This window comes from Elaeis guineensis, chromosome 8, assembly GCF_000442705.2.
Source record: "Elaeis guineensis isolate ETL-2024a chromosome 8, EG11, whole genome shotgun sequence".
Lineage (NCBI taxonomy): Eukaryota > Viridiplantae > Streptophyta > Magnoliopsida > Arecales > Arecaceae > Elaeis > Elaeis guineensis.
Genome location: NC_026000.2, coordinates 15678883 through 15750971, shown reverse-complemented (window position 1 = coordinate 15750971; position 72089 = coordinate 15678883). Strand labels below are relative to the sequence as shown.

Below are 72089 nucleotides of genomic sequence, written 5' to 3'. Positions count from 1 at the left end.
TGTGCCAAAGGTGAAGACCACTTTAATGGATATTAGGGGGCAGATGAAAGTTCTCTCTCGAGAAGACAATATGCTGATAATAAGCCTTCACATTAATGGAGATGGCCCCCACATATTGTGAAGTGACAGCACACCAATTTTGAAAACCAAAGGGCAAGGCTCGATGCTCGAGAATATGATAAGAGGCAAAAATATCCTATCCGACATCCTCTTTTTTCAAAACCCTCAAACAAAATCATGATCTCTGTGGTCATAAACTCTCCAACCTCATCTATTATTCTATTCTTTTCTTACAGGTCAATAGATTCTTGAGCACGTGAGCCCAAAAAAAAATAGAAGAAGAAGAAGAAAGAAAGAAAAGAACCGAAAAGAAAAGAAAAGAGTGGAGGGCAAAGGAGGTCTGTTCCCTCCGCTCAAGACCCCACGCACGCCCGTGCAACCCCCAATGACAAAAATGCCATCCGATCGGCAAGATCCCGACATCCATGAACCTCTCGGCATTAGCCCGATAATTTTTCGGGCTCCTGTGCATCTTGCCACCTTTTGGCATCAGACCAGTAATTTTTCGGGCCCCTGTGCATCTTGCCACCTCTCAACATCTAGCCAGTAATTTTTTGGACCTTTGTGCATCTTGTCACCTCTCGACGTCAGACCGATAATTTTTCAGACTCTTATGCACCTTGCCACCTTCAACATCAAACACCAATAGTCTGATGTTTTTTTGAGTTGACATGCGCCTCCAGCATCAACCACCATCTCGTCAAACCGATAAGCTCCCAAGCCTCAATGCACCTCCTGGTGCTAAATCTGATCAAATTTGTAGCTTCTCGACATCAGCACAGTCTGATCAATGATTTTCAATGTCAATCCCGCCGAACCGAAATCTCCCATGCTTCCTTCCACCTCCCGACATCAAATCTCCTAAACTGAGCCATCCCTGGAGCCACTAGAATGGATTTTCCATTGGAATCGTACAATTGGTCTCAACAAACTACGGGCTGTGGGGGACTTTGGACAACACTGAAGAGACCTGTGGGTCTCCAAAGCCAAGAAGCCTCTCCATATGTTCAACCTCGGACAGCATCGAGGAGACCTGTAGGTGTCTCCAAGGCTCAGATCCAAATTGATATAAAAAAAAAAGAGAGAAGAAAAGAAAAAAGAGGAGAGAGTACCTAATCTCCAGTCAAACTTAAAATGATCCTAAGCATAGATCAAGCCCGAGCCGAACAACAAGCAAACAAATAGAACTCATAAGTTCTCAAATAAAAACTCCTGGTAAAGGACTCTTAAGCTTCCATCTACTATTTTTTCTCTTTTCCTTCTTACATGATCAAAGCAGAAAAGTAGGACCAAGCTGAATCAAAATCATGACTGAACCGAAATCAAAATCAGGCTAACATAAAGCAAAAAAAATTCAAATTGATGCAAAGCTTAAGCCTGAGCCGAAGCAAAGAATAGGAAGGAGTCAAAAAGAACCCAAATGCTCTCAAACAGAACTCATAACCTCCATGGTAATAGGCTCTTAAAGTCCCATCTACTATTCTATTCCTTTTTTGCAGGACAATAGGTTCTTGAACACATGAATCAAAATAAAAATAAATAAAGCCATGATGAATATCAAATCCAAAGATAAGATGAAGACTAAGTTAAGGTAAAGACAGCCTGATATCTGACCTCATCAAAAGACCGACCTCAACTGAAAGCTAAGTAAATCTGAGCTAATCACAAAGTCGACTTCATTAGAAGGGTGAAGACTGAGCTCATGAAAATACCGACCTCAACAAAAAGATCAACAAAGGCTCATCAGGAAGCCTAGCTCATCAAAAAATTGACCTTATTAGAAGGGTGAAGACTGAGCTCAAGAAAATACCGACCTCAATAGAAAGGTCAACAGAGGCTCATCAGAAAATCTAGCTTATCACAAGGCCGACCTCATTAGAAGGGTGAAGGCCGAGCTCATGAAAAAAATCCACCTCAACAGAAAGCTGTCCTCATCAGAAAGCTGAAAGCTGACCTCATCCGGATGTCGAGCTTAACAGAAAGCAGTCCTCATCAAAAAGTTAAAAGCTGATCTCATCAGGAGGTCGAGCTCAACAGAAAGCAATCCTCATCAGAAGCTAAAAGCTGATCTCATCAGGAGACCGAGCTCAATAGAAATCAATCCTCATTAGAAAGATGAAAGCTGACCTCATCAAGAGGTTGAGCTCAATAGAAAGCAGTCCTAATCAGGAGGTCGGGCTTATCAGAGAGCTGTCCTCATTAAAGGACTGAAAGCTGACCTCATCAGGAGGTCGAGCTCATCAAAAAGCTGACCTCATTAGAAGATCGAGCTCATCAAAAGATCAGAAAAGAGCCGACCTCATAGAAGGTCGAGATCATCAAAGCCTGATCTCCAAATCGACAGAGCTCCGAAGGGCATGGAGATAAAATCTCCTGATCAAAAATCGATCTCCAAATCGATAGAACTCCAAAGGGCATGGACATAAGATCTCCTTATCAAAGTCCAGAGTCCTGAAGAACGGAGATTGGCAGAGCCCCGAGGGATATAGAGATAAGATCTCCTCATCAAAGTACGATCTTCAGATCGACAGAGCCTCGAAGGGCATGAAAATAAGATCTCCTAATCAAAGTTCGATCTTTGGATTGGCAGAGCCCCGAAGGGCATGGAGATAAAATCTCCTGATTAAAGATCGATCTCTGAATAGACAAAGCCTTGAAGGGCATGGAGATAAGGTCTCCTTATCAAAGTCTGATCTTTAGATCGGTAGAGCTCCGAAGGGCATGGAGATAAGATCTCCTCATCAAAATCTGATCTCCGGATCAATAGAGCCCCAAAGAGCACGAAGATAAAATCTTCTAATCAAAGATCGATCTTCAAATCTGTAGAGCCTCGAAAGGCACGAAGATAAAATTTCCTCATCAAAGTTCAGAGCTCCGAAGGGCATCGAGATAAGATCTCCTCATCAAAGTTCGATCTCCGGATCGGTAGAGCCCCGAGGGGCATAGAGATAAGATCTCCTCATTAAAGTTCGATCTCCAGATTGGTAGAGCCCCGAAGGACATGAAAATAAAATCTCTAGATCGAAATTCTATCAAATACCGACCTAAGGGTCGAAGTTATTTTGAAATTTTCTAAAATATCGACCTCAAGGTTGAGATTATCTTTAGCTTTATGAAATACTGACCTAGGATTGAGGTTATTTTCAGCTCTATCAAATACTGATCTGAAGATCAAGATTATCTCTAGCTTTATAAAATATCAACCTCAATATCGAGATTATCTTGAATTTCTATCAAAGATCGATCTGAAGATCGAGGTTATCTTTAGCTCTATAAAATACCGATCTGAAGATCGAGGTTATCTTGAATTTCTATCAAAGATCGATTTGATGGTCGAGATTATCTTCAGTTCTATAAAAATATCGATCTGAGGATCAAGATTATCTTTTGCTCTATAAAATACTGACTTGAAAGTCGAGGTTATCTTTAGCTTTACAAAATATTCTGATCTCAGGATCGATATTTCCAGATCAAAGTTATCTTAAAATTCTATTACAGATCTTCGGATCGAAGTTATTTTAGAATTCTATTACAGATCTTCGGATCAAAGTTATGTTAAAATTCTATTACCGATCTCCGAATTGAAGTTATCTTGAAATTCTGTTATCGATCTCCAGATCGAGATTCTATCAAATACCGATCTATGGATTAAGGGTATCTTAAAATTCTACTAAAAATTTGATTTATTTGAGGCTACATCGAATAAAAATTTGCCACCTCGGACAAGCTAAAAATTTATTTTTTAGACTACTTTCGTCCAAAAGTAAATTCTTTAGACTCAAAAGTGGAAAACAAGTATTATGGAGGTTATTCCATCTCATCATAAAATCAATCTCAACTGAAGGCCAAGTTCATCATAAAGTCAATCTGAACCAAAAACTGAGCCCAACATAAAACCGACCTAAACCTGAGGTTGTGCTCATCACAAAACCAACCTGAATCAGAGGTTGAGAACATCATGAAGCCGACCTGAACTGGAGGGTGAATGCTGATCTTGCTCAATTCGGCTCATCTAAATACCGACCTAGGCTATCTGAATTGACTTCTGATGATGTATTATGATCAGCCTATATAAATACCGACCTGATTCATTTCAGTTCATATAAATACCGATCTAAAATAAAGTGTTCTATATATCTGAGACGTCCGGAATTTCTTATGATGCTTAATCTCACCTTGATCTTTTATTGAAGTTGACTATTACATTGACCGCCACAATCATCCGGTGAAAGTTAGCCACGATCTTATATACAGCCGTGCTACAACTCATCTCCAGTTGGCACATATAGTTAAGTATAACCTCATTTCTAGCTAATACATACTCTCTAGCTCACCTACAGCTGTGCTCTAGCTCACCTATAGCTGGTCTCCAACGGCTTAACAAACTTTCTAATGGCCTCAACAGCTCCTCTATAAATAGAGGGTCAAAGAATCCTTCAGATAAGTTCTGACTCTTTAGTCCCAAACTCAAACTAGAGAGAGACTCTGTCGCTGGAACTCTAGCTCCCACAAAATCACAAATCCTCTAGTTCTATACAAATCCTCCTTCTCTCTACTCTACTTTTTTAACCTCCTGTTCTCGAGGCTCAAACTGACTTAAACATCGGAGAATCAAAGATCGAAGGATTCCTATCAGTTTTTGATTTATTTTGCAAGTTCCTTCGAAGAAGACTCGGATCGAATCGCTGCAGTTACTCCAGCATAGCTTCATCGGATCTCTCCATCTGAGATTTTGAGTCTCGCAGCAATAATAATGATGCTAGCTGCAATGGATCAATCCATAATTGGATATCAATGAGAAGCATTCCAGCTAGCATAATAGCTCGTTGACAAAGCCTTTCTTTATCATATATATATATATATATATATATATATATATATATATATATATATATATATATATATATATATATATATATATATATATATATATATATATATATATATATATATATAACCTCTGATCAATCGCAAAAGGTCATATCTTTAGTAAAAATCATGAAAAAATAAAATAAAATAAATAATAGAAAATCATGACATTGTAGATTGCCCTGCATTATAACTTCTTGATGGTTTGCTAAGTGGAGTGCAGCATGAAATTGCGTAAAATCAGTTTTCTGGATGAAGAATCTCCCGTGGACACAACACCAACCAAATATATTAGGCCAATCATTACCATACGCAATCACTGTTTACCTTTTTCTTGGTCAGTGTGGATAAAGAGCACTTAAAGCCCCATTAATGATGACTGATGCTACTTAACTAAATTGGGCCCCACACACATGTGGTGGACACGGGACCATTTCATTTCAGGTTGGGCTCGCCTGAAATTTAGCAGTTCGAAGGATATGAAATTTGGGCGCGAACAGATTGGACCGAGTTCACGCGGGCCACTAACTTGCTCGTTCTAGAACTCGCGGATCCCTCGAGTTTGCGGGCTTCTTATTAAATATTAAGCTGCCATGAACTTTGGAGTTAAAAAAATCTTTTTTTAACGAAACCTACAATTTTTTTTTTTAAGTGGCATTATATTAGCTTAAGAGAGGAATAACCAGAGTTTACAAGCAGTTAGTAAGCCAGTTACATAATAATACAACTTCACATCAGTTACCAAATAAAAAAGAAACCCCAGTGCAGGAACTGTGTGTATTACGAACGGGTATAGGTAGTTATAATACCAAAAACTGTATCCAAAAGCCTGTACAGCCGAAGAAGGCCATTGAAAACAAGCATTTAGATGACTAGTCAGCTGATGCTGAACTCTGTAATGCTTTTGACCTCCATACGAGCCAGATGAAATAAAAGTGATGGTGGACAACAAGTCGAGCCCCGAATACATAAAGATTAAGCTCCCTGAGATTAAAATGGTGACTGCAAAGCACACTGCGTCGGCTGATATAATCAGAATAAATATTCCAGCAGAATCTGTTGATAGGTACATACAGTATGAGGAGAAACCAAAGGTCCTGTGGATTTGTACCAAATGTAAATGGGCTGAACCAAGTCTGCAGCTTAGAATAATCTATGGCATATATCCGGAGTAACAAATAAACTGCACTTGTACCTTTAAGTAAGGAGGTAACATGAAAAGCCAGAGGTACACAAGACGCCCAGAAGGTCCACTTTGATAACATTGCAAGACAAACATCCATTCCCCATAGAATCAGAAAGGAGGATATGATAACATACGATAGATCCCAAGTGCCAGGTACCATATAACTTGTGATGTCCTGGATGTAGCAACAATCTGTCAACTGAATCACCCTAAACATGTGCCAACATATTAATAAACTGGTCGGTATCAGCAATACGAAGTGGCATTGCATTGACAATCGATGATGGCTGCAAATAACAGTAGCTATCAAGTCATACCAACATGAATTGCTGAAACAGTAGATGACTAACATATTATGCATTAAATTCCAGTAGGAAGTATAGAGAAAATCAAGTATACATCTACAAGCCATGCCTTGGGAAACCAACGGAATAAGCATCAGCCTTCAAAATACGGACTAGGTCAGGGAATTGATGTAAGAGGTTAGTGTGAAAGATAAAGTCTCCTGCTAATTAAAGCATAATTGGCAGCCCAATCCACTGCTTGATTCCCTTCCCGACGAAGATGAGAAACTTTAAAATATTGAATGCAGTCAAGTCACTGTTTTAATATCTTGCATCCAGGGAGAAGGGCTTAATTTGTTATGTTGTATATTCTTAAGCCAAGAAATAACAACAGCTGAATCTCCTTGGATCCATATTTCGCTGGGTGAAATGATGGGTGACAAGGTATCCAATCCCTAACCAGACTTCTATGAGTTCAGCAAAAATAGCTGAAGAGCAAGGTATACACTTACCACCAATTGCCAGCATAGCTCCCTCGTGATCACGAATAATGAAGCCTCCAGCAGCTTTTTGTGATGTGGCAGCTCCATCAAAGTTTATTGTGAGCATCCCAAAGGGAGGGGGTACACAAGCAATTAAATGTGCAACATATTGTTGCTTACACAGCTTAGGAGTACCCCCGTTCCTTAAATGGGAGCCCACAGAATGCAAAGAAATTGCAGACGGCAAAAATTGGTCATTATTAAAACAGAGCATAGTCGCAGAAGATGCATTAAATTTAAATATTGACCTTTAAAAATTCTCTGGTTCCTTGAAAACCATATAAGAGATGCCATGCATGCGGCAATTGCTTTGGCTCTTTTCCTCATCCTTGGATTTGCTAAATACATTAAGAAATCCAGCAAAGAGGAGGGAGTGGGAATAGTAAAATGTTGTCCCATAAGGTTCCAGCATTCTTGAGCATCTGTGCATGTAATAATCACATGTTGACAATCTTCCACAAAACCCTCACATAAATCACATGTAGGAGATCTAGAAGGCAAAATATTTCTGTATAACAATAGCTCTTTACTAGGTAATCTCTGCCAACAGAGTTTTCAACAAAAACATTTTACTTGCTTTGGAACATACAACTCCCAAATCCACTTAATATGGAAGTTTAGAGATAAAGATGCAGAGGAATCAAAGACAGTAGAAATTTCTTGAGACGAAATAGATACTGATCGAGATTTAGACCAGCCCAACTGATCAGGCCATTCAATATGTGGTAGAGGCATTGTTGCAATGGTAATCATCATTTTAGTGCTAATAAAATGGTCGGTAAAGTCAAATTCTAAGTGTTATCGGGCAATATTAAATCAGCTAATGTATAATCCTCCAAATTAAAATCCACATTGATAAAATTAAGAGGGCCAATGAGACAATGGTACACTAGATAACCAAGGATCCTTCCACACATTTATTGAATCCTCATTACCAATTAGCCACATGAATTGACATTGAATATTTTAGCCAAAATTAGATATCTTGAACCAGATATGTGACTAATTGGCAGGAGGATGATAGAAAACTCAGGTACAATAGAATTTGTATTGGAATAAATTAATCGAGCTCACAAAGAAAAAGATTGTAATATCAATTTTGTAGCCAACTTTGTCAAATAGCCTCCCATGAAATGAGATGAGCTCTATGCCAATTAGTAGTGTGTCCTGATAAGAAAGTCCAAAACTCCCACTCCATGTAATTCAGAATCGAAATTGGAACAGTAAAAGAAGCCATTGCATACACAGGAATGGAGGCCAAAACAGATTGAATAAGGGTAAGCATCCCAACAAAAGATAAAACCTTCCATTTCGATAACTGAATTTTTCCCAACATTTTCTCAGTAATAAAATTGAAGTCAGATGAATGTAATTTGTAGTCGATAAGAGGAATACCTAAGTACTTCCAAACCCCTCTTTTGTGAGGCATACCCAAGATAGAAGCTATTGTGTGTTTTATATTAGAGTCAATTGAAGGACTTATGGTAATAAATGAATTATTAATATTCACTGATTGACTAGAATAATGACAATACCCATCCAATAAAAGTTTCAGTATCAGAGCATCCCTAACTTTAGCTTTGGAAATAAGAAGGCAATCATCCGTAAAGAAAAGATGAGAAATACACAGCCCAGTCCGACCAGGTATGTAAGGATGAAGAAGTTTTGAGTGAACAGTAGCTTGCAAAGTAAGGAAGAACATCTTTGAGTAGAGCAAAAATAAATATGGAGCTAAAGGGCAGCCTGTCTTAAACCACATAAAGCGAAGAACTAATTAGTAGGGGAACCATTAATAAAAAGAGCATAATGAGGGTTGAGCATATAGTTGGCGATCCATTTAATAAATTGATCGTGAAAATTAAATTTCTTAAGAACATTTAATAGAAAACCCCATTGAATCCGATTATATGCTTTTTCTATATCAATTTTAATCATAAAAATTTCACGAGAAGGAGCTGCCTTAATCAGGGAGTGCATAATTTCTTGAGTAATCAAAATATTTTTCATGATGGATCTACTCCCTACAAAAGCACCTTGATTAAAGGAAATCAAGTTAGACATCAAGGGTTTCATTTGATTCATCAAGATAGTTGCAACTAACTTATAGATAATATTACGGACTTATGGGCCTATAATCAGAAGGCCTAATAGGATGCTTCCATGAAGGTGGCATAATTGATGTTTGGGAAAAAAGAAAATATTGCTTGAACCACTTCATTGCCAATAATATACCAAAAGTCTTGAAAGGAGGAGGTAGAAAAACCATCTAGTCCAGGAGATTTATCAAGATTCACGGATTGCAAAGCTGCAATTATTTCATCTTCTATAATCGGTGAAATTAATTTTTGTTGTTGTGTAGGAGATATGACTTGGATTGGTTGGGGAAGCCAAATATCAGCCGGTTGGTGCATGATATTGCATATGGACTGAAAATGACACTAAATAATCGATCTAATTTTAGTTTCATCATAATTCCATACCCCAGATTCTGACATAAGAGCAGAAATCTGATTACATCTATCACGAAGGATGGTGTTCCGATGAAAGAACTTGGTATTGATGTCTCCCTCCTTGACCCATTGGACATGAGATCTTTGTCGTCAATAGCTTTCTTGTAAAGATAGTACCCTGTGATAGTCTTGGAGAAGATGAAGAAGATGCATAAGATTGTCACATGTAAAAAAGTTTGTTTTCGATTCTATTTGTTGCAAATACAAAATTTGATTATAGAGATCTTCGTCTCTTTTGAAAAGATTATGTATTTTAAATTTACTCCATGTAATACTCTTTTTTCTAATTTTATCTAAAAGAAAAGTCAAACGATCAGCTGGAGCAAACCAATACTTACATAAAGCGGAAAATCAGGATAGAGCTTTCAGAATTTGAAATATTTGGACGGCAGGGAAGAACGCTGACTATAATTTTGAGCCAAGAGCAAAAGTGGGCAATGATCAAAGGTAAATCTCACTAGATGATGCAATTCAGAATTTGAGAATAAATCAATCTAATTTTGAACCCTTGCCAGACCCTTTTGATTATTGCACCACGTGTATTTTGGGCCAACAAAGCCAAGGTCAATCAACGCATTAGATGCGATAAAGTGTCGAAACTCCTTAATATCACGATCAAGAGTAAAAGGCCTGCCACCAGCTTTATCCATGGAATGCAAGAAAGTCACCTAGGAGAATAGAAGGCATATCTAAAGCAAGAATATGGGAAGCCATTTGCCAAAAAAAATGACGAACCAATCTATTAGTGCTCGCATACACTGGACCCAAAATCCATGATGATGCATCAGCGAAAGAGATAATACCAAAGCAAATTTGTCAATCAACGTGAGTAAAAGTGACCTGGCCAATATCTTTACACCATATCATCGCTATAACAAAATAGGTTATTAGTTACGAAAATTTTTCGTCGCTAATAATCGATTTTCGTCGCTAATACATATTAACGATAAAATTTTGGTCGCTAATAATTCGTCGTAAATAATTTCATCGTTGATAATATTTTACGATGAAAAAAATTATCGTCACTAATAAATGATATTTACAAGGATTTTTTTCATCGTAAAAAAAAATAGAATGAAAAAATTTAATCTAGAAAAAGGTATTTGCGACGAAAAAAATCATCGATGATAAATAAAAAATTAATAGCGATGAAATTATTTTCATCACTATTAATTTAAAAAATTTTAGCGATGAAAAATTTACGTCGCAAAAAAAAAATTTTACAACGAAAATAAGTTATCACTATTAATTTAATAAAAAATAAATAAAATTAAATAATATTAGTGATAAAAATTTTCATCGTAAATAAGATAATTTTTGACAAAAATTTATGTCACTAATAATTATTTACGATAAAAAAATTTTCATTGCTATTAATTATATATTTATTGATAAATTAAATTATGTTAGTAAAATATTTTTGACGATGAATATTTTGTCGAAAATAATTCCATCGCTAATAATTTAGTCATATTTTTTTAAAAAAATTATGAATATATATTTTAAATTTATATGTATAATATTTTTTATAAATTAAAAAAATAAAAATAAAAAATTTACATAATAAATTGATAAATAAATTTTATTATTTTATTATATTAAATTAAAAATATAAGATATTTGAAATAAAAAAATACATCAATAAGCTGTATCGTCTACTCCATCTATGCCATCCGCTCCATCATCTGAATCTGAAAGTGCTGATAGTTATCGACGCATCCGCTCCACCATTATTGTCTCGTCCGATTTGCGGTATTCTAGACACATCTGCTTTGTACAGTTACCAGTCAAATTAATAGATAATAAATTTAATTTAAAAATAAATAATTTAATAATTAAACTCAAAAAAAAAGTTTGGATGTCTCCAATGCTCTAGAGTGAGGTTCTTCGATGAACATTGCCCTCGCCTCACTACCGGTGGAGACTGATCTGAAACAACAATAAATAAATTATTAATATGATAGCTATCCAAATTAAAAAAATTAAATTTTATTATATAAAAAGAATAATAATACCACTCAGACCTGCTTCACTCAAATCGATCTCACTGGGACCTGCTAGTGCAGGACCTTCTGATGATGGAACTGGTGCGATAGCAGAAATCGATGAAGGTGCCTCAGCTTCTGAGGTAGACAGCGAACACGAACGTCATCGTTTGTCTCCTGATACCATACCTATAATTTTTGATATATAAATAAATATAATATTAAATAATAATAATAAAAATTATAAATAGTTAAGTATGCAATAAATATAAAATAAATTTATGCAACAAATATAAAATAAACTATAAGTAGTTGAGTATGCAAAATAATATTAATGCAAAATAATAACACGAAACCTAATCCCGAGGACTCGATAGTTTTTTATTTTTTTAAAAAATATTTTTAACCTAAATTTTATTTTATAATTTTTTATTTTTTTAAATATTTTTTATCTAAAAATATTTTTTTCTTAAATAATTTTTTTCCCTAAACGAGCTTCGGAGTTGGCCTCCCATGACCCCTACTCCCACGATGTCGGCACCGTCACACACCTCGTACTGCCCGGACTCGACCCCCGCGACCTCCGCTCCCACGGTGCCGGTGCCGATGCTGTCACACACCTCGTGCCGTCCGGACTTGGCCTCCCACGGCCCTCGCTCCCATGGTGCTGGCATTGTCACAGACCCTGCGCCACTCGGATGAGATCTCGATCTGGATCCCAATCCGAATCGAGGTCTCGACTCGGATCCCGACCTCGATCCAATTTGGATCGTGATTCAAATTTTATTTTTATTAATTAAATAATAAAATATTTGATTAATTTTTTATTTTTTTATTTTTTATTTTTTTTATTTTTTATTTTTTTTCTTTTTTTCCCCTCCTTTCTCTTTTCCCTTCCTCCCCATCGTACAAACCTCTCCCCACCGCCGCACCCCCCGGCCCCATCTCCGCCGGTGACAGCCTCCCCAGCCCCGTCTCCATCGTCGCTGCTCGCCCCCTCCCAGGCCCCATCCCCCCCGGCCCCATCCCACCCCCCATCCCACGTGCCTATGCCCCAGACCCCCCCCCCCCCGTCGGCCAACAACCTCCCCGCCGGCCAATAACCTCCCCGGTCACCCCCTTTCCGACCCCATCCCCCTGTCCGGCCCCATTCCACCCTACCCCACCCCCATTTGGATCCCGCCTCCTCCCCGCCGGCTGACCCCTCCGTGGCCCCATGCCTTCACTGGCGGCCCATGGCACCCCACCCACCCCGCGGACGACTTCTCCTCCCGGTGGCCCGATCAACACAAAAAAAAATAGGTTGAAAACCTTACCTTCGACGGACGGCAGATGGCAGATGGCAGGCGATGCGATCGGTGGACTCGATCGGACGATGGTGGTGGAGAGGGGCTTGCCGGCGGGAAGAGACGAAGGGGAGAGCACGGAGAGAGGAGAGCTCAGGGAGAGAGAGAGATCAGGGAAAGAAGAGGGGGGGTGGGGGAAATAAGGGTTTCGCGTGGTTTCACGCGAAAAGACGTCGATTTGATGTTGATTGAAAGTAGGAGTATTAGCGACATAATTTTTTATTACTAATAATATTATTAGCGATGGAAACTAATTTTTATCGCTAATAATTCAAAAAAAAAATTCTTCGATAAAAAAAATTTTGCCATAAAAAAATTATTTGTGACGAAATATAATTTTTCGTCGCTAATAACTTTATTAGCGATAAAAAAATAATTTTTGTCGCTAATAAATTTTGTCAAAAAAAATTTCTCTCATTTTCTCGCTAAAAAAATTCTCTTTCTAGAAAAAAATTTCTTCGATAAAAAAATTTTGCCATAAAAAAAATTATTTACGATGAAAAAAATTATCATCACTAATAACATTATTAGCGATGGAAAAATAATTTTTTTCGCTAATAATTTTCATCAAAAAAAATTACTCTCATTTTCTAAAAAATTATTTGCGATGAAAATAAAATATTTCATCATTAATTATCTTATTAGCAACGAAGAATAGTATTTGTCACTAATAATTCCCGTCAAAAAATAAAAAAATTATTTACCATGAAAAATATTTATTGTCAATAATGTTATTAGCAACGAAAACTAATTTTTCGTCACCAATAATTCTACCAAAAAATAAAAAATTCTCCACTAAAAAAATTTTTCCTCTTAAAAAATTTTGTAAAAAAATTTATTTACGATGAAAATTAAATTTTAGTCGTTAATAATCTTATTAGATTATTAACTAACAATCAAACATAATTTATGATTAAAAAATTTAACTAATTAGATTTATTTTTTTGGTGGCAACACTGCCATGAGTTGATCGAAAGGTTTGAATGGACATCCAAACTTAAATTTAATCTATGAGTAGCTAAGACCCTTGAGATCCGACGCAAAAGGAGCATAGTAGAAAAGATAATACCTGCTCAAGAGTATGTCAATCTTAGGATAAATCTTGAACTGGATAGCAATAATAAGAGTTCAGCTAGTTAGAGAATATCTGCGATAAACAATCATCGCATACTAATTAAGACCATGAATGTACTCTTGAAAAATAATACTGAAGGACCCAGCAAAGACCTTCCGCATACAGTTTAAAAGTATATGGCACAATTTAGTCCATCGAACAATTGATAAAGTTTTATTCTTTATACAGTTGGAAGTTTAAGTATATGAAGTATTTACGATGTTTCTAGCATTTTGTCGTAAAAAATTTATAATTTTTATATTTTTAAAATTTTTCATTTTTGTTAAAAATATTAATGATAAAAATTTAATTTTCATCATAAATAATCAATAAGTTTTAAATTTTTTATTTTTTTTAAATATTAGTGATGAAAATTTTTCATCATAAATAATTGAGATCCAGTATCATATTTTAATGTATAAAGATCAAGTACCATAAGAATAATCTTTTTGTACATCATATTTTAACGTATAAAGATCCAGTATCATCTCTTTTCTATGTTCTTGAGCAGATACAAGGTCTTTGTACTTTGTGACTTTTATCGGTCCATAGAACCAAAAATCTATATAAAATTGAGTAATAAGATAGATTTAAAAAAACTTAGAGATGAAAAGTATTATTGTAAATAATGATCAATTTTTAATTTTTTTTATTATAAATAATAAACTCTTTACGATGAAAAATATATTTTCGTCGCAAACACTAAGTTACTTATAATGCAATATTTTTGTCGCAAATAATCTATAATTTTTATATTTTTCAAAAATTTTTATTTTTTTTTCAAATATTAGCGATGAAAATTTTTCATCGTAAATAGTAGAGTATTGGTGACGAAAAATGACTTTCCGTCGTCAATACTCCAGTATTTGTGACGTAATATTTTCATTGCAAATAATGTATAATTTTTAAAATTTTTTATTTTTTTATTTTTTTCACGTATTAGTGCTGAAAATTTTTCATCGTAAATAATTGGTATTGGCGACAAAAATTTAGTTTTTATCATTAATACTCATTATTTACAACGTAATATTTTTATCATAAATAATCTATAATTTTTATATTTTTAAATTTTTTTTATTTTTTTCAAATATTAGCGATGAAATTTTTTTATCGTAAATAATAGTATTGACGATGAAAAATTGACTTTTGTCATCAATACTCTAGTATTTATGATGAAATAATTTCATCATAAATAATCTATAATTTTTAAATTTTTAATTTTTTTTTTATTTTTTTTCATGTATTATCGATGAAAATTTTTTAAATATTAGTGATAAAAATATTACGTCGCAAATACTGAAGTATTGATGATGAAAAATGACTTTCCATTGTCAATACTCCAGTATTTGTGATGTAATATTTTCATCATAAATAATGTATAATTTTTAAATTTTTTATTTTCTTTCAAATATTAGCGATGAAAATTTTTCATCGCAAATACTCGAGTATTGACGATGAAAAATAACTTTTCATCATCAATATTTCAGTATTTACGATGTAATATTTTCATAGCAAATAATCTATAATTTTTAAATTTTTTATTTTTTTTATATATTAATGATGAAAAAATTTTGTCATAAATAATAGGTATTTGCGATGAAAATTTAGTTTTCGTCACCAATACTTCATTATTTATGACGTAATATTTGCATCACAAATAATTTAAATTTTTTAATTTTTTAATTTTTTAATTTTTTTAAATATTAGTGATGAAAGTTTTTTATCGTAAATAATCAGTATTTATGATGAAAAATGAGTTTTCATCACAAATACTTGTATTATTTACGATAAAATTATTTTCATCACTAATATTTAAAAATTTAAAATTAAAATAAATATTTTATTATTTACGATGATTAATATCGTTGCAAATAATAGGTATTTATGATGAAATTTTTTTTCATCGCAAATATGAAGCTATTTGCGAGAAAAATAAATTTTCATCATAAATATTTCATTATTAGCGACGAATTTAATTTTTCATCATAAATAATTTTATTGGGGATGAAAATATTTTCATCGCCAATAAATTCATCGTAAAAACTCTTTTTTCTTGTAATGCACTATTATTTTCCTAGATAGTCCCTCAGAGGAAATCATGTAAATATCCCAAGAAGGACCAGAGAACCTATGAATATGGCCAAGAGAATTCATGTCTAACCTTGTTTCCACAAAAGCACATATATATATATATATATATAGTTTGTATTTAAAAAGTAATTGTTTAGAGTAGGGTTTTGTAGCTTCTCGATAATTCTACATGAGTACCTTCATCAAGTTGGTAAGAAAGATGTTTGCCCTTTCTCAACTCTCTGAGACTCCGTCAATAAAGACAACTCTGGTTGACATTAAGCAACAGATTTAAGTGGTTGGGCCTTCAACACCTGCGATACTTTATTAACTAGCCCAACATGATCAACCTCTGCGGCCTCAGATATTCAATTGTCTGACTCATGAGATTCTGGGTTAGGGGTAGTAGCCAATGGTGACACTTCCAGCTGGCTGGGGTTGGTCACCATTAGCCACCAGACCTTCTTTCTTCCTAAACCTTTGGAGTATAGAATAAGTGCATTAGAAGCTTTAAAGTAATCATCACTGACCAGCTACTGCTCTCTAACTATTACCTTTGTCTGTGGAGGGGAGAGAATTTGAAGATCTTGCACTGGGGTCGGATGTAGTTAGAGATCTTTTTCGTTCTCCTTTGAGTTCATTATATTATTTCTCATCGTACCTGAAAATATTGCATGAAACACCTCCATAGGAGTTATTTCCGATGAGCCAAGATCATCATCAGAGGACAGCAATTTGAATCTTGATGCCCCATTGTTGGTCTCAGGACTCACAATATCCATATTGGCCTTAGAAGAGGCTTTGCCTGCAACTTTCTTAGGAGTGAGTTAGGGATTACCTGAGGAAGTACCTCTGGAAGAATTTGAGGGCTTAGTTTTAGTAGTCTGAGTTGAAGATCCCATGGGTACCCGAGCCGCTCGAATCCAAGGCCCATATATCACGGAGTCTTGTGTTAATGGTACATCTTTGCAAGTACATTACTTATTCACAGTGGTACCTATATGCCCGTAGCAATAGCAAATATCCAACAAATCTTCATAAATAAAATTTTGCCATATTATCGGGTCATTGACGAGGAGTTTGGTGCCCAAACATATAGGCTTGGAGAGATCCAGCTGGATACATACTTTGGCAAACCCTAATCGAGAGGAATTGGCCAAGGATCCAAAAATTTGAGTTTGTTGGCCATAGCTGCAATCTTCAAGATCATCTCCTTCTCCCATACTTTCAATGGTAGATCAAGGAGCCGAAGCCAAACATTAGCACGTTGAATGGAGTCCTTAGAAGGTTTAAAATTAGGTCTCCATCTCTCAATGGCTAGCAGCTGTCCATCCAATATCCAAGGACCTGAGTCTAACACCCTCGAGCAAACTTCCTCAAATGGCAGACAAAATAAGAGAAAACCTTCAGATAAAGGAGTTATCTAGAAATCACCAATTACTTGCCAATGATTTTTCATCTCTTTCTGAACGAACTTAAGAGAAAGCCCTTGTCCCAAAAACTTACCAACCATCGCAAACCTCAATTTTTTTGCTATTCTCTGAAGTTCCTTCTCCGAAAACTTGACCAGCTTCGAGAACCGAGCCTTCAAAGTAGCAATATCGATAGCCGATGGTCTAGGCATCTCCCATCAGAATTGTTGTCGACCCTGAACCACCAATGCCCAAGTTTGGCTCGAGTCTAATATACTCTCATCAAAATTTTCTGAAGGCGAATGAGTAGATGGAGACACCACCCTCTTACCCTTTGAACTAGAGCCATTAGTTGGGCAATTAACCCCTCCAGTAGCATAGCCCCGTCGATTCTTGTCCCTCCAGGCCTAATTCGGTAGCGAAACCCCCTCTAATGAGGGTGGGGATGAAAGCCTACCTGAAAAACCATCTTTCTCTGATAAACCGCTCATAACTCTCCCAATGAAAAGTACATTAAGAGGTGCTTGATTGGAAGAAATTAGGGTCTGGAGTTGGAATGAAAATGGATGACTCTCATATCAACCGTTTGGTTGGGAGAAAACTCAATCTGATTCCAATTCTGGGATGGAATGGGAATGACCCAATCTACCTAAACTCAACTCCTATTTTTTTCTAAGGATTTAAATTTTCATTCCGATTTCGATTCTAATTTCGATCACGAACCAAACGCTTCAGAAGATTTGATTATTCTGATTTCAGTTGCAAATCAAACACCTCCTAAATGATTCAAAGAAAAAATAGGGGTCTCCTTGGGTGTGAAGGGAAAGATAATGTTTAAGATGAGAGAGAGAGAGATTGGATAGAATCAGGGAGGAAGGGGAGGGTGGGGGATGAATCACATGCTCCATTTTGATAATCCATGTAAGTAATTCACATATAACAAAGTTTGATGCTAAGCGAATTTTTTTTCTCTCCCAAGATCAAAAATCATGTATTTTTAGTGTAGCAGCAAATAAGAAATCTTATTTCTCAAAAAAAAAAAGCCTTAATACCTATCATACCGGTTATGGACAAAAACAAACCGTATACCTATATTTATCCATATCTCTAACTATTTTCATTTAGTAAATTCAAATATTAATCAGATGCTAAAATTCATATCTATACCACTTTAAATAAGCTTAAATTGGATATTGATGATATGAATATAAATTTTATAGAAAAACTTTATGAACCATCAAATCAAAGATATCATTTTATGGAAAGTAAAATAAGTTAGAACTATGTTAATACCATCGCTTAAAGTGCGCGAGAGTTACATAAGCTAAAATAGAATTATAAATATAATTGGACTTCCAGACACAAATCATATAGTTAGTCATTCATTTACATACCCAGTTTTCTATTTACAACATCGACACATATACAGATACTAGTTACATGTTGAAGTTTGCATCTATGTTGAGATAGTTTTAAATATGCAAACAAACCCAGACAGATATTATTCAGCTTATTTTCACTCCAAATGCTAATACAAGAACTCTTGGTACTTTTATATTTTAAATTTTTCGAGCAGTCAACATTTAATATTTATTTAAAAATTTATAAAATAAAAAATTATATGGAAGATTAACTTTGGAATACAACTTAAACATCCACTTAGTGTGCTGTCCATCATGCGTCTCCTATAGAGCACTCTCACATTAAGTTACCAACATAGCAGATGAGTGGGGTGTGGAGTGTGTTGAGGAACAATACAGCAAATGAGACAGCATGTTTTCAACCAGAAACAGACCTCAAACCATAGGACAAATCATTGCTAGGAAACAAGAAAATTTACCCCAGCCATAGGATCAGATTTTCCTGCACATATAGATGGGCCACCAAATGACAGAGGCAATATACTTCAAGCCCTACTGGAAACCCATGAAATAACTGTGAAGTTCAAGAGCAATGTAAGCCAAGAAAGGGTATTGAACTTCGAATTGATGCTTCCAGATCATGGAAAAGCTTTTGAGTGGAAGAGTACATGTATAAATACAGGCAGATGGATGGTTTGAAAAATTACCATAGGGAGGGTGGTCATGGATAACATGTAACTCACTGATAGTTAACACCTTCAGAACAAGCAACAATCATAAAATATAATAATGTTTGAAGCACTCATACAAAACATATCCTTCAGGGAACAAAATCAGTTCACATAAGTGCAAGGACAAGCTGGTGTTTATGTGCTGACAAGTAGACAAATAGTACTAATTCTTGTGACAGTGTCAATGCTATTCCTTAACAATCCATATACAGATGGTTAACCTTGCAACAAGAAACAAGTCAAAACAATCAAACAAATAAATTTTTTCACCCACAACGGTATTGCAGACTAACAAGTCAAAGAAAAGGATAGATCTCATGGTACCAAGCTTCCTCACAATTGATGCCCTGCCCTTATAGATATTTAGCCTTTTTCTTCCTATCAGTAACTGGATTTTGCTGAAATTGCTGAGATAATTCAAAGCCTCTGAAGGCATGCGAATTCTCCAGATCGAGACACTGCTTTCAGCTGGTTGTCGATGGCCATTCTTTGCGGATGTCGAATGTGTAATTGATCTCTAAGTAGCACTTACCATCATCATCAAGAAACTGACACAAGGAAGTCACGACATTAGAAAAACAAAAAGGCTTTACATGACAAAGTATGGATGATATGTTTCTCTAGAAAAAGAAAACGAAGAAGTATTCAAGTCTGCCATACATTTTCTTTTGCCTTTTTCCCAGGAAATGCACCCCAAAACATTTTTGTTCTACTGTCTTTTTAAGAGGAATACATCGTTTAATCTTGTTAAGATTATATAAATATTATATCATCACAATTTTATAATAATAGAATGATATGGAAATAAATGGTATAGTCATTATTATAAGACTGCATAGTTGGATCCACTAGAATGTTCAATTCATCAGCACACATTTAAACTTCTTTTAATTTTGGGAAACTGATTCTTAAACCATTTGAATCTTTAAAGTAAACCATGCCCAGGTTCTGAATGATTATGGCAGTAGCAATCTGAGGCTTGTCCTTAGAAGTTGCATAATTCTATAGCCTCAAACGATGAAAAGTTGAGGCTTCTGTATAGTTTCTTGCATCTCTGGTAAGCTAAATATAGCTGATCTAGTAATACGGTCATATAACAATAAAACAGACAGCATTGCAGAGATGACTCCGAGCAAGGGCATTCAACTAACATGGATATCCGGGAAAGTCATTAGCATAATTAGAAGAATATCTCTTGAGTACACACATATATTTATCTATGTAATTATACGTATGCATGCATGTGTATCCTTGAAATAATATATTAAAAAAATGCATTTGCATATAAACAGTACTCATGTTTAATTAGTTTTGAGAACGGTAGCATGATCATACCCTTGTTCTTGCAGAATACGATCCTCTCGCAAAAATACCTGAGGGAGTGGTTTCTTCTGGTACCTCATATGTGTAAGGCTCAAATTGAGGGCTGAAGGTACCTAACATTTCCTTTGTGCTGTCCACTGAAATAGAAAATGCTCAAGTGGACATCAATTTTAGTACAAATGAGTAGTAAGACTTAAACATAGTACCTCTCTCTAATCAAATGAGAAGAAAAAAATAGTTTTCTTCTGATATAAAAGAATAATGAATTGATTTAAGAGCATAATAGAATAAACTAATGTTTGAAGTAATTTATTAAGCATTACATATAAATAGCTTATTCCCAGTTTGAAATACCAACTTTGAGATGGAAAGCTTACCCTTAACACCAGTTTTCCAGACTCTGTTGGTGTATCTCAGGCCAGAGACAATGTTGTTGCTCACAGAGAAGGAGAACTTGAGCTTGTAGGGGCTACCTTCTTTCAAGGTAAACCATACACCCTTGGAATTCGTGACCATAGGAAGTGGAAGGACTATGTCAGGTCTACCAGGAGATTGGATTGAAAGACTTAGGACCTTAACCTCTGGCTCCAAATTTTCTATAAAAAAGTGAAGCGTTAGTATACCAAACACACAACGATCCCCAAGCTGGTTTAGAATAAAATTAGAACAACCCATAGAAGCATAAATAAACAAAATGGAACAACTGCTGAGGACCCATTTCCCAAAATTCAGCTATAGGTTGATGAAATGGTAGGGAACAGTGAGCCATAAACTTTTAAAATCCGAGCAGAAGATCTATTCTTGTTTCTGTAAATGGTTTTCTTGGTTTCAGTGAGGTTTGGGATTTTTGAGTAGCCTGTATTTTGGTTAGGTCGCAACTGAGGGACGAGCTGGACGTTCTCTCCCCCTCTTCTGATAAGACCATGTCTTGGAAACTTGCTATCTTTTTGTAGTATTGTTATTATAATATAATATCCTCTGGTGGAAGTATCTTACTTCCTCCATTTCCTCCGAAAAAGAAAAAAGAAATGGTAGGGATAAGTTAATACCTGGACCTCTATTTCCAAATTTTGTATAGGGATCAAAACAGAAGCAACACAAAATTGAAGGTAGAAAGTAACATTGGAAAATTCTGATAAACAGAGCACAGAGGGGATAGGGAAAAAGCTCAACCTTCGGCAACTTTGAGATAGAAACAGCAGAAAGGACTGAATAACAGACAGAAAAAGTCTCATAATAAAAGAAGATTTTGATTAAGGATCTAAAACGTAGTAATCCATCTACAGGTATCTTAGCCAATAAAATAGGAACAGGAAAAGGAATCCTTCAATAATGAAATAAGACTTGTACACAAGCCTCCAACAGAAGCCAAAATGTATACATTTAAAAAAAAAAAAAAAAATGGATATTTTAATAAGTACATAATAAACGGACAAAAGTTTGCAGAAAGAGAGTGGGGTACCTCCTACAGAGCTCAAATCCACACTCCCCAAAAGCTGCTCCTTCCACCTCCTCAGGCTCTCATCATCCTGCCACCAGAGGAACACATGCCAAGGAGTGCAATCCATAAGCACCAATAATTACAACAAAACCCAAGGGAGAGGAATAGCACCAAACCTTATCTTTCTCCAGCTGATCCTTGAGACTGACCTTCGGCCCCAAATCGATTCCCTTGGCCTCTTTTCCATCCTCCCCATCATCATCCTCAGTGGCATAAAGAGAGGCCTCACTCATCTGCCTGTTTAGGACCTCCTCTCCCTCACCCTCCTCTACATCGTCCCCATCCTCTCTCTTCTCCACTTTTTTTCCTTCGTTTTCCATCAAAGTCCCATTTTTCCCGGCAATTTCTTTGTTCTCCTGGAATCCCATGGTCTTAGAACTGGAACGAGCTCCAACGGCCAAAGACATTGCACTCCCAACGCATCAACAGCAGAGTCCAAGAACCAAAACAGAGCAACAAAAAAAGGCAACCACCCCCCCAAACACTCACTAACGGTCGAAAACACAAAGGAGCTCAAAAGCGAGAAACCCCGAACGTCACAAATTTAAAACACAGGAAAAGGGAGACAAAGAGAGAATCCAGAAAGAGAGGATAAGAGAATGGCTCGAAAAAGGCGCAATTTGAAAGATCCCCCACAAGAGAGACCGCAGAATAACGGAGCCCAGAGATGGGAATTGACTTGAGAGAGGAAATCAAGCAGGGAAAACTCTCCAAGATGGAAACTTTACGAACAAACAGAGGATAGAGACCCTTATCAAAAGAAGAGGCAAAAAAAAAAAAAAAAAACAGAGGATAGTGAAGGGAACCGGAGTGGGGAAGAGGGAAGAAGACTATTTGCTTCGTAGCGTTTGTGGAAAAGAAGAAAGAACGAGAGGAAGGTGATGGCTTTATTGAAGCAGACGTGGGGGAGAACGTGATGGCCACCAACTACTGCAAAGCGAGGGAAGAAAGAGGGGAAGAGGAGCGCGAGCACTCTCACAACGAGAGATTGGGTGGAAAATAGCTGCGATTGACTCATTCTTTAAGGTCTCTTGACCTTGGGTTGCAGTTAGCGTAGGGAGAAGACGGGCTCTAAATTATTTGGCTACATTAATTGAGACTTTATATCCGTTTATATTTGTTTAATGGATGAATTATTGGAGTCCAAATCTTCTGCCCATGTAGACATCCCATCCATTCCGTTATGTTGTTGGCGAATCTACGGCCAGCGGAGAGAGTGCACCATCCCTTTCGGGTGTAACTGCTCTATTGAGTATAACAACTATAAAATGTGCCGCCTATCAAAAAATCTTCTTGTTCGATAATTTTTTTAAAAAAATTAAATAATATTTTTTTATTTTGATGATTAATAAATTTTAGAGCTTAAGGTTTTACCTCCTTTCGATCATGATAAAGCTAATATTCAATTTTATCTGTCCATCAATAAATAGCAAGATCTTGCTAGCAAGTTGGCTAACACATTTTTATCCATGATTATTAGTAGATTATTAAAAAATTAGATATACATTTGTAGTTGATATTATCTTTCCGTAATTTTTATTTTACATTTTATATACATAGATCTAATAATAACTATATATTATTCTTTTTTTATATCCTTTTCTCATTAGCCTTCTTTTGAAGCTTTCTTTGAATTTTTATATCCATAATTGTTGATTCAGTAACTCCATAATCAACCAATTCTCATATTTGCAATGAATCTAACTGGCGGATATCATGAATCCTCCCTTGTGACATAATAAGTGAAGTATTTATATGTGAATGACAGAAGCCTTGTAGCACTATTGTCTTCTCACACTTGTCTTTCAGACTCAATCTTTTATCACTATTGTTCTATTTTAGTATTTTTCCAGTTGAGCATATCTTTCAAACTGGTATTTCATGCCCTTTGACTAAAGAAAATTATCTTGAATGCCAATTTTGTGACCATGAACTTAGGAGTATTTGCAGGACTAGAATGACACCAATTAATTCATTTAGTAGGTCACCAGCTGTTGACTTTGAGGCTGATGCAGTCTTCCTTATCCTGAAGTTCACGTTAAGGCAGACCCGTGTTTAGCTTGCAAATTGTTTAATGGAACATGACGGAGACTTGGAGCGCTCTTTACGGGGCGAGCAAACCCAATAACTTAGTTGAACTGACCGGGGTTCGACCATAGCCCTATTTGCAACTGGTCTGCCACGTTTCTAATGGGTTTCTCTTGACTTGTTGCTGCTGATCATTTTTTTTATGTGATTTTTTCTTAATATTATATATATAGAGCATATTTGGTTAGAGAAAATTAGATTTTAGGATGAAAATAAATGGCTCTCATATTTCTCTTTTTCATTGGAGGAGTTCCATTCGTATTTTGATTCCAAAAACATATGAGAATACTGCAATCTCCAAAACCCAATCTATATTTTTCTCTAGAATCAAATTTTTATTTTGATTAAAAGGATGTGGTCATTTTAATTCTTATTTCAATCTATTACAGTTTCAATTCTAATAATAGACCAAAAATATTCATAATTTATATAAATTTTATTATATATATTAGTATGATGATGCACATTGGTTTGCCCAATTTTAGCTTTGTTATAATCGGGATTGCAATTATCACAAGAGGCCGGTGATCTTGAATTTTATGTTATCAATTATTTCCCAACCACAAAGAAGATTTTTATAATAATAATTGTTAATATCATTGACCACCTCAAGATTGCCATTCATGCCTAATTGTTTTGGTCTATCTTATCTAATATGATTCACAATCTAGTTTATAATGAGATGCGAAAAAAATATTAATTTTTTTTAAAAAAATAGCACCATCGATGCCGGTAGTGAATCCAGAGAAGAATAGGAAAGGCTGACTTTAGGTTGTCAATCAATCACAACAAATCCTTTAAAAAAAAAATTTAAAAAAAATGTCAATCGTAAGTCGTAACGAACACTTCAAATTATGAACGAGATCCAGATATGATTTACGTATACATGAAGACGCATGCCTTGACAGAAATACTAAACGAAAAAGGGTTTATAACGCAACCCAAAATGACTGGAAAGCAGTGTACGTAAACATGTCATAAAGTCAGATAAAGGTTTTACCATATAAAAATAATGACAGGGTCGAACAATAAAATCTCCCAAATGATAAATTAAGAAGCGAAGCTATTATAGCAATCCCGTAAAAACATGAAATTTAGCTGATACTTGGGTCCTCCACGAATGCTAGCTTGGACGTGCTCAAGACTGAACATGAAGTGATTCATAACTTGCACACGTACACACGGGGAGAGGAAGAGAGGGAGACAAAGTTGAATCTCCTTAAAAAAGGAAACGATAGCATCAGGCAAGTGGATTAGTTTCCCGGGGAACTCAAAGACTCAGATCTCGAAACGTGGAAGATGCGCCCCACAATTGTCAAGTAATCAGCTGGCATATTCCTTTCTCACAAACTAGGAGACATCAGATATATAGAATGGAATAAATCCATCAAATAATTTTATCCTTGATAAAATGAATTCATTTAGGATAATTTCACCAAATCCCCTCCCCCCCCGCCCCCCCCCCCAAAAAAAAAAAAAAACACTACCTTTGGAGAGAAGAGAGAGGTTACCTGCTAAAGAGAAGAAATTATGCATATATCAAATGCAAGTGAATCAAGGTCACTGGAATAGAAGAAGTATTTTGATTTTGTGAACGGCTTTCATATTAAAATAACATGATCATTCATTTGTATCTATATATATATATATATATATATATCAAATGCAAGTGAATCAAGATCATTGGAATAGAAAGGGTATTTTGATCTTGTGAACAATTTTTATATTAAAATAATATGATCATTTATCTATATTAATATATATATATATATAAAAATAAAAGATAGTATGTTATTTATCGTGAGATTTGTACGGTCCAATCGGATCTGGTGCGTGCCTTGTCGCCGGATCCTGGGAGGGAAATAAGCAACTACTTGTTTCATCACGGAAATTAGCCTACATGGAGGACAATTTAGAAGGAGCGTTATTGTTGAGGATAAAATAAGGACAGCCGCCATGTATGTACGAGCTTTATTTATTTTAGGCGTCGCTTAGGCAGGTTCTGACGTACCCCGTGAGCCATTAAACTCGAATTGCTCGAGTGGGGCCAGGAAAAGTACCTATGCCTTTTTTAACCTTGCACAACCAGAGAAAACAGCAGAGGTAAAAAAAAAAAAAAAATTAAAAAAAAAAAAGGAAGAAGATTTTTCCAACCTTACGCAACCTAAAGAAATCACGAGGTTCGTTTAGTTGATCAAAAATGAACGAAGAGAGAAATATTTTTTTAAAAATAAAAAAAATTATTTAATTAAAATTAAAAAAAATAAAAAAAAATTTTATTAAAAAATATTTTTTATATTTTATAAAAAATAAAAATTTATGAAAAAGATAAATTTTGACACTTCTCGTGGTATGAAAAATGATAATATTTTTTTTTTAAAATATTTTTTTAAGATCCATAACTAAAATTTAATAAAATATCAATGGATGATTAGGATGAAATAATAAATAGTAATATAATATTATATTAATATTTATATAAATATAATATTAATATTTATTATATTTTAATATTATTTTAATATTTATATTAATATAATATTTTTATTAATATTAATATAATATTTATATTAATATAATATTATAGTTATATCTATATTAATAAATTTATTATATTAAAATATTTATATTATATTAATATATTAATATATTAGTATTATATTAACATAATAAATTATTATGATCTAATGTTATATTTATATTAATATAAATATAATATTAATATTTATATAAAATTGATGAGTAAAAATATATGATTTTATATTTACTAAAGGTATAATACATATTTTATACAATTTTTTCAGAAAAATAGATGTCCATCCAAACATAAGCTACTTTATAATAAATCACCTCCTCATAGTCAATTAAACATATCAAAATCCTATTCTTAGAAAGTAACTTTCGAAGAAGTTATTTCTCAAAAAGTTACTTGCTGAAAAGAAAAATTTTTTTCACGAACCAAACGAGTTCTATGATGTTTCACGCATTACATATTCATTACATAAGCTGCAGATTAGATAGGTTTCTATATTGCCAATCATTCTAGCAATATAATTTATGTGGATTAATGTGCTTCTATGACTCTTCCATGCTAAAAAAAATTATTCTTTAATTTATCTAGATGTATTCATACCAGATGGATCTAAATTATGTATTTAATAAAAAAATATTATGCAAACATCTAACCCATATAAAAAATATTTTTTTGCAGGCTTATATTAAACAACCATATGTTACTGCATGAAAAGAAAGTCTATGTTAATTTAGGAATAGGATGCCCGGTAACAGAGCAATCAGACATTACATCTTACCTTATGTTAAAACATTAATGCTGCCATTAGCTTATCTTAACCAATGAATTACATGTGGAAAAAAAACTTTAAGTAGATACGTTGGCCAATTGGGCCCAAGTCAATCATCTTCAATCGTCTTCATAGCCTATCATGCCTTGACCCAAGATGGTAACAAATCAAACTACCGCAGAAAGTTGACATAAGCGAATCTTACCCGTGAAATGTAGCTAATCAAGTTGAGGAATAATTTTCATGGGATAACCTCAGAGACCTAACCAAAAGGACTAACATGCCAAATGGGCGGTTAGATGTCTCTTCCAAGTTTGAATATTTAGATTTGGCTGGGCTTAAAGAGGTCCACTAATTTCAATGGGACGAGCTGTAACCAACCCATGGGCACTAGTGGACGTCAGTGAAAAGAAAAAGTTTCTTGACTTCGTGGTTCCGAACAGCGAAGGTGGTAATACCGACGATACCGTCATTTACTGATCAGTATTCGACGCATTGGAGGTCCCAAAAATACTTTCATCAGCGGCAAGCATAAGGTGACCGGACGCGAGGCGTTGGATTGCAAAAACGCAAGCGCATCTTCCCACTTTCACTGGCTAAGGGACCGAAATGAAAGGTTTTTACTTTTTTTTTTTATTTATAGAAAAAAACCTGAGGAGGAGAGCTACCTCCCCAGGTTATTTTATTGAATATATATATATATATATATATATATATATATATATATATATATATATATATATATATATATATATATATATATATATATATATATATGTGTGTGTGTATGTACATATATATATATATATATATATATGCACACATACATACATACATGTATGTATATACATATGTGTGTATATGTATGTATATATGTATATACATACACACATACATACATAAATATAAATATACATACATACATACATATACACACACATATATATACATACATGTATGTATGTATATACATACATACATACATATACACACATATATATACATACATGTATATATGTATGTATGTGTGTGTGTGTATATATATATGCGTGTGTGTGTGTGTGTGTGTGTGTGTGGTGCCGAAATGTGATGTGATCCCTCCGTGAGATAGAAAGACAGCATTGCTTTACAGGAAGACATGAGAGTGGTTTCATCTTGATATGATTCGATATTTGCCGCTTGAGTCAATGGTTGTTTGAACTTCATGGACCAATTGATCATCACTTTGAATTTTGTTAGAATTTCTTAGTATTAATAAAGCAAGAAAGAAGAGGTTAGGGAGTTTATCAGCAAGTGGCTGGCCTTCTATCCAGTGGTCATACCAGAAGAGTGTTAATTGTTTGTCCGTCTCTGACTTGCAAATTGGATGGTCGCTGAAATAACTTGTAGAGTTTGCTTAACTTTTTCCGAAAAGGCGAGATATTTGTAGTTAAATGTGGGATGAGAGCGCTCCTTCGGGATCTTCCGTTAACATACAGCTTGCAAATTAATGTGATGTAAAAGATTGAAAATGGTTTGAAAGTTAGTTCTGGAATAGGATGAACTATCTTGGTGCTTCTATATTATTTTTAAGCAGAAATCTATGTGATGATTCTAGTTATTAGAAGAGATATAGATTTTGATTTAATTATAAAAACTTTGATTTTTGAGATGTTATTTGATGAAGATACTTCATTCTTGAATCTACGGTCAAGATTAGGTACCTCTATGAAAACTTATAAACACCATAGCAAGATGGTGCGATAGTATATCCTTGGATGTAAAGACATTTGCTATCACTCAATTGTGAGCATCCTGATTGTAGACATATCTTTTGATGCCTTGGTTGTCCGCAGGATGGTGTCTCATGAAAAATATGTTAATATATGTAATTTATGTGGGGACAAATCCTGCTTTTTTGAAGGCAAGAGATGCATTAAGAAGTGCAAGTGCAGTTGTCTCCATTAGAAAGATGCTATATATTTATTATTTCATAATGCATCTTTTTTAAGAATATAAAATAAATTAATGTATTATCATTAATGTCAAAATAAAAGATGATGAATACCTTTTCCTTCTACTCGGGAGAAATATACTTGTTGTCTTCATCATTGCGAAATTCCTTCTCACGGGAAAAAAAAGTTCCTTATTGTTCATGAATGCCAGTTTTCCTATTTTTCTTGAGGGTAATAGTAGAGGAACTACAGATTATTTCACATTAAGGATGTTAACTTTATATAGATTAAATTCTTGGAGAAATACTATCCAAGGCTTCATACTTGAAACTGAAATTATAAACAAGTTCAGCTAGTCAAGTTACTTGATGTTACGTCCCTCACTCAATCTCAATTTGGCTTCTTTCCATTCTTTGTTTTACAGAAGGTAAAAGATTTGAATTTAGAACTTTCTTCAAATAGAGGAGACGTGCAGCAAAAAGACTATATGCCATGATTTATATTCAGTATTTAAAAAAATGAAAAAAAAATGTGGACCGGCACTTGTTTGTGATGAGACCTTTCAACTTTTTCTTTTCTTTTTTTTTTTTTTTTAAAGTTCCGGGTTCAAGTTCTGGCTTGTGCATTCCCTAGTTTCTTAAATTGTGTATAATATTTCACCTTTCAGCATTTGATTACGAAGTCAATGGTGTGTGTTAGAGTCTTACCAAAAAAAAAAAATGGTGTGTATTAGAGTCAAGTCCTGCTTTTGAACTAGATTCTACTTTAATAATGGCTTTTAGACCACTTTCCACTCTAGTGTCTGTGAAACTTCAAGCCTAATTATATCATAAATTTGTAATTTTAGAGAATAGATTTTAATCAATGGATAAAAGAAAGACATGCATAAAATTTATCACCTTCCAACTGCAAATGTTAATTATAAACTTTGTCCTAAAAAATGCATATTACAACCAATAATTTGAGTTTTTACTTTTAAAAAAAAACTTATTGAATTTTCTCATAACTAATCTGTGATGGAAACCTTTCCAATGACCGGTCACCCTACACGAGAGATCAATGCTTTCACCAAATCCAAATATGTCTTCCCGATCCCACGTAACGCCAAATATAAATCCAATTCAGTGATCACTACTTGTTGGGGGCAACCGGACGTGGGTCTGACCAGAGCCAACCCCCATTCATTGCTCGATTGGCGTTCCAGGTCCGTCAATCACAAAATGGGAGTTATTAACTCCACAGCTTGGACTTATTTGGTTGATGAGAAGTGAAAGAAGATTGCGATATTTTTTGAGAAATGAAAATTTTTTTTTTATTTAGTTAGAGTTTTAAGAAGAAAGAAAGTAAAAAAAGAACTTCTCATAAAAAGTCATTTTTCATATTTCATGAGAAATAAAAATTCATAGGAGAAGTCTATTTTGGCACTTCCTGTGATATGAGAAGTGATGGTATTTTGTTTTCTAAAATATTCTTTTAAGATTCATAACTAAAATTTAATAAAATATCAATGGATGGTTCGAATGAAATATTAAATAGTAATATAATATTATATTAATATTATTCTAATATTTATATAAATATAATATTAAGATTTATTATACTTTAATATTATTTTAGTATTTACATTAATATATTATTTTTATTAATATTAATATAATATTTATATTAATATAATATAATATTTATATTTATTTAATAAATTTATTATATTAAAATATTTATTTTATATTAATATAATATTAATATATTAGTATTATATTAATATAATAGATTATTATGATCTAATGTTATATTATAATATATTAATATTATATTTATATAAATATAAATATAATATTAATATTTATATAAAGTTTATGAGTAAAAATATATGATTTTATATTTACTAAGAATATAATAAATATTTTATATAATTTTTTTAAAAAAATAGATGCTCATCTAAATATAAGTTACTTTATAATAAATCATCTTATCATCAAACATATTAAAATTTTATTTTTAAAAAATAACTTCAAAAAAAATTACTACTCAAAAAAAAAAATTCTTTCGGTGAACCAAATAAATTTTTTTTCTTTCTCACTCACCACCCACCCCATCCACACTTTTTGAAAGATTGCAGACTGATTCATGCAAAGATCACCCTCCAATGGACTTTATAGCTTTACCGCAAGCGTCCCATGGACGGTTTAATCGTTCACCGATTAGCAAGTGTTGAATCAAAAATTAGAAGTACTAGAAGGAGATACCATGGGCGACTTTGTCGAGGACGAGGAAGCCTTCCATGACCGGTTTTCTAGCCTTGACTCTGGACCATTACACTAAAATGGCAAGGAAACACCTCGGTTTGAATCTCGTGGCGTCGAGCCTTGACAAGCTTGCGTCGATCATGATGGCATCTTGGTGAAGGAAGCTTCCACGAGAGGGCTGCTGAAAGAGGATTGGCCGGGAATCTTGCTGCTGAAGCTGACCAGAGAGAATTACTGCTACCTTGGTAAGCAGTTGCTTCTTTTTAAAACTCTTTTAAGTGATGTGGTCTTGATTTGTTGGCTTGCGACAGAGAATCGCCTATCGGAACAGCTGACCAGACATTCCCCTCGAAGAACGTCATGCTTGAGAAAAATGATACATACAAAGTGATGACATTCGTGGACGAAATGAATCGTACTGCTCATGACATGAAGCATCTTCCTGGTATATAACTTAGTGGAAGGTGGCCAAAACCATCATTAATTAGTGCCATACATTCGGTTCACGGCTGAAATTGAAATTGATTGGAATGAGAATCAGAATAGCTATATCTTTCAATATATTTGGCTTGTAGTTAGAATTATAATGAGATTTAAATATTAAAAGAGAATAGTGATTGAATTTTGGAGGATTTGCATTTTTGTTTCTCTTCGAATCAGATGAAATAAGATTTTTTTCAATCAAATGGTTAGAATGGAAGTTATTTATTTTCATTCCTATTCCACCATCCGTCTCCCTCCAACCAAACATGCCATAACATCAACCAATACTTGACACTAAGCCAAACAACATTAATCCATGAATCAACAACACAAACTTGACTTTGTGCGAGGCCATTTAAAGTTAAACCATGGGACCGATCCATTCGCTTCTCATGGACAGAGTTTTGCCTACTCTATGGGCTGGCCGTCGGCCCGTAGCCCTAAGGTCGTAACAGAGTCCCACGCTGACTTCTGGTCTAGAAAAAATGACGATGGGGTTTGTTTGACCGTCTTCTCGTGTGGACCATGTCTCTACTATGGTTCTCAACTTCTCAATCACCAAGCGGCCCACAGGGCTAAGTTAAAGCCCAGTGCCTCTCTCCTTATATATGTAGAAAACAAAACTTTCTTCACATTCCAATCCACCCTTTTTCCTAGCTCTCATGAATATTCTCTTCCACTTGGAGGTGTGTTTACTTAGTGAGTAATGCAAGTTACACCCATTAGTCTCTTTTTAACTTCAAAACAAAAAGAAAAAGAAAAGAAACATATACATACATAAATAAATTTATAATCATAGTGATCTGTGTGGCGCTGCATGAATTCACAACTTGGGCCAATATAATTGTTTGAAGACATAGCGGTTGTCTTCTTTCTTTTTTTTTTTTTTTTATAGATTTTTTTACATGTATATCCTCCCACACATTCAAATTTGCATAAACACCCTTTTAAAATTGATATCTGCATGAATATCTTTATAAAATACCTTTCTTTTGCATATGTACCCATATCATCTAGCATCATTAAAAATTAACGGTTTAAAATTAAAATGACTAAAATATCTTTATAGATAGGTGTGCAAAAAAAAATTATAAGGTTATATATGCAAATAGCAATTTTATGAGGATATTCATGCAAATTTAAATATTTGGAAGGATATACATGCAAAAAATCCTTAACATAAATACACCTCTCTTGGTTTGTTAATTCTTTCTTTATTCTAATAGAAAAAAAACTAAGATATATCACTAAAATAATAAATTTATTTAATTTATTAATTTATATAGATAAAATGATCTTTTTATCCAATGATAGATCAAAATTATTTTCTCGAAAAGATAAACAGATCATAACCATTCATATTTCCTCTAATGTATAATAATATGCTTATAAAAAAAAATCTAAATCTGATATTAGATGAATAGCTTGTACATTTGCATAGAATTGATATAATTGTGGATTTGGACATTATGCAACAATAAAAATGTATAATCTTATTTATTTTATTTTAAAAATTTTATCAAAAATATCTTTATGAAGTGTATAAGTATATCATGAAGTGTTATAAGATGGACATAATCATCCCATCTTGCATAAAAATAAAATAAAATATAATATTTTAATATATAAAATATTATATAATATCGTCATCGTGTTGTTATATTATGTAATATGTTACTACATCATAGAGTAAGAGCATCTGAATCCATCTAAATGAAATAGATAAAAATTAAATTAGAATTTTTTACATGTATGTCTTTCTAAACATTCAAATTTGCATGATATCCTCATAAAATTGCTATTTGTATATATACTCTTATAAAATTTTTTTTTGTACATCTATCCATAAGGATATTTTAGTCATTTAAATTTAAAACTATTAATTTTTTAACGGCATTAAATGATGTGGATACATGTACGAAAAAACAAGAAAAAAGAAGAATGTACATGCAAAATAAATATTTTATGAGGGTATACAAACAAATATCAATTTTAAAAAGATATTCATGTAAATTTGAATGTTTAGAAGGATATATATGCAAAAAAACTTTTGTTTTTTTCTTTCCAATGCAATCAGAAGCAATTCTCCCCCCCTTAATTTACTAATAAAGAATTAAAGAATACAAAAGTTATGAGAAGAAAATAGGTAATTTACAAAGACTTAGATTTGTCTTCAATTTTTGAAGGTGTTTCGCCCGCCTCTTTTCACTACGAAGGTAAGATCATAATTGAAAGTTTAAATGCCATGAAGTTGATTGATAATTTCTTTAGTTCCTTTTCGACCACATTTGCCAATAAAAAGCAAATACAAGTTGATCCCTTGCCATATAGAAGTCCATAACAAATAGAAAGTACAATGGTTGCCAGCATTGTCGATATAAATGAATAAGATGGAGCACAGGTGCCTGACATCGATCATTGTGCAATCACAGATGGTTGCCATCAAGATCAGACGGCCATCAAACGAGACAGTCTACATGGACGTGTCATATCATATATGATGGATATTGTTTGATGACATCTATCTTCTAATGGCGGCTATCCAGAGTTATATAATATTTTGTAACGCACGAATGGCAGCGTTGGTTGAATGAGATGTTCTCTAGAGATATATCATGCTGAAGGCATATGATAACAGTATTGTTTTCAGTTTACATCTTAAAAGATGGTAGCCCAAAATCATTAGAGCCGTTGTTTAAACACCAATACGTGCTCAAAAGCAAACCAAGAACAATAACTCATAGACCAGCTGCAAAGATGGTGACTTCATGCGAGCCCATCTAAGCCACGGGGTCTATTCTTTTCATACCGTTGGTGTTACCGACCCTGGTTTCTAATTCCTCAACAAAACCTGGGATGGAGTTTGTCTTTTGACTGCCCTGGGTCGTCCGGGCCTTTGTGCTCTTTTTCTAGGCGGTGTGCCATCCTTTTGCTTTAAAAAAAGGGGAAGCTTGTCGTGCCCTTCTGGCCTTCATAAGCCCTTTTCTTTGGGGCATCAAAAGCTGTGTCTCCTCTGGAACGAAGGGTACAAAACCAACGGTACAAAACAACACGCGCCACCGCCCATAGAGCTGCTGCGAGTCCGTGACAAACCCAAGTGCTTTCTCCAGTTGTTTTTATTTTTAACGTTTTCACTGCTAGCTTCTTTCACCTGGGAGGTGATTACCTTGAGAAGCAAAGTGTGGATGGCAATGGAACCGTGGATTAGAGGAGATGCGGAAGATGATGCTTCATGCTAGCGGTCATGAATGGGCTCGGGTTCATTCTGTTGAAGATGACGCTAGCGGTCACAAACAAATAGGCTCAAATTCACTCTGTTGTGTCCTAGTGATGGAACCATAGATTTGCAGAGGTTTCGATCCGCAATAATCTAAGGTCTTATCCAAAAAACATTAATCAGAGAATGATATTTGAATTGTTTGATACTTTGATCTTTTATAATTATCTAAGTTCTCCTTAGTAAATAAGTTACATGGAACTAAAAACATCAACCTCGCATCTTAAATGAAAGATGCATGTGAGAACCGTTGCAGGCATATACTTTGTCTCACTTTGAGTATATACGAAGGAAATCTTATATACTTAGACTAGGATTAAGAAACTTAAACTATGTACGTTCTGGCTAATATTTTTAGACAAGGTCTCGGATTGTTAGAGAGCTCTTTCTCCTCTCATCCCACCTAGCATGCATGATCCCATGAGCTTTGAGTATCTTGTGCTAAAGCCTTAGAAATAGATGAGTTATATTTAATCATGACTTGTAGGTGTACTTAATTAGGTATTAGTAGTTGAGCTACACACCTACCTCACCTGTCTCACCTTGCAAGAGTTCGGCTCCCCTCAGCAACTCTCTAATTGAAACTGTCAAAAAAGAACTCCCTAATTAAACGTTTGAGATTTAAACATCCCAGTGATTTTTGTGAGAGTGAGACCGACTGCTGTGAATTTGTATTCTTGAGGGGAGCACGAGGAAGTGGACAAAATCTATTTTTTCCTCCCAAGTCCGACATATTACGTTGAAAAGCACGAATCTTCTACAATGCAGAAGGCATTGTTTTTGGACTGACAGGAAATTTGCCACCAACTTTTATCACGGATATTGCGGCGTACTAAATGCTTCCTTCCCTTGGATATGCGCTCTTGTCTTCAACACTACAAGTCAAGTACTTGAGCCAATGATTACAGCATTGCTTCTTGCTATATCTGAAGGATGATTCATCCGTGAAATGCTATCTAAATCATTTAAACATTCAGGATTCAGATATCTAATCCTCCCAACATATGTAGGATTGACCGCATATCCCATCCTTTTGATGCCCAAAATGGTTGCACTAGTGCAGCATCCATGGGTTCTGATCGCCCATTTTGACACTTTGGGCATCTGCGGATTAGATATTCGATATAATTGGTGGATGCTACATTGAATGATCAAGTAGTCGAATGAGTATCAGACCTGCCAAATAACTCCCTTCCTGCTTTCTCATCTTTATGGAGTAATTTTATAAATTCTTGAACTTTGCAGAGGATTGTCTTGGCTAAACGGAAATATCTTTGGAAATTAAATCAATTTTGAAGAAAATTAAAACCTCCGCTTGGTTGGGAATAAAAGGTAAAGTTCTAATTGTTAATAATCATGGCTAATATAAATTGATGGCATCCTTCATTTATTCTCTGTGTCCACCTTTGTGATGTAGTACTTGAAATTGTTGCTTATTTTTCACATGCATCATTGCTGGTGTTATGGAACATTTTCAGATTAAAAACTAGGGACTAAATGGCAACCGAGATATTTCTTAATTAGATGGAGGATTCACGGGGTGAAAGCTGGAATTTCGGTGATGGCGAGCCTTGGGGGGCAGTGTCCCCCTTTTCTTTCTACCCGCCACCGATTGGGTCACAATCTCACGGAGCAGAAGAATGGGGAGCTGATTAGCCGGTCTCAGCTGAAGATGTTTGTGAGACTCTCTAGTCCACGGCTGGAGATAAAGCATCTAGATCGGATGGCTTCCCCCCACTTCTTGAGGAGATATTGGCCTATTATCTTAATGGAGATAGTGGAGATGGTGCTAGAGCTTTTTGTTATTGGTGTGATGCTGAAGTCTCGAATGAGGATTTTTGCCACTTTGATCTTGAAGAGGTAGGATGTAGCCGAACCAAGTTATTTCAGACCGATCAACTTATGCACGACCATGTACAAAATTTATGCCAAACTAATAATGGACAGGATGAAGCTCATTTTGCCGCACCTCATTTGTCCGGAGCAGAGGACTTTCATTAGAAGTCAGAGTATTATAGATAATGTTCTGATTGCCTTGAAACTTACGCATGATCTTCGGTAATACCTCGATTTAATACAGTTTTATGGCGATTAAGTGGACATGGAGCGCACCTATGATTGTATGGGCTGGACCTCTTTGGGGAGATTCTTTGGAGCTTGGGCTTTTATGGGCAATTGATTCGATCGATCATGGCATGTGTTCGAGGTTTGATGTTCTCCATCCTCATCAATGATATACTGTCCGACTACTTTCATTCCACTATCAGCCTCTGCTAAGGTTGTTGTTTGTCACCCTTTCTCTTTATTTATTGTGCCAATGTTCCTTCTCGAGCCTGAGGGCTGCGGCGTTGGGTTCGGCATTGGACCCTTATCTGCCAGCCCATGGAGCCCATCTGATCTCTCACTTATTGTTTGTAAATGACAGTCTTTTGGTAGATTGGGCATCAATCCAGAATGCAGAGGCCTTTGCAAAGATCCTCGAGGAGTACTGTCAAGCCTCGGGCTAGCGGGTGAACCTCCATAAGTCAATGATCTACTTCAGCCCGAAGACTAAGTCTCGGCTCAGAAACCTAATCAAGGGAGGTTGGGTATTGTGAAGCAAAATGGAGTCTGAAGTACTTGGGTGTTCTGATTTCAGGGCAAAGGCTAAGAAGGGTAGAGTGTTCAGGGATAGTGCAAGTGTTTCAAGATCTATATTTAGAGATGGTAGGTAGAGATCTTTCCATGATGGGTGGGGTGACATTAGTCAAGTCAGTCCTCTACTCTATGCCCGTTTACTTACTGTCCTGTACCATCATATCGAAGTCTTGTCTAGTGAAGCTGGAGCAACAGTTCCGACAATTCCTCTAAGGTTATCACTAGGGTGGTAGGGAGTGCATCTCTTAGCTTGAGAGATGTTCTATCAGCCATTTGACAAGGGCAGCTTTGTCATTCAGTTCTTGATGGTGAGATGGGAGGCCTTTTGGTGAGATATGCTACCAGATTATTGGTGTGTCTGAAGAGCCCTTGGAGTATGCTGATGGTTGCTAAGTATGGCCCATGGACTTTTGATGATGACATCCAGGCGAGGAAGACCAGCTCCTTAATTTATGTGGAAGGGGATCTCCTCCTATGCCTTTGTGGTGGGGACTCAGACCAGATGGGTGCTGGACGATGGCTGCACAGTGAGCTTCCATCATGATTCCTAGCTGACTGACCTCCTCCTGAGCACGTGGCCGATCTTCATCAATACTAAGATAGGAGAATCTATAAGGATCTACTGTAAATTTTGGCTTGGGGGTGGGGGCTAGAGCCCCAAGGTGGTGGCTTAGGTTTTTTGGGCTGACTTGGTGGATAAGATGCTCTTGACCGCAATCTCTATCCATCCTAGCCCGAATATTTTGTGGTTGTCTAGTGTTTCAAGAAGTTGCATCCGTCCCAAACATCTGCAACGTCCTCTCATGCCTTTTGTTTATAGAACAAAGATCAAGAAAAGATGAACCGGACCCATTTGGTGACTTTTGCAATCTCCCTCACCGAACCGACTTGGATCTGAACTATGATTCAAATCAAGTTTTACCAAAGGAGATCCTCCTGCAGACCAAGGGCTGTGATTAAAAAATTGTATGACATATTTCTGAGAGGGCCTGTTTGGTGTATTGATGGTGCTTGGATCTGAAAGATGGCCATTCACCTGAAAGTTCGCCTGTTCATCTGAAAGGTGGCTTGGGGCCATCTCCCTTCGAGAGCGGTTTTGAGAGACAGGGCCTGGACCTCCCTCCCACTTGACCTTGCTGTGAGGTGGAGGAGGAGCCTATGGGGCATGTGCTATTCTAGTGCCTGAGATCTGTCTAGATCTAATGGTGGACAGGCCCACTTGTGATTGATGTTCTAACAAGAACCCCAACTTAGTCCTTTATGGAGTTTCTCCGGCTGAGTTCAGCCTTCAATTCGGCCAGATTTGATGGGATCCGTGTGGCCTATGTTGCATATCACATCTGGTTATCTAAGAACAATACGGTGTTCGAGTTGAATGATCACCAGTGGCTGTTGTTGTGGAGAGAGCCCTGGTCCAAGCAATAGAGTTTTTTCGATCATCATTACCTGATTCAATCTTGAGGATGGCAGACTTCTGAGACTCTCATTGGACTCATTGAGTAACTTGTAGAGTATTTATCTCTTGGGAGTCTTCACCCTCGATCTTTGTCAAGATCAATTTCGATGGTAGTATATTTGGCACGAACGAAGGAGCGGACTTCATGATTCAGGATCTGGACTCGCGACCATTGGTGGCAAGTGGGAGCCATCTAGTGGACACTATAGTCTTGAGAGTGGAGTTGCAGGCCGCTCGGGCTAGTATTGTCTATACGAGGTTAGCACTAGCTATGGGCAGAGTGGCTCATTATTAAGAGTGACTCAGCCATAGTAGTCAGGTGAATCTAGACACAGGATAGGGAGGATGTTGGTCCCCTGCTTGTGAGGGATATTACTATATTGTTGTGTGGGGCTTTCATCATATGTCAGGCATGTCTATAGGGAAGCCAATATCGTAGCAGATTAGGTTATTTCCTTCATCATGAAGGACTCCAGGAATATAATTTGGATTGATATGACCTCCATGTTACATGACTTTCATGATATTTTATTTTTTGTGATATTTTTGATTGCATTTATATCAGAATTATATGAATGTACCATGGTTACTGCCCTATCAAAAAGAAAAAAAAAGCTAGAATTTCATGAATATACCATGGTTACTGCTCTATCAAAAAAAAAAAAAAGAATTTCTAAATATTGGACGGGATATGTTAGTTACAACTAGGCCTGCAAATGGGTCGGGTCGAATTGGGTTTTGAGTGATCCCAACTTGATCCGATTTTTTGATCGGGTCTTGATATTGGATCCATACCCATCCCAATAAAAAATCGGATCGGGTCGGGTCGGGCCCATAGCCGAATTTATTGACCCATTGGATCATTCGAGTCGGATCGGGTCCATATATAATCCGATCCCAATCCATGAAATGCGGGTCCGATTCGGATCTAATTCGGGTCGGATCGGGTCATGGATTTAAAAATCTACATAAAGTAAAATTAGTGGTCACGTCATCCCACGTCTTCTCACTTCACGCATTGATAGTGGATATTGTATACCATCCCTAAGGCAATAGTAATGTACAACAGTAAACAAGTAATTGGATATTTTAATTATGAACAACTATTGGTATGTCCCCAGTTTACTTTATATTTGTGGAAGGACTTTTAGAGAAGTTCCGAGGTTAGCTGTAAGAATGGCATTTTTTGTGCAGTGCATTAATGATCTTATGGCAGTGTGACAGTATTAAAGATTTTAGTAAGAGATTTAAGAAAAAATTTGGGTGAGTCATTTTTTTGGTCCAGATCCAAATTTTTATTTGGGTGAGCCATTCTAACTGAGTTTGGATCTTATATTTGGATCTGGTTCGGATCGGATCGGGTCGAGTCATGTATCTTGAGATTCAAATTAATCTAAAAATTTTTATGAATCGAATCGGATCTAAATTTAAAAAATTCAGATCCGACCCAGAAAGATGACTACTTCCAAGGTTGTTGTGAGAGACAAAGTTGTTGCAGACAGACCAACGAATATTAATTTGGAGCCTTCTAGGTCCTTTAGAAAGGCCAAATACGTTTAACTTTCTTGAAGCCCACCAGTTTCGTTTGAATTTCACATGACTCAACCAACCTTAGGCTGCAGGAAGCATTCGCATCCGAACCACCGAGACGTACCAACAAGTCTTATCATTACCATCATAGGATAAATACTTATTCTAAACAGCATCTAAAACTATTTTATTTTTGTTTGCTGATTCCACGGATGTATCTATATTTGAATACCCTAATTTATCCAATTTATCAAATAAATATTTTAATTTAAATTAATTTTCTTTTACCCCAAGAGGACGTTTGGTTGGGGTGGACTAGAGAATCATTAATCAAAAAAATAATTATAAAAAAATAATTTTTATTATATTTGATTGATGAAAAAATTATTTCGAAAAATGATATTGAAAAAAAAAGTACTACATTTTGTTAGAGGTAATCCTATATAGATAATAGGAATAAGATAAAATTTATAAATATATCATTCAATATAAAATAATTATTTTAATATCAAGATAGTATTATCATTTTCGACCAATTTTTATATAATAACTATAATTATATAACCTTTTGCATAATGTTATGTGGATCTTGGGGTGCGTTTGGTTACACTTTTTGATTATTAATTTTTTATTTTTAAAAAATATTTTTTATTTTTTTTTGATTTTTGCTATTGAGTAAAAATAAAAAAGTAAAAAATATGTTTGATAACTACATTGCTATAAAGTAATAAAAAAAAATTTGAAAACCGCAGGTGAAGAACTCGATGAGGGAGAAGGGTTCGAGAAGGGAGGGAGAACCGGAGAAGGGGGTCGGGAGGTGAAGAGCTCGACGAGGGAAAATGGTTCGGATTCTTTACTTTTTGGTTCAGTATTTTAGACGTGCGAAAGCAAAAAAAAGTAAAAAAGTAAGTTTTGAAAAATAAAAAAATTTTACTTTGCATATAAAGTAATTATTTTAATTATTTTAATTTTTACTTTTTACTTTTTCTGATGTTACCAAATATTATTTTTTGATTTTTATTTTTTAAAAATTAAAAAAAAAATTAATGGCTAATCAAATACATCCACTACAAGAAATTTGATTTTTTGCGACGAAATTTTTTCGTCGCTAAAAATCTTATTTTCGTCGCTAAACGTATTTGTGACGAAATATATCGCCGCTAAAAATTTGTAGAGAAAGCGTCGTAGCAAAAGACCTTAGCGACGAAAATATTTTATTTCGTCGCAAAAAATTGTAAACCCAGACGACGAAATTATGTGCTGTATTAGCGACGAAAATATTTTGTCGCAAGAGCTTAAATTTTCGTCGCTAAAATTGCAACGAAAAAAAATTTCGTCGCTAAATATTTTGATTAAAAAAATTTTTTTTCTTATTTTTTACGATGAAAATGAAATTCATCGTAAAACTTAGCGACGGATTTCATCGCAAAAAAAATTGTCGCAAAAATTTCGTCGCAATAATTACGACGAAAAAAATGTTCGTTGCTATAATTGCGACGAAAAAAATTTTCATCGCTATAATAGCAACGAAATAAAAATTTCGTCGCTAGAAGGGTGACGAAATAAAAAAATTCGTCGCCATAATTGCGACGAAATAAAAAATGCGTCGCCATAATTGCGATGAAATAAAAATTTCATCGCAAAAAGGTAAAATTTTTAGCGACGAAACTATTTTTCGTCGCAAAAATAGCAACGAAATAATTTCGTCGTAATAATTGCGACGAAAAAAATGTTCGTTGCTATAATTGCGACGAAAAAAAAATTTCGTTGCTAAAATGGCGACGAAATAATAATTTCGTCGCTAGAAGGGCGACGAAATAAAAATATTCGCCGCCATAATTGCGACGAAATAAAAATTTTGTCGCAAAAAGTTATAATTTTTAGCGACGAAACTATTTTTTCGTCGCAAAAATAGCAACGAAATAAAAAATTTCGTCGCAATGAATAATAAAAGTTTTACTTTTTTGGGTTCACAAATTTTTTTACGACGAAATTAATATTTCGTCGCTAAAATAAATTTTGGATAAAAAATAAAATTTTTATTTATTTTCCAAAAAAATCTGCTCAAATACAAATTATTTGATCAAACATATTTTAAATAAACAGTATGTTAACACAATAAAAATATTCTAAGTCAAAAGACCAATTTCAAGTATCAAAAAGTTTCATAACCATCTTTGTCATATACAAAAATATAAGTCCATACACCATTTTAAATTTAAAATAAGTACAAATGCATCCAGTAACTAATCTGAGCGTCTGACTATATTTCATCCAGTAACTAATCTGATCTTGCATCATGCTCATGGATGTCCTAACTGCCTCTGGCACCGATGCATCATCAGACCGGCCGGATGACGAACTGCGTGATTTTTTGGACCGCATGCTATGACCAGATCCTAGCTGCCGCCCGAGGACGGTATCCAAAATCATATCATCTGTCATCAAACAAACCTGCTGCGATCCAGTATCACCGTCAGATCCCACCTCCCTCGTCGCCTGCTCTCTCAATTCTAACATTTTTTCCTTCACAATAAACCAAATAAAATCATAAATTTTTTTCAAACTCTTTAAAAGTATTCAAAATGTAGAGTAATGATACTTACATGACGCTGCCTCGCCTCCTCGGTCACGAACTCGCCACTCTTGTTTTGATAGAATTTAGCATAGGCGTCGACTCCGGATAGTCCCTGTTCAAACAAAAAAAAAGAAAAAAAAGATATCAAAATAATATAAATATTTAAAAAAAAATTATAAAGTATGATTGCAAATGTAGTTACGTACCATCCTCTTCATTCCCTGTGCAAAAGAGGCACTTCCTTGCGTGTGAATAGAATCAATCTTGCTCCTATTCACTTTATTCGCCTTCAATCGTCGCTACAAAATACATACAATTATAACCAATAAAGGACATAACATAATTAAAAAAACTTGGAACACTAGACATACCTGAAATGCCTCACTTCCAAAATGCTCACATAACCACCGCCAATCGTCACTAGACCCAGCCCAATTTCTGTATGGCTGGGTCACAGGATCAATCCCCTTCGCCTGCAGCTCATTGCAGTATTTATGAAGCCTACATCGTCGATCTCTGTATCTATTTGCAGCCATTTTGAGAATACATGCCGTCACTTCTTCGTCAGTGCAATCCTCGAAGTCAATATTATCCTACACAGTAATCATACCAAAAAGCAAATACATGAAATTATTCATATAATAAAAAATTTATTTATATAACCAAAAATAATATGGATCATGTAATGATATGCAAGACATCCAAATTTAATTCTTACCTTGATGTGAGAGACTAGAGCATCACGGTATCGAGGAGCTACATGCTTGAAACTTTCAGCAGCCCACGGAAAATGATTCCACATATACAAACTGATCTCATTTGCGACGATACTAGCCTCTGTGCCAACCAGATGATCTCGAAATATATGTACCTTCGGTTTTTCATTGTGTGTATGCACATATTTTTCCAAAACAAGACCCCTACTAGGACCACGCACTGCACGTCGATGCTGTGTTCCTACATGTAAAAATTGGTGAAATGAACATATATCATGTATCACTAAATGCATATAACAAAAAAATATATATGGTTTATAAATTGATAGAGATGTACCTGTAAGGGGATGATGCTGCGGTACCATGGCCTCCGGCTGGGCAAGCTCTGGCTGAGCACTAGTCTGCTCTGTGGACTCGGGCAACTGAGTCTCATCTAAATCCTCTGACTCATCATGCAAAATGCTAAAGTGAGGATGTGTATCATCAAGCGGAGCCTGCTGCCTACCCCATGAATGTCTACGTCCAGGACCAGTCATGATGCTGCAATGATTAAAATAATTTAAATCAATAAGTAATCAAAAAAACTCAAGTATTACATGATATAACAAAAAAAAAATAAATTGAATTACTTATTCATATTAATTATTGTTCTCAGATTCTGAACTCGTGTCCATATAGTCATCTTCGACGGGAGTCATAGAAGACTTCGACCCTGAAGTGCTATCATCATCGTCGTTAATGAAGTCATTATTGGATCGTGCTCGTGTCCGTGCCCTTATCGACGATCCAACAACAGAAACATCCTCAGGTTCATAGTCGTCTTTTTGCAATTGTCCTATGTCAATCGTATCATCTGGCACTAATATGTTATCTGGTGCTTGCATTTGATATGCTTCGTTTTCAATAATTGCACAGACTTCATTCTCAAGATGTTCATCGTTCGGGCATGTGAAAAGTGCAGGATCAAACAAATGCCTATGCTGAGCCCTTATTGCAACTCGCCAAGGCTCTTTCATTTTGTTATCATCAATATACCACACTAGTCTTGCTTGCTTTGCAAAAATATAAGGATCACTTTCATACCATACATGACCAGTGTGGACACTGACGAGTTGAGGATCTATAACAATTGGCCTGTGTCGTCCTAAGTCATACCATCGACACTTGAATAACACAATCCGTCGAAGACCACTATATCTCAACTCTATAACCTCATGCAGAACACCAAAAAAATCTATTATTTCACCCTTGTGCTTGCCCTCCACGCTTATTCCACAATTCTGTGTGGTTCGATCACGATCGCGATCTTTCGTTAAGAATCGCACACCATTGACTATACATGCTGAATATACTGATACACGTCTGTCAGGTTTTCGTGCAAGTGCAGCTAAGTCATTACTGATACAGTTAGGATTGTCTATACGTAGCTGAGCTATCTACAATTAAAAGAACAATAAGCAGGTTAAATTTGACAAAATAAATATTATATAAACAAGCTTTTAATCATGGATGAACATGAACATAACTTACCCGTTCGTCAAACCATGATGCGAATTGATTCCTATGTCGTGCCGCTGCTAATGTAGGATTACTTCTTCTGAGCTCATTTTCGTGTTCTCTGAAGTGATACAGTAATATCATGTATATTTTAATTTAGAGTCCACGTACATTCATTGATATATCAACAAATAAAAATTAAATGTATATACTCACATCATGTAGGTTTCTACCTCCTCGCAATTGTTTAGCACATACCAATGCATGTCATCCGTTTCTTGTGGTGTCAACATTCGAAAATATTTTTTACCATATGGTCGGGCAACATTGGAGAACACGGACAATCCATCGGTCAGAATCTCGTCAACATCAATATTCCATTGTGGCCTTGTAAATTTGGTCTCCACTCGTCGAAGGTACATAGAGCAGAACGTCAGACATTCATTCATAACATGTGCCTCTGCTATTGAACCTTCAGGCCGTGCTTTGTTAGTGACGGCACTCTTGTATTCACGCATCTCCCTATTCAATAAATTATCAATTGATATCACATATAATAAGAATATAATAATGAATAATAAATATTACAATATCATGCAATTACCTTTCAATTGGATACATCCATCTTGTATGTACTGGCCCACCCAATCTAGCCTCATGTGGAAGATGAACAGAAAGATGCACCATGATATCAAAGAAGGCGGGAGGGAATATCATCTCGAGCTTACAGAGAGTAATGATAATTTTCTTCTCCAATATGTCGATCTGACTTCGTCTCAATGTCTTCGCACATAAGTCTCGAAAATAAGTTCCCAGATCAAGTAACGCATCACACACATTATCCGGCAATAATCCGCGCAAACCAACTGGGAGCACATGCTGTAGAAGTACATGACAATCATGACTTTTCATCTCGACGATCTTTCCATCTTTCGACTTGATGCACCGTTTCAAGTTTGAGGCGTATCCATCAGGAAACCTCACTGATCTCAAATATGAAAGAAATTGATTTCTCTCTCTTCGATTCAGTGTATAACATGCCAATGGCTTCACCAGCCTATCCCCTCGTCGAATCAAATGTAATTCCTTTCTAATCCGCATATCCTCTAAGTCAAGACGAGCCTTCACGGTATCCTTCGTTCTTCCTTCGATATTGAGAATGGTATAAAATACATTATCAAATATATTCTTTTCAATATGCATGACGTCAAGATTATGTCGAAGAAGAAGTATTTTCCAATATGGAAGATCAAACAACTTGCTCTTTTTTCTCTAATTTCCGATACTTGTTCGCACCCCTACTTGGCTGGCCAGACCCTTACCAAATATGACATCTTGTGGGTTTGGTAACTGATTTAAAATATTGTCCGTAGACCAGAATCTTGGCTGCGCACGTCGTTCATGCTTGCCATTGAACTTAAGACTTCTCCTCCATCTATGATCATCTGGCAAGAAACGTCGATGGCCGGTAAAATAAATCTTTCCACGAATACGGTCCGATGTAATATCATCGTTACAAGTTGGGCATGCTTTATACCCTTTTGTACACCATCCAGAAATATCGCCATATGCAGGAAAATCGTTAACTGTCCAAAGCAATGCTGCATGCATACGAAAGATGCCTCCTACAACATGATCATATGTTTCGCATCCTTCTTCCCACAAATATTGTAACTCTTCGATCAATGGCTCTAAAAATATGTCTATGTCTCTTCCAGGGGCACGGGGACCCGGGATCAACAAGGTCAATAGATTAAAAGGTGATTTCATGCACTTCCATGGTGGTAAATTATAAGGAAATACCATAACAGGCCACATACTATAAGCAGTACTAAGATTACCATATGGATTAAATCCGTCTGTTGCCAACCCTAGCCTGACATTTCGTGAATCAGCTGCAAACCATGGATGTTCACGATCAAAATGTTTCCATGCATCTCCATCTGATGGATGTCTCATGACATCATCGTCCATATTATTTACCTCCTTATGCCACCGCATGTCACAAGCAGAATGCCTCGACATGAACAATCGACGCAATCGTGGTGTAATCGGAAAGTACCGCAGAATCTTGCATGGTATTTTCTTTTTCTTCTTATCCTTACCACGACTTTCTTTCCATCTGCTTGAATGACAAATTGGACATGCTTGTAGATCTTGTTTATCCTTCCGAAATAGAACACAATCATTCGGACATGCATGTATCTTTTCACAGCGTAGGCCCAAGTCATCGACTCCCAAACCGAGTCATTTCAATAATTTTTTGGCTTCATAATGACTTGACGGAAGTTACTCTTCCTCTGGCAGTAAGTCCTTCAAAAATTTGAGCAACCAATTAAACGAGTTGTTTGACCACTTACTAAGTGTCTTCATGTGTAATAACTTTATTACGGTGGACAACAGAGAGTACTTCTTACAACCAGGATAAACATCACTTTGTGCATCTCTTAATAGACGCTCGAATCTATCATTTATAGATATATTACTGTCCTCTTCAGCTTCTTATCTTGGAATGGAATGCTGATGTTCTGCTCTCGCTTCTACATTTACTTCAAATAATTTCGGATGAAGATCCTCTAAAATTTCTCTATCTTCTTCACCAAGTGTTTGTCTTTCACGACTGCATGATCCATCGACTGACGACGGATTTATGGGACTCCTGGACAACATGTTCGAGCTAGTCGGCAAATCTTCACCATGACAAGTCCATCTCTTGTAAGTCACATCTATACCGTGTTCGTATAAATGATTCTAAATGTCCGATAAGGTACACCAAAATAAATTCCTACATCGACGACATGGATAACGAGCTTTCCCATCTTCTCTAGTATGATTGGACGCCACATTCATAAAAGTCGTCACACCCGTAATATACTCGGGACAGAACTTATCACGCAAAGACATCCAACCACGATCCATACCTACATATTTATGATGCAAACTATACAATCAATTTTATGTAATAATAGTTGACTAACGCCTTATATCTCCTACCTATAGGGTGATGGTCCTATTCCATTCAGGAACGTAAGAATTTAATATTGCAATACATGTCTTGTATACCAAAAAAATTTCGACAGCATTTCGACGCAGTTCTCCAGATACACAAGTATTAAAATTGTGCTATGTATCCAGAGAACATGATCGAAAATACCGACAAAACTCTGCGATATAGAAGCACATGTGTTGCAATATTAAATTCATTCACATGCCCAAACTGTCCACGAGGACAATTCGAGAATAGTGCGTAAAACATCAATATTTTTTTCATAAAAAAAATATTAGTTTATGCACACTATCCTCGAACGGAAATTCTAAGGCTTATAAATTTGTTATGCTACAATTAATATATTATTATTAAAAAAAATTATTTTTAAAATATTTTTAAATCATGATTAAAATTAATTATATCAAATAAATAATTATATCTAACATTATATCTAATTACTAAAATAATAAATAATTATTTTTAATGACTAAAATTTATTAAAAAAAATTAAAAAAATATATAAATTAAAAAAATGGTTTCACCTTCAACTCTTCCGTGAGCAGTGATGGTGACAATGACGGCAACCGGCGGTGGCGGCCCGACGGCGGCGAGCGGTGGCGGCCCGGCGGCGACGCGGCGGCGGCGGCGGCCCTACGAAAACAAACAAACCAGACTGAGAAAGAAAATGAGGGAGAGAGACAGGGGATGGATGGGTCGACCAGCGGCGACTGCCTTGCAGACGCTGCGGCGGCGGGGGACGGGAGGTCGAAGCGGTAGGCGGCGGCGGGGGACGGGAGGCCGAAGCGATAGGCGGCGGCGGGGGACGGGAGAGGGTAGGAGGCGCTCGAGGACCTTGAGCTTGGGGAGGAGATTGGAGGGGACGTTGGTGGCGAGGACAGTAGGGCGGCGGCGGACGAAGGCGTGGAGCTGGCGGGGGGAGAGGCCGGCGTGGCGGCGGAGGAAGGCGAGGACGGTGTCAGGCTTGTCGGGGGTGGTGATGTGGAGGAGGGATTTGGAGGCGACGAGGGCCTTATCCTTGGAGTAGCCCAGACGAGGAGGAGGTAGTCATTTCGGTGGCGGCCGGCGAGGAAGAATAGGAGGAAAGTATGGAAGGAGGAGGAAAGGGAGGGAGGAGAGGTGGCCGCCACCTTCGTTTTATGGATTGGAGGGTTAGGGTTTCGAGGGATTGGAGGGAACCGGAGGGAAGGAGGCAGAGAAGAGGGAGGATTCGGTGCGCGGAGGAGAGGGTGGCAAGGCGGGAGGGAGATGGCCGGCGCGCTGGGAGGTGGGCTCGATCAGCGACGGGGGGCGGGCTCGAGCGGCGACGGTGGCGGGGAGGGAGGGCTCGACGGCGGTGGGGAGGGAGAGAGAGAGAGGATGGTGGCGGGGAGGGAGAGGACTTACCGGGAAGGACGACCGGCGACCGGGGAACGAGGACTGTCGCCGGAGATCGGGGAGAGAGAAAATTTGGTTGACTGCGGAGGAGATCGGGGAGGGAGAAATCAACAGGGTTTTTTTCAATTAGGGCAGAATATCAAAGGTTTTATTTTTAATTAAAAAATATTTAGCGACGAAATAAATTCGTTGCTAAAAATAAATATTCTGTTGCAAAAAAATATATTTTTTGCAACAAAAATATTTTCGTCGCAAATGATTAATTTTTGGCAACGAAAATTTAATTTCGTCGCAAATGATCGGGAAATCAAGTTTCTCGCAACGAAACAAATATTTCGTCGCATAAAATCCAATTTTTGGTGACGTAATTATTTTCGTCGTAAAAAAAAAATTTAGCAACGAAAAATTTTTCCGTCGTCAAAAAAAATAATTTTTTGCGATGAAAAAACTTTCGTCGCTAAAAATCAATTCTTGCAACGAAATTTAAATTTTTGTCGCAAAATATTCAAAAAATTTTTAATAAAATAAAATTTAACGACGCAATAGTTTCGTCGCTAAATATAAATAAAATTGGTCGCAAAAGTCTTTCTTTTTAGCAACGAAATATCAATTTCGTCGTAAAAAATATAATTTTTTGGCGATAAAATTATTTTTTGTTGCAAAAAATAAATTTTTAACTACGAAAAAAAAATATTTCATCGCAAAAAAAATAATTTTTTGCAACGAAAAAAAATTTCGTCGCTAAAAATGACTTCTAGCAACAAAAATAAAAATTTCGTTGCAAAATATATAACTTTTTGCAACGCAATTTTTTTCATCGCAAATACCTAATTTTTGAGGACGAAATTTAAATTTCGTTGCAAAAGCCTACTTTTTTGCGACGAAAAATATTTCGTCGCTAAAATTTCGTCGCAAAAAATCAAATTTCTTGTAGTGATCCTTGATTTTTTTGCAAAAACTTTTTATTGAATGAATTTGAAAAGATATCAATATTAAATTTAATAATTATATATACAACTTTATTAGAGATATTTCTGTCAAATATAGATTATTATTATTCAAAAATTTATCAAATATCAATCCTCTATAGTCTATATTTTATCTTTTCTATCCGAAAAAAACATGGGGTTCATCATTTTTTTACTATCTATTTCTTATATTTTTTATATCAAATATAATAGTTTGATATAAAATTCATTTTTTTTCCTATTAGATTAACTCCAATTAAATAGATCTTGAGCCGTTGATCCTAACAACTGGGTTCTGATAATTATAGTTGTCCTATCTAGGAATGCATTTCATCATCCCCGTTCCTTTTCTCCAAAAAAAAAAAAATTCTATCTCTTTATATTTTTTATTGGATATTGATGAGGTGATCTAAACCATTTGTTAGAAACCTTTACCTCCTTGTAATGTTTATCTGACGATGATCATATAGCTTAACGGATGGTTGCTAGACCATCATTTAGTTTGTTTTAAACATCAACACAAATTTAATCACCAAGGAAGAGAAAGGGAACGCTAGTCTACGCATCCGCCAAACGTGTTAGACGTGTTACCAAAAAAAAAAAAAGAAAAAAAAAAAAGCGTGAGACGTGACTTTCCATGCAAACCCATCTGTACCGCCGGATCGATTGCCTTCCCTCGGAAATAAACCACCGCTACCTACATTTATTCCAGTGGCCATCCACACCTTTAACCGCCTAGCAACTTCGAGGTCATGCCGGAAGCTTACCGACCCTGCTACCAACCTTGACTTCTGGTCCACGCAATGCTCTGGTTTCAGAACAGTTCTTCGCAGCCAAAATAGATTCTCTACGCTATCTAAAAAATACTGCAAAATACTGTATATGCTTCAAAGATACTGATCAAAAGATGAATAATCATACATATATTAAAATATTAAAAAATAAAAATAAATAAATTTTAAAAATATTTGAATAATTTAGATAAATATTATATAATCATTTATTTTTTTTATGAACATCTCTAAAACATGTACATACGATATTTTTTAAATATCATAGAGAATCCCATTTTAACGTACGGTGGCCGTTCACCGTTATGCTTGACGCTCTTTTTTTCTGGGCGGTTACCACCTTTTGTTCAAAAGAAATAACTCCCAGTTCAATTTTTTCAGCGCCTTCCCATAATTAAAGCCACCCCCTAAACAAAGGGTACAAAAACAACATGCCACCGCCCACAGGGCTAACAAAAGCCCAAGGTCTCTCTCCACTAATATATATATAACCAACCAGACGCCATGCATTCCTCAAAATCAAAGCTCTTCAGCACGTTTATTAACTCCACATTCTTCTCATTACCTTCGAGTGTTCTTTTAGTTGGGGGAGTGTTTGAAGATGAGCGTAGAGATATTGGACGGAGCCACCCTTCGTGAGTTCGTGGAGGATGAGGGTGCCTTCAACGGGTCGGTCGAGGACCGGTTTGCAAGCCTCGACACCGACCGTGATGGCCGGCTCTCGTATGCGGAGATGGCGAGGGAGCTGATGAGCCTCAGGGTGGTGGAGACCCACTTCGGCATGGACGAGGTGAAGCTGAGCACCGACGAGCTTGTCCGACTCTATCGTGGCCTCTTTGCTCGGTTCGATCACGACGGCAATGGAACCATAGATTTGGAGGAGTTCCGTTCGGAGATGAGGGAGATGATGCTGGCGGTGGCCAACGGGCTCGGTTTCTTGCCGGTCCAGATGGTGGTGGAGGAGGGAAGCTTTCTCAAGAAGGCCGTGGAGAGGGAGTCGACAAAGTTTGCCGCATAGAGATCTTATTGTTTTGCGGAGAATAGAGGGTCCAAGGCTTAATTATTGAGCTATTTTCCTATATATTGATCGGTTTTGTTTGGGTCTTCCTACTTATTGTTTTCTTATTGATCAGTTTAGACTTATAAAATTGCTAGCTAATGGATTTGTTTTCAGAAGAGATAGTACGATGATTCAAATGTAACTTCCTTTTGGAGGTTTTGTGTACTGGATATCATATCATGAGATAACTAGTGAATGAAATATTTGAGACTTGTGTTAGCTTATTGAGTCTAGTATCTGACTGATCGTGGATGATAAATTGATAAACAAATGGATTTGTCCATGAAGAACTAAACGAATGAATTTGCGTCGAGATCAAGTGCACGTTACGAAATAAACGGATCTCTCATATGAGTGCATGGCTTCAGCGATGCTTGCTATTAGCTCTTCGAAAGGCCGGATGCCTATTCTTGTAATTAGAGATTGCGAGTGAGATGATAAGCCTGAACCAAGGCTGCTCCAGACCCGCTTCCGTGTGGACGAGGTGGGGTTGAGCCCCATGAGCTTGTTCAGGTCCATCAAGGCCCGTCCGCTCGGCTGTACTTCATGCAAATAACTTTACACAGGTTCGTTTGATAGAGTCGCACCAGGATCGATGATAAATAGGTGAAGTATGAGTAATTTAACTTCATCTTAGGCTCACTAGAATGAGAAATGGGGGATCTATATATAATCAAAGATGCAATTGAGAGTGTGTAAAAATATTTTTCTTCTCAAAATAATTTATAGAAAAAGTGATGTGCCCGAGTGTTACGTCCGTACGTGGTCAGAGTAAGTATTTATGAATTAGTAGAGGATGAGGGGAACTTTAACAGGTTAGTCGAGGTGTCGAGGACCACTTTGTGACACTTGACACTAACCTTTGACAGGTTAGTAGGGAATAGTCGAGTGCTTGCCTGTCCAAATGGAGGGGGTCTCTTTAGACATCTTAGTCTATGATATTCGGAAAATGCAATGGAGCACCCGTTATACCACACAAAAGTTCATGGAGCCCATTACTGCTTTATTTGACCAACTTCTTGTAGTTGGCGTACATCGTGCTCAAATCTTTCTGTTATCATATAATGGTACAAAATCAAATATATGACCACGAAAAAGATTAAATTAGATTTTATAATATACATCAATATGGATAACAGTAAATTCATGAGTTACACCACTCTTACCAAATTGTAAGAAAAATATTAATGTGCACATAACGACAGCCTCTTAGCATTATTTATTTTTTTTAAAAAAAAATAAGGGTATTAAACTTAATGAGCGATCTTTGTATTGAGTTCATCTTATGCCTTTCTACTTATTAGTTTTTTTTAAGGATAATTAAGAAGCTAAAATTGTACAAAACAAAAATAGTACCTAACCAAAAAAATATAATTAGATAAATAAAATTAATCATATAATAAATGATATTAAATTATAAAAGTTTGAAAAAGATATAAAATAATAATGACAACTGTCTACTAAAAATTGTATGAACCTGATATTATAGAGGGATGAATGTATTGGCAAGGTAAAGAGAGAAATTAGAAGTCATTTTTTTTATCTCCTTTGTGATGGAGAATGTTACTCGAAAAATAATATATAGGAGGGTACCTTTCACAAAAGAGGCGTCAGAGAGTCTATTTTTACGATACAGCTGGTACCGACATCACGATTGCGATGACCATCACTAACTGTCACAATGGCATTGCATGCTGTACAGTGTGGAAGCTATTCTTTTAAGATCACATCAGTATCGTATGTGATATTTTATTTCGAAAAATAATTTATAAACTAGAGGAACATAATCAACACTAAACAATCTTTGGTAACTACAATGAATCAGTTTACAAAATATCATAACGAATATAATTGTAGTTACTTGTATGCTGTTGCGTATGTTCTTTTGGACCAGTGTATATGTATTGTATACCATTCATATTCTTCCATACAATATAAACAATATGACGTAACGCACAAAGAATCGTGACACTACACAAAAAGAACATCCATGATAAAATGAGTAGCTTTTCTAAAATAACGGACGTTTTGCCGGTGGCCAAAACCGCCACCGATGCCATTAATTAAAATTTTAGACATCAACACATGCTTAATTACCAAGCAAGAGAACACTAATCCTTAAATCCGCATGCAGCAAAGGCAGGCCATTATGCGAGCCCATCGGAACAACGAAAGAAACGGTGTACTCCCAGGCTGGGTTGCTTGTAGCTCTGAGGTCATGCCAGAATATCCGGAGGAAGATTCGTTACTCCAAATTAAATTCCATCGACCAACCCATTTTGACTTTCGGTCAACGAAACGTGCAGGGGGTTTCAGACTCCTAGTCAACAACTTACCATGGGCCTTCGACCGGCTACCTTGTCTCTCTCATCCTTGGTCCTTGAATCCGAACTTGTCACGTACTTTCCGGCTTCTTCTAGTCGTTTATGACTCCCTCAAACAAACGGTGGAAAACAACAGGGCCACGGCCCACAGGGCCAGGCGGCAAGGGCTCCTCGGGTCGTATATATATATAAGCAGGTAGGCACCATCTCTTCCTCGTAGCAGAGCTTTCTTTCACGTTCTAACCAACCTCTTTTTGATCACCTTGGGTTCTTCTTTCGCTTGGGAGTGTGTAGTGGGATCGATATACCAAGAGAAGCAAAGATGAGCGTAGAGATATTGGATGGAGCCACCATTCGTGACTTCGTAGAGGATGAGAGGGCCTTCAACGGGACGGTCGAGGAGCGGTTTGCCAGCCTCGACACCAACTGTGATGGCCTGCTTTCATATGCAGAGATGGCGAAGGAGTTGATGAGCCTTAGAGTACTCGAGACCCACTTCGGCGTGGATGAGGTGAGGATGAGCCCTGATGAGCTCGTCCAGCTCTATCGTGGCCTCTTTGCTCGGTTCGATCATGACGGCAATGGAAGGGTGGATATGGAGGAGTTTCGAGCAGAGATGAAGGAGATGATGCTGGCTGTGGCGAACGGGCTCGGGTTCCTGCCGGTCCAGATGGTGGTGGAGGAAGGGAGCTTCCTCAAGAGGGCTGTGGAGAGGGAGTCGGCAAAGTGATCTATTTAATTTCTTTCAAGTGGTGGCCTTATAAAGGCTTATTGAGATATTATTATATTGAGTTCGATTTGCGCCTTCCTAATTAGGATTTTGATCGACTGCTAATGTAATTGTTTCCTGCATGAGATCAGGAACAAATGAACTTTACACTCTTGAGGTTTTGTATTAGATATTACATTCAACTATAGTAAATGAAAAGGTTTGGTATTGAGTTTTTTTTTTTTATTTTTTTATTAAGTCATTTCGACGATTAACTACAAATGTATTTATGTTGAGCGGTACTAGTGCATTTGGAAATAAATGAAACTTCGTATTTATTTATTTATCTATCTATATTGTACCATTAGATGAGTTCATCAATTCTGACACCCATTCGTATCTGTTAGGATTTGACGCCTCGAGATTCAGCCCACGTTGAGCCCACAGCGAGGTTCGCGGCGAAAAACGGAGTCCAACGAGATCAAGATCACCTGAATCGGAGCTCGGATGGAGGAGATACGAGCTTTTGAAGTCGGCACGAGAATCGAGGCGACGGAGGACCGCCGGCGACGGGCAGCAGCGGCGCGGCCGCAGGCGGCGGCGCGCGGGACGCGCGACCCAGGCCCGCGGCCCAGGCGGGCGTGCGGCCCAGGCGCGCGCAGGCCTGCGCGCGCGGGCCGGCCCAGGCCAGCGGCCTGCTGGCCCCCTTGCCCCGGTCCACCGTGGATCGGGTGGTCCACGGCGCGGCCTGTGGACCGCGTGGGCGTTTCCCACGCATTTCTCGCGGTCCACGGCACTATTCCGTGGGCCAGAGCGCGATCTAAGGGCCCAGGGGGCTCCCGGTCTTGATCCGACGGTCCTGGGGTTATCTGGCTTTGTTTAGGACTCATGATCCCTCTCTAATTATGTTTTAAGCTATGTTTAACTCTATAAAAGGCCCTGTGACGAACAGGAGAGGAGAGTGGTCGTTTTCTCACCGCCGTACGAACCGAGAAGAGAGAGAGAGAGGGGCGAAAGCGCTGTGAGAGAGGAGCAGAAGGCTCCTGGACAGCGGTCGCCAGGCTCTTCAGGGGTTCAGGGGGATCTTCAAGAGAGAGAGAGCTTTTGTGAGGGAAACTTCATATGAGAGAGAATTGGGTGTACAAGGGTTCATGGTGAGGTCTCCTCTTGTAAAATTTTCTTTTCATAGTGAAGTTTGCATGCCCCGTGGAGGCGAGCCCTTTTGTGGCTGATCGACGTATTTTGATTGTTTTTTCTTTTGTTTTGTTTCTTCTTTCTTTCTGCTGCATCGTGTGGTACTGAAAGGATCTTGGGAGGTGGTGTCCAGGCCAGACATCCACCCAACAAGTGGTATCAGAGCAAGACGGTACAAGGACGCAGATTGCAGTGGTGGTGAGCAAGACTGAAGATGGAGAAAACAGGAACAATCAAGATGGAGATCAACAAGTTCGATGGTAAGAGCAATTTCTCCTTGTGGCAGGCAAGGGTGAAGGACGTGCTCATCCAACAGGGGTTGATCGATGCTCTCTTGTGCAATGAGAAGCCGACCACCATGGAGGTGCGGGATTGAAAACGGCTACAGATGCAGGCAGTGAGTACCATCCGCATGTACCTGGAGGATGAGGTGGTGATCCATGTACTGAGCGAGACTTCTCCGACGGTGCTGTGGTCGAAGCTCGAGGAGTTGTACATGGCAAAGTCTCTCACCAACACTCTTTTCCTCTGGAGGCAGTTTTACCAACTGCGGATGACTGAGGGACAGAGCGTGCAGGAGCATTTGAGCCACTTCCAGAAGATCCTCACCGACCTTCTCAGCGTTGGCGAGAACGTTGAGGAGAAGACCTGGGCGCTGGTTTTGCTGGCATCGATTCCCTCTTCGTACGAGTCCTTGGTGACTGCTCTTCTAGTGGGGAAGAGCACTATCAAGATGGACGAGGTCACCGCGGCGATACTCCAGAACAAGGTTCTCAGGAGGGAGAACCCAGCTTCGAGCTCAGGTGGCGATAGCTCAGCTTTGGTGGCTTCTAGAGGTGCAGGAGGCGGTAGACGGAGCGACAGGAAATCGCAACGAGGGCGGTCTAAGTCCAGGAGGGACTTAAGCAAAATCAGGTGTTACCGGTGTGAGGAGTTGGGGCATCTAGCCAGAGATTGCCCCAACTGAAAAATCGGACGGTGGCTGCTGTAGCGACGGCCGGCAGTGATTTAGATGGAGATGTCTTTGAGATATCTGACGAGGTATCTACTTCTTCCCAGCAGTGGATATTAGATTCTGCATGCCCCTATTATGTATGTTGCAGAGAGGAGCAGCTTGACTCCCTGGAGAACAGTGAGGGCACTGTATATCTGCCGGATGGAACGAGCTGTGCGATCAGAGGCATTGGGACGGTCAGCTGGAGGACACATGATGGTGCAGTGAGGAGATTGGGGGAGGTCCGATACATACCCGATTTCAGACGGAATCTTATCTCATTTAGCAGACTGGATTCAAGAGGCTACAGGATGGTAGCTGGTGGAGGAATCCTGAGGGTGCTACGCGGCGATAGGATTGTGCTGGAGGGGAAAAAGAAGAGCAGAGGACATTATTACCTGGTAGGAAGCCCAGTGCGAGGTGAAGCATCGGGAGCCAGGTGGAGCCCAGAGCGAGGTGGAGCTCCAGGAGGTGGATCGGGTACGAGACAGGAGACTCGGGAGGACGAGAGGCGACGTCGCAAGGTAAGATTCCTATTGCCGCAGGATGATGCCCCAAGCAGGTCTCAGGTCAGGAGGAGCACAGCATACGACGGAGATGGGATCGAGCAGCCTGGCTCGACTCCCATATTTGCACATCCATGATCAGCAGGCGATTGCCCCAGGGCATGGGGGCGAGGAGATCCAGAAGCTCTTAGAGTTTGGAGGAGGTCGAATATCGAGTCGAGGTGGAGATTGTTAGGATTTGACACCTCGAGATTCAGCCCACGTAGAGCCCACAGCGAGGTTCACGACGAAAAATGGAGCCCAACGAGAGCAAGATCACCTGAATCGGAGCTCGGATGGAGGAGATACGAGCTTTTGAAGTCGGCACGAGAATCGAGGCGGTGGAGGACCGCCGGCGACCGGCGGCGGGCTGCAGCGGTGCGGCCGCAGGCGGCGGCGCGCGGGATGCGCGACCTAGGCCCGTCGCCCAGGCGGGCGCGCGGCCCAGCGGGGCGTGCGGCCCAGGCGCGCGCAGGCCCGCGCGCGCGGGCCGGCCCAGGCCAGCGGCCTGCTGGCCCCCTTGCCCCGATCCACCGTGGACCGGGTGGTCCACGGCGCGGCCTGTGGACCGCGTGGGCATTTCCCACGCATTTCTCGCGGTCCACGGCACTATTCCGTGGACCGGAGCGCGATCTAAGGGTTCAGGGGGCTCCCGGTCTTGATCCGACGGTCCTGGGGTTATCTGGCTTTGTTTAGGACTCCTGATCCTTCTCTAATTATGTTTTAAGCTATGTTTAACTCTATAAAAGGCCCTGTGACGAACAGGAGAGGAGAGTGGTCGTTTTCTCACCGCCGTACGAACCGAGAAGAGAGAGAGAGGGGCGAGAGCGCTGTGAGAGAGGAGCAGGAGGCTCCTGGACAGCGGTCGCCAGGCTCTTCAGGGGTTCAAGGGGGTCTTCAAGAGAGAGAGAGCTTTTGTGAGGGGAACTTCATATGAGAGAGAATTGGGTGTACAAGGGTTGAGGGTGAGGTCTCCTCTTGTAAAATTTTCTTTTCATAGTGAAGTTTGCATGCCCCATGGAGACGAGCCCTTTTGTGGCTGATCTACGTATTTTGATTGTTTTTTCTTTTGTTTTGTTTCTTCTTTCTTCCTGCTGCATCGCGTGGTACTGAAAGGATCTTGGGAGATAGGGTCCAGACCAGACATCCACTTAACAGTATCACTAAAGTATCTCCTGTAATATGCTTGTGTGATGTTGGGAGCCCGAAAGTAGGACGATAATTTTAGTCCACTCGTTTCATCCGATTTGATTAAAATTTAAAATTAATTTATATAAATTTTATAAAATATATTCAAAATAAATTCAGATTTGATATGAATAATAATATATCATATCTCAAATTCGATCTTAATATATATTATTTTTTAAAATTATAATAATTTTATATATTTATAAAAAAGTGGCTTATTTCTTCCATTACTTTTTTAAAAAACTATAATAATTTTATATATTATTTATATATTTTTGATTTGATCTGATCTAACTTTTTTTTATCTATCTAATCTGATCTAATCTTTATTTTTATTTGATTCAACTTTAAGATAAAAAATAAATACAGATATAAAATTTTTATTTAAGAATGAATTTAAGTATAGATCGATTTAATTTATATTTGATCCATTGCCATTCTTATTCGATTAGAATCTAAACGGACCGCATCCTTTCAAAAGGACATGAGTTTTTTAGTACATGGATTGAACTGTTGCGGAGAGGTGGCTGAAGGAGCATAATGATTATCTGGTTGTATTATTTGACTAACTTCCAATACTCAAATCTTTATATTATATTATTTACTAAAAAACAAATCTTTATATTATGATATAATAGTACAAAAACAAATATATGATCATAAAACTGATAAAATTAGATTTATAACATACATCAACATGTATAACAGTAAATTCGTGAGTCCATTGTTACCGATTGGTAAGAAAAATATTAGTGTGCACATGACGACAGCCTCTTAGCATTCTCTTTTTTTTTTTTTTAATTAAAGATCTTAAACTTAGTGACCTACCATTGTATTGAGTTCATCTTTTGACTTTCTACTTAGTTTTTTTATGAATAATTAAGAAGCTAAAATAATATAAATAAAAAATACCATCCAACCAAAAAATACTACAGAAATTTGAGTCTTCCACGACATTTTAAAATTGAAATGATGCAAAAATATAAATTATTTGATGATGTTATGAAACATCGCTGATGAGATAGATCATTTACAATGTTTGGATAAATATCGTGGATTGTAACATCTTTGTACGATGTTTAAAGCTAAAACATTGTGTTTTGACTTTTTTTTTTATCTAGATTTTTTTTTTGTCTGCTTTGCATCTAGATTTTTTTTTTCTTTTTATTTTGCCCGCCGTTCACCCTTGCCCCAAAATAAACTTGCTTCTTCCGTGCCCTAAAAAAAATTAACAATCCCCTCCTCTTCCCCGATTACGCCACCATCTCTTCCCCTCCCCGATGCACGCCGCGGCCAACCGTACCCCTCCTCCGATAGAACACCGTTCGCCACCACCGTCGTTCGCCACCACACCATTGCCGTTCTCTCGACGCCACCAATTTCATCCTCGCGACGCATGCCGCGGCCGTTCGCCTCCTCTCTGCATGGACCGCCATTTGCCACCACCGCCATTCGCAGCCTCTCACGGACCACCGTTCGCCACCTCTCACGGACCGCTCGTCTCCTCTCGCCCACACCATGCCACTCAAAGTCACCGACCTCCCATTGATCATCTCCGTTCGTCATCGACCTCCGTGGTCTGTTCGCACTTTCCATTCGTCGGTCATCACCATCTTTCCGAGGCATCATCGTCGTCCCAACAACACTTCCTCCATCGCCATCATCGTCACCGATTTTCATCTTCTTCCGAGGTCTTCATCTTCTTCCTCCATCACCGTTGTCAGTCTTTCCATTTTTGTTCATTGCTGTCGCCGTCATCGGTCTTTTTGTCTTTGCTCACCACCGTCGCCGTCATCGCCATCGTTCTCGTCGCCATCCCTGTTGCTGGTTTAGGTAATGGTTTTGCCGTCCCTGATCATTTTCATGGGTTTTGCTGTGGGCTGGACTGTGGGCTGTGGTGATAGGTACCAATCAAATAAAAAAAAATAATTTGCATGTTTTGACATTAGATTGTGGATATGTTTCCTCAAGTTAACATTAGATTGTAAATAATTTACATGCTTTGAGATATTTGTTGGTTGCTAATTAATTAAAAAGATGAAAAAAATAAATTTTAGGTGAGATTATCTTTTATGTATTGTTTGTCACTAAAATATGATTCAGAGAGAGAATCAAAAAGAAAATAATACAAGAATCTCCTTTTACTATTGTTTGTCATTAAAGTATGATTCAGAGAGAAAATCAAAAAGAAAACAATGGAGAATGCAAGCAGGCATTGTTAGTTCAAAAAAAAATTATAATATACGGCAGCTAGGGCACACATTGCAGAACTGCCAATATGGATGGTTTGTCAGGATCAAAATTATATTTTTAAAAAAATATATATTAAAGCTTGCTCAACTAATGTAAATTTTTTTAATTAAATTAGTAAGAATATAAGTTGACCATTCTCTGATGCCACATGGGGTGTGTGTACATATAGATATACATATACGTATACATATGTATATATGCATGTATGTTTATGCCGATGAGAGAGAGACAGAGAGAGAAAGGGAGGTATTATAAAAAAATAAAAAAAAATTTAGATGTGAGTTGTAGGAGACTGCAAACATTTAAAGGTTTAATTCGGACCAGTCAAATACTTGACCCAAATAAATAATTCATATTTTTCTATGTTAATGCCTGCTCTACTGCTTTTCTTTCTTTGCTCTTTTTTTTTTACCATTTTTTTTATAAAAACGTAATCTAAATGGCATATTTGCTAAAGTTTGTTTGGATTTTAATGATAGAAATTTGTATGTAATATGGATAAGCATTGGATGAATTGTGTTAAGTTCTCTCGTGAATACATAGAGGGAGTCAAATCGTTTATAACTTTTATGGCTCAAAATAAGGGAAAAAATTGCGAAATTCGATGTCTTTGTTCACATTGCTTGAATATTTATATGGAGCCTCAAAAAAATATCTTCGATCATCTATTGAGATTTGGCATAGATCAATCATATACCCGATGGATATTGTATGGCGAACGGACAGAATTTCAATTCCCCAATAATCGAGATAGACTTTCATTTGTAGATGCAAAAAGTAATGAGTTAGGTGATGACTCAAATGAGGATGATGATAGGATAAGAGACTTGCTACATGACATCAATAGTTTTTTTTAATGATTGTCCTATTGAGAAAAACTTGGAGGCTTCTATAGGTGCTAGCCATTCTTGTATCAATGCCTTTAATAATTTATTGATGGAAGCTACCGAAGAGTTGTATCCGGGATGTAGAAAATTTTTAAAATTATCATTTATTGCAAAGTTGCTCCATTTGAAAGTATAGAATAAATAGAGTAATAAGTCTTTTGATATGCTATTGTCATTGCTAAGAGATGTCTTGCCTAATGGTCAATTCTTGCCAAAGTCTTACTATGCAGCAAATCGTTTCCTATGGAACTTGGGCCTGGGTTATGTGTCAATACATGTATGTAAATATGATTGTGCTCTCTTTTGAAAAGAGTACGAAAACTGTAATAGTTGTCCAAAGTATGGAACGTCGAGATGGATGATTAATGATGGTAAGGATAAGAAGATCCTTTATAAAGTATTACGGTACTTTCCGTTGAAGTTTAGACTGCAACGATTATTTATGTCAAGAAAAATAGCTAAAAAAATGAGATGGCACAAAGACAGATTTAGAAATGAGAGTAACACTATGATTCATCCATCTGATGGTCGTGACTTGCTAGAGAGTTCGGATCTATCGACTGGAGCTCGACTAGGACATATGTGTTAGGATTTGATGTCTTGAGATTCAGCCTACATTGAACCCACAACGAGATTCGTGGCAAAAAATGGAGTCCAACGAGATCAAGATCACCTGAAATGGAGCTCGAATGGAGAAGATACGAGCTTTTGAAGTCGGCACAAGATTCGAGGTGACGGAGAACCACCGCGACCGGCGGCGGGTGGCAGCGGCGCGGCTGTAGGCGGCGGCGCGCGGGACGCGCGACCCAGGCCCACGCGGGATGCGCGACCCACACGGGCGGGCGGCCCAGCTGGGCGCACGGCCCAGGCGCGCGCAGGTCCACGCGCGGGAGCGGGCCGGCCCAGGCGGCCTGCTGGTCCTGTTCTCCGGTCCATCGTGGACCGAGTGGTCCATGGCTGGGCCTGTGGACTGTGTGGGTATTTTCCACATATTTCACATGGTCTACGATACTATTCCGTGGACCGATCGCGATCGGACGGCCTTGTTTAGGACTCTTAAACCTAATCTAATTAGGTTTAAACCCTGTTTTAACCCAAGGCCTGTGGACGAACAGTAAAGGGTGTGGTTCGAATTTTCGCACCGTACGAAGCCCGTATGGAACTCAAGAGAAGAGAGAGGCGAAAGTGCTGAGAGAGAAGGAATAGGAGGCTCCTGGACAGTGGTCGCCAGGCACTTCAGGGGTTCAGGGGGGTCTTCAAGAGAGAGAGAGCTTTTGTGAGAGAAACTTCTAGTGAGAGAGAATTGGTTATACAAGAGTTGAGGGTGAGGTCTCCTCTTGTAAAATTTTTTTTTTCATAGTGAAGTTTGCATGCCCCGTGGAGGCGAGTCTTTTTATGGCTGATCCATGTATTTTGATTATTTTTTCTTTTATTTTATTTCTTCTTTCTTCCTGTTGCATCGCGTGGTACTAAAAAGATCTTGGGAGGTGGTGTCCTGGCCAGACATCCACCCAACAAGTAGTATCAGAGCAAGGTGGTACAAGGATGCAGATTGCAGTGGTGGTGAGCAAGACTGAAGATGGAGAAGACAAAAACAATCAAGATGGAGATCAACAAGTTCGATGGTAAGAGCAATTTCTCCTTGTGACAGGCAAGGGTGAAGGACGTGCTCATCCAACAGGGGTTGATCGATGCTCTCTTGTGCGATGAGAAGCCGACCACCATGGAGGTGCGGGATTGAAAACGGCTACAGATGTAGGCAGTGAGTACCATCCGCATGTACCTGGTGGATGAGGTGGTGATCCATGTGCTGAGCGAGACTTCTCCGATGGTGCTGTGGTCGAAGCTCGAGGAGTTGTACATGACGAAGTCTCTCACCAACACTCTTTTTCTCTGGAGACAGTTTTACCAATTACGGATGACTGAGGGACAGAGCGTGCAGGAGCATTTGAGCCACTTCCAGAAGATCCTCACCGACCTCCTCAGCGTTGGCGAGAATGTTGAGGAGAAGATCAGGGCGCTGATTTTGCTGGCATCGCTTCCCCCTTCGTAAGAGTCATTGGTGACTGCTCTTTTAGTAGGGAAGAGCACTATCAAGATGGACGAGGTCATCGTGGCGATACTCCAGAACGAGGTTCTCAGGAGGGAGAACCCAGCTTCGAGCTCAGGTGGCGGTAGCTCAGCTTTGGTGGCTTCTGAAAGAGCAGGAGGCGGTAGACGGAGCGACAGGAGATCGCAACGAGGGTGGTCTAAGTGGAGGAGGGACTTGAGCAAAATCTGGTGTTACCGGTGTGAGGAGTTGGGGCATCTAGCCAGAGATTGCTCTCAACTTAAAAATCGGATGGTGGCTGCTGTAGCGACAGCCGGCAATGATTTAGATGGAGATGTCCTGGAGATATCTGACGATGTATCTACTTCTTTCCAGCAGTGGATATTAGATTCTGCATGCCCCTATCATGTATGTTGCAGAGAGGAGTAGCTTGACTTCCTGGAGAACAGTGAGGACACTGTATATCTATCGGATGGATCGAGCTGTGCGATCAGAGGCATTGGGACGGTCAGTTGGAGGACACATGACAGTGCCGTGAGGAGATTGGGGGAGGTCCGATACATACCCGATTTCAGATGGAATCTTATCTCACTTAGCAGACTGGATTCGAGAGGCTACAAGACGGTAGCTGGTGGAGGAATCCTGAGGGTGTTATGCGGCGATAGGATTGTGCTGGAGGGGAAGAAGGAGAGCAGAGGATATTATTACTTGGCAGGGAGCCCAGTGCGAGGTGAAGCTTCGAGAACCAGGTGGAGCCCAGAGCGAGGTGGAGCTCCAGGAGGCGGATCGGGCACGAGACAGGAGACTCAGGAGGACGAGAGGCGACGTCGCAAGGTGAGATTCCTATTGCCGCAGGATGATGCCCCGAGCAGGTCTCCGGTTAGGAGGAGCACAGCATACGACGGAGATGAGATTGAGCAGCCTGGCTTGACTCCCATGTTTGTCCATCCATGATCAGCAGGCGATTGCCCCAGGGCATGGGGGCGAGGAGATCCAGAAGCTCTCGGAGTTTGGAGGAGGTCGAATATCGAGTCGAGGTGGAGATTGTTAGGATTTGATGCCTCGAGATTCAGCCTACATTGAGCCCATAACAAAGTTCATGACAAAAAATAGAGTCCAACGAGACCAAGATCACCTGAAACGGAGCTCGGATGAAGGAGATACGAGCTTTTGAAGTCGGCATAAGATTCGAGGCGACGGAGGACCACCGGCGACCGGCGGCGGGTGGCAGCGGTAAGGCCGCAGGCGGCGGCGCGTGGGATGCGCGACCCAAGCCCACGCGGGATGCGCGACCCATGCGGGTGGGCGGTCCAACCGGGCGCACGGCCCAGGCACGCGCAGGCCCGCGTGCGGGAGCGGGCAGGCCTAGGCGGCCTGCTGGCCCTGTTCTCCGGTCCACCATGGACCGGGCGGTTCATGGCTAGGCCTGTGGACCGCGTGGGTGTTTCCCACGCGTTTCACATGGTCCACGGTACTATTCCATGGATCGGTTACGATCGGATGGCCCAGGGCATTTTCGATGACGATCCGACGGTTCAGGAGGTTGATTTGGCTTGTTTAGGACTCTTAAACCTAATCTAATTAGGTTTAAACCCTGTTTTAACCCAAGGCCTGTGGACGAACAGTAAAGGGTGTGGTTCAAATTTTCTCACCGTACGAAGCCCGTACGGAACTCAAGAGAAGAGAGAGACGAAAGTGCTGAGAGAGAAGGAGTAGGAGGCTCCTGGACAGCGGTCGCCAGGCACTTCAGGGGTTCAGGGGGGTCTTCAAGAGAAAGAGAGCTTTTGCAAGGGAAACTTCTAGTGAGAGAGAATTGGGTGTACAAGGGTTGAGGGTGAGGTCTCCGCTTGTAAAATTTTCTTTTTCATAGAGAAGTTTGCATGCCCCGTGGAGGTGAGTCCTTTTGTGGCTGATCCACATATTTTGATTATTTTTTCTTTTCTTTTATTTCTTCTTTCTTCCTGCTGCATCGCGTGGTACTGAAAAGATCTTGGGAGGTGGTGTCCTGGCCAGACATCCACCCAACAATCTGATGGAGCAGAATGGCTCTCTATCCCATCGATCTGGGAGAAGCTCGAATGTCTCCGAAGCTGCTGATGAGTCTACTATTATCGGATACCTTAGGTGCTGATACTACAGGTGGGAGTCATCTGCTGTAGAAGCTCGGATGGAGACTTTTGGTTGGTGAAGCCCGGTAGGAGTCCGATTGCTAGAGAAGTCCGTCTGGGATTCGCCTGATATGGAAGCTCGTCTGAAGATGATCCGCCAGAGAAGTTCAATTTCATGAAGGATCTGGCAGAGGGTCGGCCGACGATGGACTTCGGATGGTGTTGGGGAGGTTCGACAGACATCGGAGGTGATCGATCGTTGTAAAAATCTAACTGTCGGAGTCCATCCATCGTAGAAGCTCGTCCGATATCCATCCACTATGGAAGTTCGGTCGAGGTCTGGTTCTTGCAGAAGGCTGAAAGGAGATCGCTTATTGTAGAAGCTCGATCGAAGATCGATTGTCGTGGGAGCTTAGAGTAGCGATCTGGCTGGTGGGTCCTATCCCGCTGTAGAAGCTCGTCTGGGATCCGACTACGAAGAAGTTTGGCTGAAGTCTACCTGTAATGGAAGTTCGGAAGAAACATGTTTACAGTAGGGGCTCGAATGAAATTTGCTTACAGTAGAGATCCGGAGTAGACCGCCCGCTGTAGGAGTTCGAAGTAGACCGCTCATAGTAGAAGTTCGGAGCAGACCACTCACTGTAGGAATTCGGAGTAGACCACTCGTAGTAGAAGTTCGGCTCTCACAGGAGCCCGATTAGAATCTTGAAGGTGGTCGACCGTCGTAGAAACTCAGATGGAGTCCGGTTACTATAGAAACCTCGTTGTCGAAGAAGCTTGGATATTGACGAAGTCTGGAAGGAGTTCGGAGAATAGTTGATCACTGTAGAAGGTCGGCTGACAGCGAGGCCTAGAGAGCCTTTGGAGCGGCACGGTAGATGGATGGAGAAGCTCATTGTCGGAGAAGTCCGGAAGCTCGGATGGTCAGGGGGGGTTCAGAGAGACGCCACACAAGGTCGGAAGCCGGAAGAGTCCTGGAAGGGTCGGTCTTTTACAAACTTCGATGGGGGGGTATTTTATACCCAACACCAGTCCCCCTACTTTCGAGTTTGGATTTCAAATGAAGTACAGAGAAATTCTTATGGTCGACGTTGCTCCCCTCGATTTTCACACTCGATGGTTATCAGATATTTTGACGTTCGGTACGCTGGTACTAGAGCCTTTTTGGAAAAGATTTCTTCTTTTTGGAATTTTCGCCGGAGTGCTGCCCCAAGTACGATGCAATAATGGTTTTACTAATTGTCGGCTACCTTCAGCCGCTTGCCATGGTGAGTGAGCCATGCAACGGTCATGGACTGGCTAAAGAAGTCCTGCAGTCATTATTGCTCCGAACCTCGTCGCCTATTTAAACTCGTCTCCCCCCTTCGGGGATTTCACTTTGCATGAGAGTTCCTTCGGTCCTTCCCTCTTGGCCTTAGGCATTCTTCGAGTCGTCCTCATCTCTGCATCCCTGCATCCCTCATACCAGCCTAGGTTAGCCCCAAAACTTTCTCCGCTTCCGCGGCCCCGTTCATAGACTATGCCGATCGTCCTTCATTGCAGATATGGGTGCGGACGCGGCTCGGATGTTAGCCCAGAGTCTCAAAGCCCACGGGCGAGAAGGCGCTGCAACTTCTGGGTCGGCGAAGAAGGCGAGGGTAGAAGAGACAGATCCGGCCATATTTCATCTTGATCGTCCAGAGCCCGCGCTTAGGCACATCTTCGACCACGAGTGCTTCCCGATGCGCATCATTGTGCGGGGAAACCTGACCTCAGAAAGAAGGTCATGCCCACCGTCACTGTGAGGGAGAACCTGACCTCAGAAAGAAGGTCATGCCCGCCGTCATTATAAGGCAGCGGGAACCATGGCGTGGAAAAGATGGCGTCTACATGTACTTTGAAGATAATGCTGGAGTAATTGCCGAAAAGGAGACTGAAAAAAGAAGTCAGGTACTTAAAGTAATCCTCAACGATGGCCAAAATCGAGAGTTCGAAGTCTGATGAAGCCAAGCTTCCTTAAAACTTTTCTCCTCTTTTTTTTTTCTGATCGTTTTTCTTTTTGTTTTTGGCCTTCAAGGCTTTGTAATGTGTACTTTATCAATGAAATGAAAATAAAATTATCTATTACCTTGTCCATTATGGTATTAAATAGTTGTTTACCGAACTTCCTTTGTCTTCCACCTCGTTTGGCATCGGCATAATTTGTAATTCCTCGTTTGTTCTTGCTTCGAGTCATCATTTATCGAACTCCTTTTGTCTTCCATCTTGCTCGATGTCGGCGTTGTTTGAAGGTTCCTGATCGTCGCTGTGCTGATTCGCCTTTAGGGACTGGAGATTTTTGACAAGGATTTTCTTCCTCGTTGAGACGAGGTCCCTTGAGTCTCGGCCTTCAAATACTTTGTAACGCACACTTTACTAATAAAATGAAAAGGAATCTTTCTCGTTACCTCATCCATTTTGGTATTGAGTTATCGTTTACCAAACTTCTTTTATCTTTTATCCTGTTCGATGTCGACGTTGTTCGAAGATTCTTGATCATCGCTATGCTGATTCGCCCTTAGGGACTGAAGATTTTCGATAAAGATTTTCTTCCTCATTGAGACGAGGTCCCTTGTGCCTTTGATGTAGTTCATTTTCACTTATTGCTGGCGTAGTTCGTTGCTTTCTCTTTTCGTCTTTTCTTTTCTTCTGTGTTCGAGTGAGGGTCTTCTCTCTACTCTTAACGGGGTCGTGAGAGTGTAGAGGGGCCATTGAGAAGGCTTTCTTCCTTGTCCAGTCTTGATCGATCGAGCTTTTGTTTGTGTCAGGACGAGGTTCTCCTCTTGTTCCCGATAGTCAGTTTCAGCTCATATTAGGATGAGGTTCTCCTTCTGTTCCTAACAAGGTTGTGGGGGCACACGAGGGCCGCTACAAGGGCCTCTCTCCCCATCCGATCTTTAAGTAACCGGTCCTTCAATTTTGCTCATGTTAGGATGAGGTTCTCCTCCTGTTCCTAACAAGGCTGTGGGGGCACATAAGGGCCGTTGCAAGGGCCTCTCCCCCCATCTGGTCTTTAAGTAACCGGACCTTCGACTTTGCTCATGTTAGGATGAGGTTCTCCTTCTGTTCCTAACAAAGCTGTGGGGGCACATAAGGGCCGTTGGAAGGGCCTCTCCCTCCATCCAGTTTTTAAGTAACCGAGCCTTCGACTTTGCTCATGTTAGGATGAGGTTCTCCTCCTGTTCCTAACAAGACTGTGGGGGCACATAAGGGCCGTTGCAAGGGCCTCTCCCCCCATCCAGTCTTTAAAAAATTAGACATTTGTCTTTGCTTATGTTAGGACGAGGTTCTCCTCCTGTTCCTAACAAGGCTGTGGGGGCACATAAAGGCTGTTGCAAGGGCCTCTCCCTCCATCCGATCTTTAAAAAATCAGGCCTTCATCTTTGCTCATGTTAGGATGAGGTTCTCCTCCTGTTCCTAACACGCTTAATTTCATTTGTATGGAGGAGTTACTTTCTGTCGTTATAAGCTTATGCCAAAAAAAAAAATGCAAGTATGAAATTTTTATTTAAGGCAAAGCTATTGATAATACATTCGTAGATTTTCTAAATTTCATGGTCGCGGAAGCTCTGCTCCTCCGAGATCTTTTAGATAGTATGTTCCAGGTCGGACCACCTCCTTAACTTCATACGGGCCTTCCCAGTTTGGAGCAAGTTTTCCTTGATTCTGTGGTTGTGAGACAGCGGCTCGTCATAGTACCAGGTCTCCCTCTCTGAAGACTTTGCTTTTGATCCGAAAATTGTAGTAGCGGGCTACTTTCTGCTTGTAGGCCGCCATCCAAACTTGAGCTGTTTTCTGCTTTTCTTCTAACAAGTCGAGGTTGGCCTTGAGATCCTGTGGGTTGCGCCGCTCGTCGAATGCCACAACTCATGCCGACAGAAGCTTGAGTTCAATCGGGATAACGGCTTCTGTCCCGAAGGCTAGGGCGAAGGGGGTCTCCCCTGTGGGCAATCTCTGAGTAGTTTGGCATACCCATAACACATGATAAAGCTCGTCTGTCCAAGTTTCCTTTGCCTTTTCAAGTCTCACCTTGATACCTTGCAACAGAGTCCTGTTAGTCACTTCGACCTCGCCGTTTGCTTGTGGATGGGCTATCGAAGTGAAGTTATGAAAGATATTCAGATCCTCACAAAATTCGATAGACTTTGCCCCAGCAAATTACTGCCCATTATCAGTAATGAGGGTTCTGGATAAGCCGAACCTACAAACAATTGACTTTCAGGCGAAGTCCTGCACTTTAGCTTATGTGATTTTTGCCAAAGGTTTAGCTTCGATCCACTTGGTGAAATAGTCTATTACCACCTGGAGGAACTTCCGCTATCCAGATGCCATGGAAAAAGGTCCGAGGATATCCATCCTCCATTGCGCAAACGGCCATGGGGCACTCAATGGTGTCAGTTTGGAGGCAGGTTGCTTTTGTATACTTGCATATCTTTGACACCGGTCGCATCTTCTGACATATTCGACAGAGTCGTGGTACATGGTAGGCCAGTAATAGCCTTGACGGAGCAGCTTGTGGGATAAAGATCTGACCCCCAAGTGACTTCCACAGACTCCCTCATGTACCTCTCTCAA

General features: G+C 38.5%; 4 protein-coding genes across 4 annotated transcripts; 2 read left to right on the top strand and 2 right to left on the bottom strand.

Annotated features, from left to right (window-relative positions):
- Positions 1-19537: 19537 nt before the first annotated feature.
- Positions 19538-23343, bottom strand: LOC105050259 (rho GDP-dissociation inhibitor 1). The gene is made up of 5 exons (XM_010930212.4): positions 22411-23343; positions 22256-22322; positions 21171-21389; positions 20806-20930; positions 19538-20018 (listed from the first exon to the last, which is right to left on the bottom strand). The coding sequence occupies exons 1-5, from the start codon at positions 22699-22701 to the stop codon at positions 19935-19937; spliced, it is 786 nt and encodes a 261-aa protein (XP_010928514.1). The 5' UTR covers positions 22702-23343; the 3' UTR covers positions 19538-19934.
- A 16960-nt stretch (positions 23344-40303) lies between these two features.
- Positions 40304-44098, bottom strand: LOC140851165 (uncharacterized). Its single transcript, XM_073242745.1, has 4 exons — positions 44032-44098; positions 43854-43937; positions 43479-43773; positions 40304-40311 (listed from the first exon to the last, which is right to left on the bottom strand). The coding sequence occupies exons 1-4, from the start codon at positions 44041-44043 to the stop codon at positions 40304-40306; spliced, it is 399 nt and encodes a 132-aa protein (XP_073098846.1). The 5' UTR covers positions 44044-44098.
- Positions 44099-52686: 8588 nt separating this feature from the next.
- Positions 52687-53451, top strand: LOC140859731 (uncharacterized). The gene has a single exon (XM_073262133.1). The coding sequence runs from the start codon at positions 52783-52785 to the stop codon at positions 53197-53199; it is 417 nt and encodes a 138-aa protein (XP_073118234.1). The 5' UTR covers positions 52687-52782; the 3' UTR covers positions 53200-53451.
- A 2318-nt stretch (positions 53452-55769) lies between these two features.
- On the top strand, positions 55770-56506 carry LOC105050258 (uncharacterized). Its single transcript, XM_010930211.4, has one exon. The coding sequence runs from the start codon at positions 55888-55890 to the stop codon at positions 56293-56295; it is 408 nt and encodes a 135-aa protein (XP_010928513.2). The 5' UTR covers positions 55770-55887; the 3' UTR covers positions 56296-56506.
- The last annotated feature ends 15583 nt before the right edge of the window (positions 56507-72089 follow it).

Bases quoted from the DNA above. Each gene is read 5' to 3' on its own strand.
- LOC105050259 (XM_010930212.4), bottom strand. From the start codon at position 22,701: ATGTCTTTGGCCGTTGGAGCTCGTTCCAGTTCTAAGACCATGGGATTC. The intron at 22,323-22,410 runs GTTTGGTGCTAT...CTCTGGTGGCAG, and splicing joins ATCAGCTGGAGAAAGATAAG to GATGATGAGAGCCTGAGGAG. The intron at 21,390-22,255 runs GTACCCCACTCT...ACTTTTTTATAG, and splicing joins GGATTTGAGCTCTGTAGGAG to AAAATTTGGAGCCAGAGGTT.
- LOC140851165 (XM_073242745.1), bottom strand. The intron at 43,774-43,853 runs GTAAGTATCATT...TTTATTGTGAAG, and splicing joins AGGAGGCGAGGCAGCGTCAT to GAAAAAATGTTAGAATTGAG.
- LOC140859731 (XM_073262133.1), top strand. From the start codon at position 52,783: ATGAGCGTAGAGATATTGGACGGAGCCACCCTTCGTGAGTTCGTGGAG.
- LOC105050258 (XM_010930211.4), top strand. From the start codon at position 55,888: ATGAGCGTAGAGATATTGGATGGAGCCACCATTCGTGACTTCGTAGAG.